The sequence below is a fragment of the Coffea arabica genome, chromosome 7c (assembly GCF_036785885.1).
Source record: "Coffea arabica cultivar ET-39 chromosome 7c, Coffea Arabica ET-39 HiFi, whole genome shotgun sequence".
NCBI classification, from domain to species: Eukaryota; Viridiplantae; Streptophyta; class Magnoliopsida; order Gentianales; family Rubiaceae; genus Coffea; species Coffea arabica.
Genome location: NC_092322.1, coordinates 24550702 through 24622790, shown reverse-complemented (window position 1 = coordinate 24622790; position 72089 = coordinate 24550702). Strand labels below are relative to the sequence as shown.

Below are 72089 nucleotides of genomic sequence, written 5' to 3'. Positions count from 1 at the left end.
ATGGTCAACTAGCTCAATTTGGCAGCCATTTGTCAAATTCAGACCAAAAGGGGTTATTTTCCTGTAAGGAAAACAAAAGGAGCAGAAAGGGGTGAGCTTGCGCTCAATGAGGTACCAAACAGATAGCATTAAAATCATGGCATTTCACATTTAACAAATAAGATACACATGTCAGATGTAAAGCAAAGGAACCAATGATTCAAATCAAAAGGATACGGGTGGCTCTCAGGAGCCAAATTTCCAGCGCAGTACTTGATCCAAACCGGTTGACTCTCCGTCAACGTATATACAACCAACGCGTCCGTAGACCCCTCTTTACACCGAACTCCGTCCACCAAACACCCCTTTACCGGGCCCGCTCACCGTAACCGAACAGAAATGGTAATACTCGAGTATACCCGGAATCAAGGGTCTCAATACCCAAAATCCCCGAACAGACTACCGTGGTTCGTTATCTAATCGTCCAGGCCCTTGCCGGCCCGACTCGAATAACTTAGCCACAGGATTGAGCTCATAGGTCATAGAAATCCGAACAGATGCAGACACAGATAACAGATTCAGATACAGATACAGAATAGCAGATTCAGATAGCAGATTCAGATAGGCACTCAAAATTGGCATATGGACAGACAAGAGAACGAGTGTGATAAAGTACACCCTCGTCTCCAACAATTAAACAGATTGCAGAGCAAAAATCAAGTTAAACAGCAATGGAGGGGAGTGGTACACTCACCGGCTCAACTTCAAAAGTTTTCACTTCAGATTGGCCTTAATCGCCAAGAAACCCTAAAATAATCAAAATAAACCAATTGAAGGTTTTACTTCCAGAATCGAGTAAACAGAATGCACATGTGAGGCTCGACTACTAGTCGTATGCCTCGCCAAATAATTACTAATGCAAGGGTGCAAAACATGATTTTCTTGGAAACGAAAAGGTAGCATGAAGACCTAGGCGCAAACAACCCAAAAGCCTTTCATTCTACCAAAAGGCAAACCCAACTTAAAGGAACCAAACGGCCTAGAAAATCGGGCAGCACTTCCCCTAAATTTCTTACTTTTCCAGCCATTAAGGCTTCATTCTATCCTCAAATCAGTCCCAACATCTCACACAAAATTCATCTCATTTCCCAAAAGCCGTTCACTAGGCTCAAAGTGGTACAAGTACAAAAGTTAACTAGGAAACAACCGAAATGAAAGCAAGCCCTAAAAGAGACTCGATAACGAGTCATAAACCAATGCCAACCACAACCCCAATAAGGTTTTATAAACATATACAAGCATGATAGCAAACCAGAAATTAAGAAAGGGCTTTAACTTAAGCCTTGATAAGAAAACCGGTTTTGACGTCATAATGCGGTAATGGCACAACTCTCACTACAATTATCGGTTGGGGGTGTAAGACCCACCGTTTCGAAGCTATGGAACAGGGATACAATAATGTAGAAGACCACTCAATCCAGTTCCTGACACAACTAGGTCAAATATACGAAATACTATACCAGAATTCCCAAAACAGGTTTGCAAAACGCAGAAAACTGTAATCGGTATATCTCAGTCCATACAAGTCCAAATGCCGAAATTCCAAAGGCATAAGTTAGCTAAGTCATCCAGATAAATTTCATCAGAAGACACCAACTCCAAAATCCAAACCAAAACCAGTCAAAATGGCCAAATACAAACTCAGTTTTCGCATTCTGATCAAAGCAGAACAGCTACAGTAATTTCGTCATAACTCACTCTACACTAATCCAAATGCCCTAAAATTTTACAGGCACCTTATACACATCAATACCTAAAACTTTCATGTTTTGAGCAAAGTGCAATTCGGCCTCTAACCCAGTGATCTAAAACCGGACAGAATTGGGGTTCAAGAACCCTAACTTTTCAAATTTCACACCAAATCCAAAATTGATTGCATTTAACCACAATTCACACTCACTAGAGTCATTTCCAACCATTACAATTCATCATACAAGCCCCCAACATCAAGATCATATTAAACCAGAAAAAATCCCAATAAAATAAAAACTTCACCAAAACTCTTCAAATCAAGAAATAAATCACATTTTCACACACTCATGCCACTTCTAAGCATCATATAACCATCATTAAAGGTAGTAGGGTGTTTCAAGCTTCACTTACCAAGAAACAAGAGAGAGGAAGATGTGGAGCACCTTAGTCCTTCAAACAAAGTTCACCAAACAACTTGCTAGCACTAGAAGGAAAGTTTTTATGGAGTGAAATCTTGTTTATGGCCTTGATTGAGATGATTTGCTAGTAGAAACTTGAAGATTGGAGAAGTTTTCCTTCTTGCAAGAGTGAGAGAGAGAGCCGGCCAAACAAGAGAGAAAAATGGTGATTTTTTGGTGAATTTTGGATATTTAATCCCTTGGTCAAATAAGTCAAAACAATGAATAGTAATTCTTAAAAGTTCAACCAATAAGAAAATGACACGTGGCACCTTATTAAATGCATTCCTATCCTTCTTTTCTCTCTCACATCAATCACTTCACACACTCTACTTATCCCTTAACACCCGATAAATTTTAAACAGTATCCGAAACTTAACCTTATTGGCCGAATTTATCCGAACTTTTCGCACTAGTGAGTCCCACGTCCACTATTTACTCTTAATTTTCTAAAAATTCTCCAATGCTAGAAAAATCATCTTAAAACTATAATTGCTTATAAAATTCACTAAGAAAATATTTCTAAGTCAGAAAATGCAGAAAACATGCAATTAAGGGGAAATAAACCCTAGGAAAATAATTAGGGTTTTACGGGTTCTCATAGTAACAAGAAAATATTATATTTTGATAGGTTATACGGGTATAAAACTTGTAAATTGATGCATTTTCTAAATGAAGTTTTGTAACCTCAATTTCTTCATTTAATTTGGCTTTATATTGATAGTCTTTATGTGAGAACCCGTAAAAAAAAAAAAAAAAACCCTAATCATTTTCCCTAGGGTTTTAGTTCCCTTAATTGCATGTTTTCTGCATTTTCTGATTTAGAAATATTTTCTTGGTGAATTTTATGAGAAATTATAGTTTTTAGATGATTTTTCTAGTATTGGTGAGTTTTTGAAAAATTAAGGATAAATAACGGACGTGGGACCCACTAGTGCGAAAAGTTCGGAAAAATTCGGTCAATAAGGTTAAGTTTCGGATACTGTGTAAAATTTATCGGGTGTTAAAAGATAAGTAGAGAGTGAGATTTGATTGATGTGAGAGGGAAAAGAAAGATAAGATTGCATTTAATGAGGTGACACTTGTCACCATTAGAGTGGACATGACTTAAGAAACACTATTCCAATTTTTGACTTTTTTGACCAAAGGATTAAATATCTCAAAAATCATTCAAAAATCACCATTTCTTCTCCTCCTTATGGCCGGCCCTCTCTAGCAAGAAGAAAGAAGAAACTCTTCAAGTTCTAGCTACTACTTGGTGCAAATCACCCAAAAACATTTGCTTACATCCATTTCTACTCCATAAAATCTTTCCTTTTAGTGATAGTGAAGTTGTTTTGAAGAGCTAAGGTGTCCACAATCCCTATCTCTCTTGTTACTTGGTAAGTGATGCTAGAACACCCTACTGCACCTAATGATGTTTATGTTATGCTTAGAAGTGGCTTGAGTGATGGAATATGTGATTTATTTCTTGATTTGAAGTGATTTGGTGAAGTTTTCCATTTTATGATGAATTTTCTGATTTAATATGAATGGGATGTTGTGGCCTTGTATGATGAATGGTAATGGTTTAAAATGACTCTAGTAGGTGTGAATTGTTGATAAATGCAATCAATTTTGGATTTGGATGGAAAATGGAAAGTTAGGGTTTCAAAACCCCTAATTCTGTCCGGTTTTGGATCATAGGGTTAGAGGCCGAATTGGACTTTCCTCAAAACATGAAAGTTGTAGGTATTGATGATTTTGAAGTGCCTGCAAAATTTCAGGTTATTTGGATTAGTGTAGAGTGAGATATGTCGATTTTACTGTTGCTGTTCTGGGTTGATCAGAATGCGAAAACTGCACTTGTAATTGGCCATTTTGACTGGAATTGCTTTGGATTTAGGTGTTTGTGTCTTCTGATGAAATGTATCTGGATGTCTTAGCTACCATATGCCTTTGGAATTTCGGCATTTGGACCTGTATAGACTGAGTTATAGTAATTACAGCATTATGTGATTTGTAAACCTGTTTTTGGTGGTTTCGGTTGAGTATTTGGCACATTTGACCTAGTTGTGCTAGGATTTGGACTGAGTGGCCTTCTACATTGTTGTATCCCTGTTTCATAGTTTCGAAACGGTGGGTCTTACACCCCCATCCGATAACCGTAGTGAATTTGACGCCATTACCGCATAATAAGGGCAAAACAGTTTTTCTATTCGGGGCTAAGACTAAAGCTATCTCTAATTTCTGGTTTGCTATCATGCTTATTTATGCATATGAAACCCTATTGGGGTTGTGTTCAGCATTGCTATATGACTCGTTATCGAGTCTCATTGCATTTGTTGCGTGATTCTAGGGCGTGACGGTAGTTCACGGCGGATTGGTGACCACGGTGTATGAAACACCACTTTCTTGCTTGGTGAGTATACTACTCATTTAAATGTTACAATGTGGCTTTGTTATATGTGAAATTGATGCCTTGACGGCTAATATGGCTATTGAAAATGATTGAGGTGAGGGTGTACTTGACCGCCCTCACCCCCTTGTGATTTCATTCATGACTGCTTACTGTTTTACTGAAATACTGCACTTGTTATATGAGATACTGAATTCCATTCATGGAAAACTGATTTGGTGTCGTTTGGACGAATGTCCAACGGCTTTACTGTATCACTGAGCTCAACCCCGTTTGGTAGTCAATTGGATCGAGCCGGTGAGGGCTTGGTCGTGAAAATTGTCATGCCACGGGGACTGTACTGGGGAATCTTGTAGTAATGAGACTCTTGATTCCGGTATACTCGAGTATTACCAAAAGCTACTGAATTGGAGTGCGGGCCCGGTTGGGGTATGTTGGGTGGAAGGAATGGAGTGAAGTGAGGTCTACGGTCGGGTATTATTAAACATTGACGGAGGGTCAATGAGATTGGATCAAGAATGTAAGCGTGGAAATGGGCTCTTGAGAGCCATCCGTATCCTTTTACCGACTTGTTTTAATTCTTAATTGTGTACTCAAAATGAAAGATTATGCTTATATGATCCTTGTTGCTTATGTGGTAGTAACTCACTGGGCTTAAGCTCATTCCGTTCCATTTGTTTTCCTTACAGGAAAATGATCACTTTTGGAAAGGTTGTACTAGCAAGTTGAGCTCATATAAATGTATATTTTGAATAGCTCCTTGAGGGTGAAAACCCTAAGTGTTTGGTTTCAACCAATGGTTGGCTTGTAAGTGGCTAGTTGTACATGTATGAACTTTTGGATATTTTGGTATGCCGTTTTGGCTTGTAAATGTTGAATTTTAATGTTTATATATGTTTGGTTGGATTTCGGAGCGATACGCATTTCAAACGGAGAAGGAAAAATTTTGGCTACTCTCGGCCTAGTATCTGGATTCTGACGTGGCCGGTACTGTTCATCATCGGCTTCGATTTTTATTTTTTATTTGTTTTTATTTGTGATTTTGACTTGTTTACACGCGTGGGTATGTTCCGGAACGTAGTAGATCGACGTGAACTGATCCGTAGTCCTGGCGAGAGCTGGGCAGACAGTCCGCTAGCCCCTTTGGTTCACCTTAGGGGAAAGTGGGGCTGTTACACTTTAAATATAGTATATGACCACAGGACTCCAGAGAGTTCAAGAGGACGAACCAGGGTTAAAGTGAAGGGTTACAATTGATTAGTGAGTGTTCCAACTGCATGTTCCATGTTCATTGTTGCTAGAAATTTGCTAGACACTTGATTTGACATTTCATAAGCGAGTGTGTACTTTATCGTACTTGACCTAACTTGACTAAACATTTGATATCTCATTCATGCATGTGCAAGTAACTTGATTTGCATGTGACCTGTATATTGATTTGAAATACTTGAAATGCTTGAAAATGTGACTTGCTGGGCATTACTTGTGACTTGATCATAGCTAAGCGAGTATATCCTTATTCACACTCGACCTCCATGAAATTGAAATAATTGATCATGCATACGGATTTGCATGTTTATGTGCATGATTGTAGACCGGTTGCATTCCTCTTGTAGCAGTTGAACTGTAGAGCAGCTGTATTCCTCTTGCAACAGTTGAATTGTAGACTAGCTGCATTTCTCTTGTAGTGGTTGAACTAGGCCTTGAACCCTTATGAAAGACGTTGGGTAAGTGGAAACTAGGGTTACTCATGCGTAAGCGTGAATGTCGGCCAGTAACGGCAGAACTGAGCCCTCACTGGATCTTTTGCTTTAGACCAACCTCAGAGCGGTCGGGTAAATTGGGCAACCTTGGGTAAAGGACAAGTTCCTAACCTGTTTATTCTAGATTGGAATTCATGACTTTAACACTAATATTTCTGAATACGGAGCGTTAAGTGACAACTAACGTCTCCAATTATTAACTGCTTGAGCGTTGGATAACAGCCAACGACTCCATTCTTGAATACCTGAATACTGGGTCTATAAGCCAAGTCTGGAATACCTGAATATCTGGGGCTATAAACCCAACTCAGGGCTAGTTGGTCTAATCGAGCCAGCAAGGGATTGGTCGAGGAGATCGACGAACCTTGGGTGCTTCTTTGACGTTCAGGCCCGGTAAGGGAATGATCGGATATTGACGTTTAGTGGTGATCTACGGACATTATAATTTCTCAGTTGACAGAGAGTCAACAGACCTTGAACAAGCTGCGATGGAACCTACTCCTGAGAGCAGCCTATATCCTTTGCTATGAACGTGTTCTTTACCGTACACTATTGTATGATCTACCTGGCTACTTGCTTAACTATACACTACGTCATGATCTATTTGAATTTGACTTGTTTCTTGACATTCGGTGTATGGTATTTTGCCTGCTATTTTACCTGTCTAGTTACTTGGAACCTCACTGGGCTTTTAGCTCATTTTATGAATTTGTTTTCCTTACAGGGATGAGAACATAAGAGATTGAATTGGAGAAGGCCTAGATTTCATCTAAGTTTGTTAGTTGCTCACGCGAGCACTTCATAGATGTCTAGTAGGCTTGCTTGGTTTGATATTTTTTTTTTGCAAGTTTGACTCCATGGCTGTATTTATAAATTGTGTGGGCATTAAAGGTCCATGAGTGTATACACTGAAGGTTGTAATTGATATCGCTTTTATTATTGAGATTATTATTTGTAAAGTTCATGATGTGTGACTGAATCCTGGCGAGAGTTGGGCAGGCAGTCTGCCAAACCCTTGGGTATGCCCTAGAAGAATGTGGGACTGCCACAGGTTGTGAGGACTTGCAAATTCCGTATATTTTTCTTAAAAATGCCCTTTTATTTGGAAATTATTCATTTATTATGGCCCTACTACCCAATCACCCCACAATAAGTGTAAATGAATATAGAAGTAAGGGTTTTCGTTGTCCGTTTTCAAGTTAGAGCGAATTAGGGTTTTCATGTTTTTCTGTAGTGTGACTATTCGGTACAGAGTGAGGGTCAAATTTGGTAGGTAAGAGTGACTTTTGGATGAGGAAATATTATATGATTAGAAATAATAATAATAAATTAGTGATTAGAAGGTAAAAACCCTAGTATACGCGATTTAAGAAAAATCAGCTCAAACCGACGGGTATCGATCACTACCGATTGAACACACCACTTGACCACCACTTTCCTACCACCACATACCCTTGATATTTGTGCAAAATATCTCCCTCATCCTCAGCCATATAGCCAAAATATGTGGCCCAAAATGCAAGGAAAAGAAAGCAATTTTGGATGGTTTTGGTGGTGACAAGTGTTGGTTATCTATGGTTCCTTGACCAACTCTTTTGTCTTGCCTTCTTATCTCTCATTTCAGCTCATTCTTCCTCATTTTTTTTCCGTTTTGACCGAGAGCAAGGGGAGGCAAAGGAGTGAGGAGAGTTTTCAATCTTCTACCTTGAATCCAACCTTCTGAGTGCAACCAAGAAAAACTAAACCGATTAATCACTAGTTTGGAAGCTTGGAGAGCTTAAGGAATAAAAAATTTCAAGGAGAGGTGGAGAATCATTCTTGCAAGCTTTTGTCTTGAGGTATAATGGCTGATCAACCTTTCTTTCTCCATTAATCATGATTAAGTTGGGTATTAATGTTAGAATGGTGCTTGTGATGCTTGTTTCAAATGGTTTTGATGGTTATATGGATGACTTTTGAGTTAGGGTTTCTTGTGGGTTAGGTGTCATATGATGTATATATGTGGTATATAATCTTTTAAAGGAGAAAGTAGTGGTAGTTTCAAGATAAAAATGTGAATTATAGCTTGAATATAGCAAAATTCCAGATTTTTGGAAATTGTAGCTTCAGTTTTGCCCGATTCCATTTCATCATGTTAGAGGCCGAATTAGGCTTATCACAAAACATGAAAGTTGTAGAGAATAACATTTTATGGTTTCCTACAAAATTTCAGCTTAATTGGAGCAATGTAGCCTATGAAAAGATGAAAATACCCTGATTGCCATAGGAGTAAAGCCAGTGGATAGTTTTGACAGTACACTAAGTTGGTTGCGTTTGTTCACCTTGATACGTACTGAACTAACTTTGAGTCAAAACATGAAAGTTTTAGAACTTTGTCTTAAATTTTCAACGCCTCTAAGAACGTCTTAAAGGGACTTTGGTAGCTTGAGATATGGCCATTTGAAGGTAGTGCGGTTAACTGGTCTATTAGTTGGAATTTGGTTATGTGAATTGGGAATTTGACTGGGTCACACTAGAATTTGGGCTAAGTGATCTGCATCAAAATTGTAGCCCTTTGTCTTAGCTTCGGAACGGTATAAATTGCACCCCAATCCAATAAGCGTAGCTTTGGTGGTGTCCGTTACGCAAAATCACGTCAAATCTGTCTTTTGCTAAACTTCATTTCCGCACATGTCGTTAGAGCTTGATTTTGTACTTGTATGACCTTGAACCTATTGAATGGCTACTGAAATGAGATTATTTTGTGTGTAACTTTGGGTTTCATTGAGGAAAAGAATGAAGCCATAAATGGCTGGAAATAGGAAAATACAAAGGGCGTGCTGCCCAAATTTACGCTCAAAGGCTAGGTAGACATACTTGCAACTTGAGTAAGGGTTAAGAGTGATTACTACTTGAGCCATCTAGGATATTTACGTCTTCTTTTACCGATGTATATAAGTAAGGACTTGACCGAACTTGTACTCTTAAGAAATAAAATAATGACTGCTCGAAGCATGTTTTCCTTGTACTTTCGACTCAAATGGCATTTCCAAGTATATATGTTACAAAGTTTTATAGTTTAAAAAGTGAGAAAGTGTTTCACGACTACTCTCCAAGTGAATTTCAATTTCTTGATTCTTGTTGAACGAAACGTCTAAGTTTCGAACCTTAGTCGATTTTCAAAGTTCTTAAGCCAAGTTTTATCGCAGATTTGGACTCCAAACCCGGAGTACAACCTAGACGCGAACACTAGAGGCACTACTTTTGGTGAGTGCTTCCAAATATTTGATTGAACTTGATATTTGTGATTTATCTTTGACCAATGTGATTACATGATATATAAGTGATTTGACAGGGCAAAGGTGTACTTTATCGCACTTGCCCTAATGAGATTTGTTCTTGTTCATCGATTTCAATTGACTTGCTCTACATGCATATGAATTATATCTTGTCTGAAATTCCAGAAACCCTGTGGCTAGTTAATTGAGTCGAGCCGGCAAGGGCCGGGTCGATTAGATAACGAACCCCGGGTAATTAGTGATGTCGAGTGGAGTGTTATCTCCTCGGCTAATTGGTGTACTCGAGTATTACCACCAGTGTTTCGTGTGGCGTGCGGGCCCGGTAAGGGGGTTGATCGGTGGATGGTGACTGGCGTGAAGTGGGGTTTTTCTGGACTAGTTCATTACGTGAAAGTTGATGGAGTGTCAACTACCAATCGATGAAGCTGTGATGGAGCCAAGATGTGAGCCACTGTATCCTTACATGTGAATGTGAACCAGATATTTCTTGACTATCCGAAGTGTTATTTCTCTGATTTGACTTGTTTGCTCGCTATTTCACTATCACGCTATTATTACTTTATTTGCTTGCCAATTTGATATTTGGAACTTCATTAAGTTTTGGCTCACTCCGTTAGTTTTGTTTTCCTTACAGGGGCACGAGCGAGGCGTGAGATATGTGAAGACTAGCGTAACCTAGTTGTTTTTGACTTTTGACTTGTACTCGCGCTATCTGTGATGGCCCCACCTCCCCCTAAGGCGAACCAAAGGGTTCGGCGGACCGCCAGCCCAGCTCTCGCCGGGACTCAGTCGTTCACTTCAGTTCTCAATTAAAATCGAAATAAATCCCAAGAATAAATATAACGACAATCCATAACCTAACGCAAAACTTATGTACATTACTATCTCAAAAGGGAGTACAAACATCGAATATACAAAGGTTCTCAGTTCAGCACACATCCAGCCCGTGCCAAGCACTAGGGCGAGAACCATTACAAATCAGAAACTAGTCTAGGCTAGTCTAAACCAAACTCTCGTCCTTGCTCGCCTTCCCCTGTTAAGGAAAACAAACTAAAGAGGTGAGCTAAAAGCTCAGTGAGGTTCCAAACACATAATCAAACAATAAATCTCATATATTAACCATAAATGACAAGTAATGCAAGAAACATGACAATATAAAGCAATAATAACATTCATTAAAAGGATACGAGCTCACAGGGAGCCATTTATTCGTTCGTTCGTTCTCCTGTCGTTCCTCTTATTCCTCCAATCATTTGAAAATGCATTTTTGTACGTAAAATCCCTCGTTTGTTCTTTCGTTCGTTCATTCACCCCCTTCCCGGTCGTTGGCCAGGCTCCACCCATCCGGACGTTGTCCGGACTACAAGGTAATACTCGAGTATACCGACGTTCACACCCAGGGTCACCATATCGCCCGACCGAGTCCGCTTCTGGCTCGAGTCGATCGGTAACGAAGGGCAGGGCCCAGTTCAGCCAGAAGGCTTGCATTCATGCACAACTAATTGTTCGTTCAATCATTAAATCATTGAAAAGTTCATACGTATTTAGGTCGAGTGCGATGAAGTACACACTCGCCCAGAAAACTTGTTTTGAAAATCATTGAAAGTACTTAACACGTTATCAAACAATAACACAAGTCATGGAGTCAAGAATAATATAGCAAACAAGGAACACTCACCTATGTACGCAAAGCAACTTGCAAAATCCTTCCGGATATTATCCTTAGTCACCGAGAAAACCTAAAGTTAACGAAATAGAATATTACAGCTCATCTAGCATAAACAATTAGGTATTTAAAGTGAAATGAGGACATTTAGACCCGTAGACAAAATAATTAGGGGTTCATAGACCAAATGTAAAACCAAACTCAAAAGGATTATAAAATTTTCCAATGAAAACACTTGAACCAAAGACAAGTCGGAATCCAACTAGATAGGCTAAGAAATATTGTTTTTGGAATCGTTTATATGGTTCAAAATCATCTCATATTCAAGTAGATTTTGCAAACTAAAGGTCTTAATGAAATTCATGTAAAAAGGAGAACAAAGTACCCAAAAAAACCCTAAACCACTTCTCTTTATTTGGTAAGAGTAAGCAAACATTTGGAGTTTCCAATTGAAGAAGGACTGTGTTTTAATATGGAAAAACGGTCATAGTATTTGCCAAACGAAAATATACAAGTTCAAATAGAAAATTAGTTCTTGAGCGAAAATTTGGGCAGTACGCCCTTTGTATTTACCTATTTTCCAGCCATTTATGGCTTCATTATTTTTCTTATTCAAGCCCAAGTTTATACACAACACAAATGCATTTTAGTAGCCGTTCCATAGGCTCAAGACAATACAAGGACATAAATCAACTAATAACAAATGCGGAAATGAAGTTAACAAGAGACAGAATTGATGGGTTTTTGTGGAAAGAACACATCTGAGGCTATGCTTATCGGATTGGTGTGAAACTTATACCATTTTGAAGCTAAGACGAAGTCCTACAACTTCCATGAAGGTCACTTAGTCAAATTTCCAGTGTAACCTGATCAAATTCCCAATTTACAGAGCCAACTTCCAACTATACAGCTATTTAACCGCACTGCACTAGAATGGTCATATCTCAGGCTACCAAGGTCCGTTTAAGGTGTTCTTGTAGGTGTTGAAAAGCTAAGACAGAGTACTAAAACTTTCATGTTTTATACCAAGCCTAATTCAGCCTCTAAAATGGTGCAATAAAACCGGACAGAATAGAGCTGAAATTTTCCAGAAACCTGAAATTTTGGGATTCAATGTAACCTTTCTTGATTTCTTGCTCCAATCATCACCACAACCACTTATATAAGCTTAAATACAACATACATCATCCATATAGCAAGGATAGGCAGCAAATACCTTAAACCCTAACTCACATAAATCACCTTTAAATCATCATAACAACTTGTATCACCACTAATCCAACCAAAACAAGTATTATATAACAACTTAAACCCAAAATAAAAGAACCAAAGCCATGGTTTAGCCTTGTACCTCAAGAAATGAAGCTTGTAAGAGTGATACTTCACCTCCTCTTGGAATTCTTGGTTCCCCTAGTTTCTCAAGCTGACAACTCACTCTTTAATCGGTTTAGAATTTTAGTTGCTCACTTAACACTCACAACCTCAAGATAAAAATGGCAGCTCTCACTTGGGTTTTTCTCTCCCTCTCTCTCGGCCACACAGCAGAAAAAATGAAGAAGAAGTGCAGCTCCAAGGTGATAAGAAGATTGGACAATTGGTCTTGGTCAAGACCCTTAATGGTGTGACACTTGTCACCACCAATTACCAAGCAAAATTTCTTTTTCTTTCTTGCAATTTCAGCCCCAAAATTTCGGTCAAAGCTAGCTGGAAATAAGGAGATATTTTGCTCAAGTATTAATGAACTCATGTGGTAAGAAAGTGGTGGTCAAGTGGTGCGTTCAATCGGTAGTGCGCGGTACCCGTCGGTTTGACGCGATTTCTCTTAAATCGCGTATACTAGGGTTTTTAGCTTATAATCACTAACTTATTATTATCACTTCTAGTCATATAGTATTTCCTCATCCAAAAGTCACTTTTACCTATCAAATTTAATCCTCACTCCGTACCGAATAATCATACTACGGAAAAACGTGAAACCCTAATTCGCTCTTAACTAGGAAACGAAAAGTGAAACCCTACTTCCTAGGTTCATTTGCACCTATTGAGGAATGATTGGGTAGTAGGGCCATAGTAAATGAATAATTTCCAAATAAAAGGCATTTTAAAGAAAAAACGTGAGGAAATTTACAATTCCAGTGATTAAAATTAGGGTTTCAATTAAAATATGATGGATTTAAGAAAACCGGTTGGTCACAAGTAAATTAGGGTTTTTGATTAAAATTTTAGGGTTTCTAATCTTTTAAAAAAAGAATAAGGTTTTAAATCAAACCCAAAGAAATACACTTTAGTATTTTCTTTACAAACAAACTCCTAAATGTCGGGTTCTCACTGTTTTCCTTAGCTCGCACGTACTAGGGTTTTTCACTTATAATTCACTAACTTATTTTTATTACTTCTAATCACATACTTTTTCTTATCTAAAACTCACTCTTAACCACCAAATTTAGTACACACTCCATGCCGAATAATCACACTACCAAAAGATGTAAAAAAAACCCTAGTTTACCCTAACAATGAAAGTAAAGGGAAAACCATTGGTTCTATGATTACTTGTAACTATTGGGGAAGTGAATGAGTAGTAAAGTTATTGTACAGTAATAAATTTCAAATTAAAGGGAATTTTAATTTATATATATATATATATATAAGGGATTTTACAAGTCCTCACACTTTCTCCCCCTTACGAAAATTTTGTGCTCGAAATTTTTACCTTCCATCGCCTCAGATGACTCCAAAATTTGTTGCTTATCTAAGGCATATACCTGTGCTGGTATTTTGGATTGGTTCCTTCTTTCATTAGCTTGTTTTGGTTTGGTTCCATTCACTTGTTGTGCACTATTCTCTCGTGCCTATTTTTTGGGCAATTGCTAATTTGATGACTGCTACTCCCACAAATCAAACACTTTCGCTCTTTTCTCCAACAATCATTTTCAATGTGATTTGCCTTCCCGCAATACCCATAAGCCAAGCGAGAAGACACTTTTTGGCCTTCTCGAAAAATTTCCTCTTGTCCTATTTGACTTCCTTTTGTAAACCCTATTTCTAGTGCTCCTAAGGTCTATGGTGGGTGAGGTAAATGGTTCACCTTTTGCACTTTGGAAGGCATTATCTTTTCTCTAGATTCTTCATGTATACTACTAGATGTACCTCTTTTTCGTGTTTGGAAAGTTTTTACCTATGCCTTTGTATCCTCAATTCTTTGAGCTTTCTCAATAGCTTTTGTAAAAGTATTGACTTGAACCGCCGCTAAAGCTTCCTGGATTTCCAAATTTATTCCTTGTATAAATCGTTTCACTCTTCTCCGCTCTGTAACCACCAATTCTGAAGCAAACTTAGACAGTTTAGTGAACTGCGTCTCATATTTGGCTACACTCTGGGTAGGGCTGTGCATCGAAATCGAATTCGGTAAATCGGAAGTTTGAAATCGGAATTTTTCAAAATTTTGACATAAATTTTCCCGACCGAATTCGATTTCGAAATGGGGAATTCCGATTTCGAATTCGATGCCGAATTGAATTCGGAATTCGGTGAATTCCGAATTCACCGAATTCAAACCTGCTCCTTTTTTTTTCCTTGTTCAAAAATGGAAGAAACCTGTTCCAATTTAATGACTTCCCCAGGTGCAGTCCCCTTGGATTCCACAAGTCGGCTGTTTCTCTTATTCAAATTCAAGAGGAAAGGATAAAGGATGAAGCTGATAACATAACAATTATAGCCTATACAAACATCCTAGCAGAGTTTGAAATGCAGAAAGGAGGTGGAGGGCTTGGAGGAAGAGGAGGAGTAGACGGATTTAAGGGCGGCGGCAGCGGAGAAGGCGGAGGGGCGGCGAGAAGAGGAGGAAGGATTGGTCGAGAGTGGTGAGGCGCTCGCAAAGGCAGGAGGGGCAGAAACCAGTAAATTGTTCCTGAAGGTGGCGGTCACAGCTGAAGGAGGAACGCGGAGGCTGCGGCGGAGGAGGAGACGGAGATGCTGGGTCAGCAGCAGTGGGATTCATAACCGGTGGTGGTAGTGCGAAATGCCCCCCAGTCCAGTGCTGCTCACACTACTATTTGTCACTGCTTACATTCACATAAATTCGCTAGATCTAACTCTGGAATTTAAGAGAATGTTTTTGGTTAGGATTCCTGGGTCTCTGCGTGTATTTGTGCGTGTGAATGTGAATGTGGTGTTTCCCTTCTTTCTTTTCTTTTTTTTTCTTTTGTACGTTTGTTTTTGTTAATTGTTGTTATATAATATATATTATTTATGTATTGTTAAAAAATATTATATTATATTATATATAACTATTATTATTCGAAATCGAAATCATAGTTCCGATTTCGAATTCCGATTCGAATTCCCCAATTCGAATTCGGTAATTCCGATTTCAAAAATTATATTTTCAAATTCGACCCGATTTCGACCAATTCGAAATCGGAATTACCAAATTTCATTTCGAATTACCGAAATTCCGAATTCGAAATTCCGAATTCAATTCGAAATCGGTCGGTAAATCGGAATTTTTCGACTTTGCACACCCCTAACTCTGGGTTTCCTGACGCAACCTAATAAACTTATCCTCTCCCTTTTCTTGCACTAAAGGTGGGAGATATTTCTCATTAAACTCCCTTATAAAGTTCACCCACGTCCATGCAATATGTTCTCTCTCCCACTTTGCCCTAATAACATTCCACCATGCTCGGGCCGGTCCTTCAAATTGAAATACATCAAAGTTCACATGTCTTTGCTCCGTATAGTTCAAAGCTGCGAAGATGTTAATAATTGCCTCTAACCATTGCTCAGCTATCTCCGGATCAGGCCCTCCAAGGAATTTCGAAGGGACAAACTTTTGAAACCGCTCCAGGACCCTATCCTCTCCTATCTCGGGGTTCCAGGGTTGATTCACTGGCGTTTGGCCTCGTTGGTCTACCAATCGCGCTAAGATATTAGTCATCTGTTGTATTGCAGTCACCACTTGATCCCCTGTTTCAACCCTCGGTTCACGATCTTGCTCAGCGGCAGTTTCTCTTTCTTCTCTAGGTTCTTGAGCTTGCCTAGCCCCACAGCCACGACTAGCTCCACGTCAGCGACTACGTATCCCCTTCATACCCTTTTCTCTCTTTGTTTTTTTATTTCAAAAGGTAATATAGTACGTAAACAAAATAAATTGACTAAAACGGCAAGATAAAGACAATTTTTAAACCATAAAATCAAGAGTAAGGAAACATGCTTAGCACATCTATAACACATCAAGTTCACAAAGATACACATCAAGTTGAATAAAATCAAGTGCAACAAGTACTATGCATGTAAGCATCGGCATGTCACAAGCAAAATACATACAGTGGCAACACAGGGGCAAAACAAAAAGAAAACACAACATGCCATCCCATACTCGGTTAAAATATTCTTCATCCGATCTCTCACTTTTCTTATTACCCAAACTAGCCATCCTTAACCTTTTGCACTTGCTCTCACAAAACATTAGCCCGTTCTTATTCTCCGCAATGGAGATCTCAAGTCCTTAACGTTGGCCTTAACTCTTGAGCATTCGGGTACAAGAATCCAAAATAACATAATTCACAACTCGAACCGGCCGGTCCCAAGAGTAAATCACCACATTTGAGATTCCTACCCAACATACCTATCTAATTTCCCCAAGTATCAAGATAAAGAACTAATACCTATAAATTCATGATTCACAATTTACACTCAAGAAGAGTACCTAATCATTTACACTTTTCACGTAATCGGGACCATAATACCACTTGGCCCAAGTTCATCCCGCGCAGAGACCACGTAAAGTGGCTCTGATACCACATATGACAGCCCCAACTCCCTCTAAAGCGTACCCCAGGGGTTAGCAGACCGCCTGCTCAGCTCTCGCCAGGACTCGAGAAACAAAATATGGTATAATCTCGATAATAAGGGAAATAACAGTTCCCAAACTTGGAACGTATACATATATACATTTCTATCTCAAACAGTAATACAATCCCAAACAGAACAAAAGTTTTAAGTTATTAATACATTCAACCCTAACCAAGCACTAGCACGAGTACAATCGTAAAATTCAAAAGAACTAGACAAGGCTAGTCTATACCAGTCTCACACCCTCGCTCGCATCCCCTGTAAGGAAAACAAAAGTAACGGTATGAGCAAAAAGCCCAGTGAGGTTCCCATACACATAATCAAGTAGTTCAAACAAGGACATTAATCATTGAATAACATATAATCTAGAAAACATTTACAATATAAAAGCAATGGTAACATACTCATAAAAGGATACATGCTCACGTGGAGCCATTCGTTCATTCATTTGCCAACCATTTTCCTTATTCCTCCAACATTCAAAAAAACATTTGCAAGTGAAAACCCCTCCATTGTTCTTGCTATTCGTTCATTCATTTCATTTCCCCCGCTAGCCAATTCTCTGGCCAGTCTCTACCAATTTTCGTGGTCATACTCGAGTATATCAAACATTATCCCAGGGTCACCAATCGCTCGACCGAGTCCGCTTCTGGCTCAAGTCATTTGGCAATGAAGGGCAAGGACCCAATTCAACCAAAAGGCTTACATTCATGCACAAGTAGTATTTAATCATTTAATCATTAAAAATTTCACATTCATTTAGATCAAATGCGATAAAGTACACGCTCGCCTAGCAAAATTCATTTTTAACAATCACTAAAAACATTTAACATATAATCAAACATTCACAACAATCCACAATGTCATTGGAAACATAACGTACAAAGAACACTTACCCGTTTAAGTAAAGTAACGTCAAATTTCCTTCTGGATAATATTCTCAATTACCGACAAACCCTAAGAATAACCAAGAGAAAATATTACGGTTCAACTATCTAAAGTTTAGATGAATCAAAGAAAATCTGAATAACTACTAGTACAATGTATAAAGATTATTTTTGGAGTGATAAAAGTATATTTCGATCAAAGGACATGAGTCAAATATTTGTAAAACTCATACTTACTCTTAAAACTTTGAAATCTCCATCTGAGTCAAAGTAACGAAGAAAACGTATTTCTATTAGTCGTTATTTTCATTTTTCCAAGAGTATAAGTTTTGGCCGAACTCTTGCTTACATACCTCTACAAAAGAGGACTCGAATAACCTAGAAAATTCGAGTTAGATTCATCCTCAAATCCTTACTCAAGTCGCGAGTATATTTACCTAGCCCTCGAGTGTAAATTTGGGTAGCACGCCCATTGTGTTTACCTATTTTCCAGTCATTTGTGGCTTCATCATTTTTCTCAATTCAACCCCAAAATCTCACACAAATAATCTTACCACAATAGCCTTTCAGTAGGCTCAATGTCCTTCAATTACAAAACAATGCTAACAAATTGATCGGAACTAATGTTTAAGACAAATAACAAAATAACAGGTTTGACGTCTCTTAGTATTTCGGTCACAACTAAAGTTACACTTTTAGGATTGGAGTGCACTTTATACCGTTTCGAAGTTAAGTCAAAGGGTTACAACTTTAATGAAGACAATTCAACCCAGTTCACAATTGATCTAGGTCGAATTTGCAGATTACAGAATCAGAATTTCATTGTCTGTCTGGTTGTCAGCACTGAATTCAAATAGCAATAACTCAAGCTACAAATGTCCGATTGAGACGTTTTTAGATGCGTTGGAAAGCTGAAACTAGGCTAAAATTTTTATGCTTTGGCCAATGGCTGGTTTGATATGGATCATAGTGAAAATGAAGCCAAAAATGTGAAATCTCAAAACTGTCCGCGGAAAAGAACATTTGGCAGTCATGGGTATTTTAGTCATATAACATGCTACAGTGCTCGGATTGAGCTGAAATTTTACAGGCAGCTTCCTAACTGCATTCCCTACATCTTTCATGTTTTGACCTAGGTTTTATTCGGCATCTAACATGGACGAATTACACAGGTCAGAAACAGGACAGCTTGCTCTCTAAAGCTGGAAATCAATCACACAAGCTGGAATTTTTTGTAAGCAACCAAAACCAACATATAAAAGCTTCAATTTTACACCTAACAAGGCTATCATTCCATGGCCATCACTAATCATCACATGAGGGCAGAAAAATCAACAATAAATCTGAAATTTACCATAACTCTACCTCAAATCATGAAATTTCTCACAAAACTACCTATTTAACAACTATAATCAACTAATTTGCAATCATTAAGAGCAAAAAGGGATTTCTAGGCAAGATACCTTGTAACTTCAAGAAAGATGGTAGCTTAAGGTTTCTCCTTCCAAAGTCACTCCACCAAAGTCTCCAAACCCTCTTAGTAAACAACTTTTACGGAGAAATTTGTAAACTTATTGGTTGGAACTCAAGATTGTGCAAGAAAATTGATTGGTGAAGATTAAGTTTCTTTTTTCTTTCTTTCCTCTACGGTTTGGCTAGCCTTGATGAAGAATGAAGATGATTCTAGTCAAAATTGGATATTCAGCAAAGGTGAGAAATTGGTCAAAGTCCATCTTCGACTAGTTTCGCGACACTTGGTGCTTTTAATATTTATTCTCATCCTCTAGTCTTCCAATGGTTAATCTATCTAACTAACCTCTAATTGTCTCCTAGCACCTTGAAAAATTGTTGCGACCCCACTTCCCCCTAAGGCGAACCAGAGGGTTGGCGAGTCGTCTGCCCAGCTCTCGCCAAGACTCACGCAAGCACACTAACCTAGATCCTTTAGAAGAATGACCTCATCCATTCCATAACGATTCTCCCGAAATAGACAGTTACTAAATCCACATTTACTTCAGAGATAACAGTAATTTAAAATAGCCAATCGACGGCTCTTAAACGTCCCACGTGCTACCTACCAAGGTATAAAGTTGTACAACTCCGGATAGATAATTACATACATCACTAATACAAACTTACAAGCCAAACGCTCGAATTAGGGTTTACACATTTTCCAGCTTCAAGTGACAATTCCAAAATAAAAGGTACATCATTCAAGTCTGGAACATAATACAACCCACAAAAGAAGTCATAGTATTCACTTATGTCCAAAAATAAACACGGACACGTTCTAAGGCTTTCAATTGCCAGAACCTGTCAAGGAAAACAAATAAACGTGGGGTGAGCTAAAGCTCAGTGGTGCCCCAAAACATGCAATTAAATAAAACAACTAACACGTATTGATTTCAACTGAAGTAAACAACTAGGAAAGCGTATAACAGCACAAGGTAGGATACAGGGGCTCTCAGGAGCCATTTGCCTCGCTTGATCAAAAGTTATCGTAGTTGACCCTCCGTCAACTCTCACTACTTACGGTCCATGTAGATTCTCTTATTTTTCTTACTCTGGCCACCAGACATACCCTAGCTCCGGGCCCGCACGACAAGATAAAGGAAGCAGTATACTCGAGATATACCCTTAGAAAATTGGGAGCAGTATACTTGAGTATACCCTCAGGAAATTAGTCGAGGGATTCACCCAACGACGTTACTGCAGTTGGATTCACGAGCCGAGGGATTCACCCAACGACGTTACTGCAGTTGGATTCACGAGTCGAGGGATTCACCCAACGATGCAACTACATTTAGATTCACGAAAAAAAATATTTCACGCAAGTCACCACTCGAAAGGCTAGTGCGATAAAGTACACACTGCTCACTTCGATGGATGAAAAACCATTTTTCCTATTATCACATATCAAGTCAAGAAAGCACTTAAATCAGGTAGGAATAGAACAGGCAGGGACACTCACCAAGAGTGAAGTTACTGATCAAGCTGGGAATCAAAATCTGCGTCTCGCTAAACCCTAAAATACCAAATTTTAACTATAAGTGGGCTAAACTAGTTCTAGGATTACGTAGGAAAAATTATTCTTCGTATAGCTAGTTTATTTTCTTGGAATAATTCAACAAATTATGTAGTATTAAAACTAGTAAAATACTTTGTAAAGTTTCTTTAATATTACTTTTCTTGTAAAAGTGTTACTAAAATAAATTTTACGTGAAATAATGTTTCTTGCCGAACAAGTTTTCTGCACGTTTAGTTAAAATCGTTAAAATCTCGTATTTTGGAAATTTCCTCTAGAAAACTAGCAAGGGACAGGTCTTAAAGAAAGGAAAGGAAATGAAACAAGACTTAGGGTTTTAAAAGCTAGAAAAATTATTTTCTATAACTATCAAGGATAGTTTAAGCTAAAGGAAAATTGTCGGTTGGCAAGATTTAGGGCAAAATACTAATTACTGAATTTTATCGTTTAATACTAGCGAAAAAATATTTTTGATTAGCTTGATCAAAATTGCTCGAGTTCACAGGGTCGAAACGACTTTCACAATGTCGATCCCATTTCGAAATCACATTATCGTTCAAATTTGCCAGCAAATCAAAATCACATTTTAATAGAAAATCCCTAGGGTTTCGTCAATCATTAGCCCTGGGTTTTCAATAGATTCACTTCTGATTGAAATGGAATAAATGACCAAGGCTTCGTCAATCATTAGCTCTTGGTTTTGGCAAGTTCATATCACATCACAGTTGAAGCAAAATAAATATAAAGCCTCCAAGCAATTCTAGCAGTTAATTTCATCACATTTTAACACTTGTATAAAATCATTCAAATGGCCAAGGGCTTCATCAATCATTAGCCCTTAGCATCCAACAATTATTTCTTATAACAATATAGCCAACATTTCAACCAAACTTTTATTGTTCAGAACCAAGGATAACTTAAACATTTTCCAGCAATTGTTATTCCAAACTATCAAGAATTCCATCACAACATTTTAACCATGGTATAATCAAATTGTTATCCCAAGGTGTACATGCATAACCCTTTTAATATTTCTTAAAGTGAAATCAATGGGCATAAAATATTTTACAGCTTGAAACAGCAGTTTTGGAACTGAAATTCGCCAAAAGAAATCTGGAAAATTCCTTTACTATCTCTATCAACACGCTTGAAAATTTCCCAGATCTACACTTCAACCTTTTTGATTAAAACCTCCAAAATATCAAATGTTTCATAGCTAAACAACTTACACAGCTTAAAATATACATTTTTCATGCATTTCAAAGCCATTATATACCAAAGAAAAATTCCAGAAACCAATTGAAGAATTTCTGCTCAACCTCTCGGTCATTAAAAATTCCAGCACTTCAGTGTTCATAAATCCAACATTTCCTCGGCTAAAAATGCTATTAAACTCTCAAGTTCAGCATGCAATTACTTGGCTAGACAGTTAACATTTCCAGCTCAAAATCAGATTTAGTTACCAACTGCAAACATCACTAAAATCCAGAAATTATATCCACTAGTCTCGGATGATCATGCATGAAACAATTTTCTGTTTTCATTTTATTTTCTTGGTTAGCCGAACTACATAGCCTCATGCAAGCCTCAAACATCATGTTGTTAGCTAGATAAACATAGGTATCAACTCAGATCATCACAATGTAGAAGATTAGGAACTACATTTCCAATTTAAGCTCACGGTAGTTCCATTTCATCAAAACAGAATTTTCCCAAGTTCCTAATTCCATCGTCCAATCGCATAACTCAACATGCATGTCCTTAAACATTTTATCTTCACTTGGATAATTAGGATTATAACCTCAGATTGTCGAAATTAAACAAATTAAGCATAGCATTTCTTAATCAGTCTCGGCAGTCCAAATGTGCGCACATCAGAAATTTTTTTCTTCTTCCCTAAATTCATCATCCGATGGTCTAAGGTCAACATGCAAAGCTTTAAACAAATTAATTAGTTAGTGATTAGTTACTTAATCAACAATGCAAACTCAGATTATCCAGAGTTACACAGATTAGCTCGGCATTAATCCAAAACAGTCTCGGCAAACCCACATTCAGCGCACATCAGGTTTCTTTTCTTTTCTAGATCATCATCCAACACATAAATTCAACATGCATGCTCCTAATCAGCTCAATCAACCTCTAATCAGGTGTTCTAGATCCGAAATTTACCTCAACAGCAGACTTAGCTTACGCACAAGGGAACTGAAATTATTTTTCTATCCTTCCTCTCGGCTTCACGCACAGGTTTGGTTCGTGGGTTGGTAGCTGTGAAGTTGCGGCTGGAACTGATGAAATGCAGCTTGGTTGAAATGGAAGTGCAGAATGGGTGGGACTTACGCACATCTTTTCCTTTCTTTCCTCAGACTTACGGACAGCAGCAGAGTCGCTGCAGCTCACGGATTGCAGCTCTCGGATGAAGCTGCTGCTCACTCTCCCGCTCACTCTCTCTCTCTCTCTCTCTATCGATACTCACGGGTGAAGGTGGAGTGCGGTAGTGGTTTGTGATACAGAAATGAAGAGGAAGAAGGATGGATGCCGCGGTTTTGAGAGAGAGGTTGAGTGTTTGTGAGGATTGAGTGTTGAGATAGTGAAGTTGTGCATTGGCCGAAAGAGTGGTGAGGAATGATGTTGTCCGGAAATTGGTTCTTGTGTTGCATGGTAATTTGGAATATAGTGAGGGGTAATTTAGACTTTTCACTTTTCCTTTTAATGATCACTTAAAACCTTAATTCTAACTTAATTCCAAAAATTATCCCCAAGAGTGATTTAAACGCTTGATTATCTACCAATCTTGCAGGACTTCAATTTATCGTAATGGAAACTAAAAACTTTAACATTTTATGCTAAGGCGATAAATTATTCTAACTCCAGATGTATTACTTTAGTCAAGCAAAACCAAGAAATTTCATAACTTAGAAAAATTATATTATTTTTCACATAAAATTGTTTTTACGTACTTATCTGCAAACAAGAGAAAGTAATGCTAAAATTTATTAAAGAATTAAAAGAAATGCAAATGAAATATGCACTAGGGCTTGTATAAATTTTCGGGGTTCTCACAAAAATAATATCTCTTAACACAAAACTCCAACTAGTTGTCAAAAATTATCGCACTTACCGCACTAGTGGGTCCCACGTCTAATATACTCTACTCATGTCACATGACTAACTTATATCGGAAAATTGTCTTGAAAACTTAATTTCCTTATAAAAATAACTATAAAATTAATTGAATAAAGGAAAGTATAGAAAATGTATGCATGGAATTAAAATAAGGGCTAGAAAATAAGAAAAATGTCGGGTTCTCACCTTTTTCCTTAACTCGCACGTACTAGGGTTTTTCACTTATAATTCACTTACTTATTTTTATTACTTCTAATCACACACTTTTTCTTATCTAAAACTCACTTTTAACCACCAAATTTAGTACACACTCCATACCGAATAATCATAGTACCGAAAGACATAAAAAACCCCAGTTTACCCTAATGATGAAAATAAAGGGGAAACCCTTGGTTCTATGATTATTTGTAACTATTGAGGAAGTGAATGAGTAGTAAAGTTATTGTATAGTAATAAATTTCAAATTAAAGAGAATTTTAAAAAATATATATAAGGGATTATACAAGTCCTCACACAAAGAGTTAAAGGAGTTGGCAAAAATGATTTCTAAAGGAATTAGTCAAGGGGGTTTTGTGACGCCCCGAAAAAAAAAAGAGTTTGAGAACCCGGAAATTTTCTAATTTTCTAGGGTTTATTTTTTTAATCGCCCGCCTTTTCTACATTTTCTTGATTAGAAAAATTCCCCAGATAAAGTTTATGAGCAAAGATAGTTTTAAAATGATTTTTCTAGTATCGGTTAGTTTTTGAGAAATTAAGAGCGTATTTTGAACGTGGGACCCGCAAGTGCGGTAAATGCATTATATTTTTGACAACTTGTTGGAATTTTGTATTAAGTGATATTATTTTACAAAGTGTTAAGATATTTGTATTGGAGAGACAAAAGGATAGAGTTGCATTAAAAAGGGTGACAAGTGTCACCTTCCTATTCAACCTTGACTTTGACCATTATTTCTTACCTTTACTAATACTCAATTTTGACCCAAAAAGCACCTAAATTTCTGCAAGCTTGGCCGAACCTCTTGGAGCAAAAATACAAGAAGAAAGCCTTCAACTCCAACTCCATTTCTTGCTCAATCTTGTGAATCAACCGTTAAACTTTCAAATTCCTCCACAAAAGTCACTTGTTTAGGAAGATTGAAGGTAGTGGTGGAGTGATTAGAGAAGGCAAATGACTAAGCCATCAACTTTCTTGATATTTCAAGGTTCATGTCTAGCAATCCTTTCTTTGTTCTTGATTATGCTAAATTAGTAACTTGTGATGGCTAAAGAGATGGTTTGATGGATTATATCTTGAGTTGTGGTTGACTTGATGAAGTTTTATAATTTTTGGGGATTTTTCTGTTTTAATATGAACATAGTTGTGTGGTTATATATGATGATGGGAAATGATGTTTAAGGACTCTATGAGGTGGAAAAAGTGGTCAATTGCAATCAATTTCTGTTTTGGAAGAAATTTCAGAAAATTAGGTTTTGTGAAGGAACATTCTACCCGAATTTTTAGCTCCTAGTTAGAGGTCGAATTGGCCTTAGTTTAAAACATGAAAGTTGTAGGCAATGACATTTTAGAGGTGCCTACAAAATTTCAGGTCAATCGGAGTAGTGTAGAATGAGAAAAGTTGAAATTACTATTGCTGTTCTGGTTTTACCCGAATGTAAGGATTGCGCCTGTAATTGGTTGTTTTGGCTGGAATTGCTTCCGAATTGGTTGTTGAGGCCTTCTGATGAAATTTATCCCTGTTTCTTAGCTTTCAGTTGGTTTTGGAATTTCTGGATTTGGACTTGTAGAGCCTGAGTTATGATGTTTCCGCTAGAATGCATTTTGGTGAATATGTTTTACGTTTTTGATGTGGTATCTTGCATTTTTGACCTGTTTGCACTCAAAACTGGGTTGAGTGACCTTCTGTGATATTGTAGCCCTATCTCTTAGTTTCAAAACGGTGTATCTTGCACCTTCATCTGACAATCGTAGTGCCTTTGGTGCCATTACCGTAAAAGGATGTCAAAAGCTATTTTTCTGGTTTTGAGCTTAACCTTCATTTCCAAACTTTTCCCTAGCTTGACTTGTACTAGTACTACTTGGAGCTTGCTGAATGACTATTGAATGAACTTGTTATTGTGTGTGTACCTTTGGGACTGGCTGAGGAAATAATGAAGCCATGATGGCTGGAAAATTTAGCAAATTCAGGGGAAGTGCTGTCCGAACTTTGAAGGGACTTGTTTGCATTGAGTTTGTGATCTAAGACTTGGATTTGAGCAAGGCAATGTTATATGATGGATGATTTATGAGCCATGGAGGTGAGTGACCCCAAACTATTGTTAAAGCTTCTTATGAAATATTTCTTGCATTATTTACTCGACTGCATCTCATGCGTGCTTGCATGTGAATTCATGATAAGATTTTGGCTTCAATGAGTTCTTGGGGAGTCTTGTGCGTCCCAACGTCTCCACCTCTGTTTACTTGGAGCAAATGGCTCCGGAGCTCAAAAAGGGGCTCCCTCTTAATGTTAATGTTAATGTTAAATCATCTATTTGAGCGTTGGGTGTTCAAGTACTATGATTTCACTGGCTAACGAGAGCAATAAACGGACATTTGTTCTTTGAATCATGACATCATCGAAAGGATCGAAATGCAATATTGTGAAATATATTTGATTACTGATTTTTCTGGTTACTCGCTGAGCTTTTAGCTCACCCCAAAACTATTTTATTCCCCTCCACAGGGCTCGTGGCGAAGGAAGGCTTGTTGTGATTTTATTGTTGTGGAATTCCTCTTGTATAAGAATTGGGATCATGGATCAGAGTGGCGCAGTGGAAGCGTGGACGCTTCACTTTTGATATGTAAATGTTGGAACATTTGATGTATATATGAGATTTATATTGTAATCTGTTTGAGGGATGTAGTGAACGACTGAGTCCCGGCGAGAGTTGGGCAGGCGGCCCGCCGAACCCTTTGGTACGCCCTAGGGGGAAGTGGGGCCGTCACAGGTTTCTCTTAAATATCCATTGGCAAAAGCAAGTACATACATTTGGAAGTTATTCATTGACAAGTCATGGAAGCATAAGCTTAATCATCTTAACTAATTTCTAATCTTGAAATAACAAGGGATTCTAATCCCTAGGATCTTCTCACTTAATCTTCACGCAATTCTAATCTAACTTGTCTTTACTTTTATTTACTTTCTTGCAACTTACCCGCCTGCATGGTTGGTTTACCACCTAATGGCCAATTTTACATTATTTATTACTAACTCTTATGGTCAGTTGTGCCGCTTGAACTAATTTCTAACTTGTGCCACCTAAAATAGGATGATTTTACTGCCTAGTTAACTTTATTTGCTTTTTACTTTCTTAAACTTTGATTGTCTATATAACAAAACAAGTGATTAAATTCAAATGATTGTCAAACTCTAAATTCCTATGTGATCGACACCTATTATCCCTATACTCAATAAACAAACCGTGCACTTGCGGAAATAGCGTAATAAGGTTTTAAAATTTGTAGTGTAGTAAAATACTCTATCAATTTCATTTCTTGTGAACCCCATTAAGAACAACACATTTTCATGCACTAACACTTCCTGAGTTCCCTCCCAATTAATCGATCAGCTTCCGCAATTTTTTACTCTCGAGACAACCTAACAAAAGAGAAGCTTTATTCTAAACCATATAACCCTGCAAAATTCTTGAGAATTTTTTTTTCCAATGAAAAATTCAAAACTAAGCTTGACCCATGTTAGCTTTTATGCAAGAACTGGCATTAAACACTAGTATCAATTCCAACTTGTCTTTTTTGAACTCCCTTATTCTTGACAATACATATTTCTTATGCATAATATTCTATGCAATTGATTTAGAATGAAGGACAAAACTTAAGTTTATAATTTGTTCAAAAAGAACTGGCAAAAACCAACATGCAGAGAAGAAAGCCAAAAAAAGGCAAATCCTTCACCAATTAGCGCTTGATAGTCTAAGTAGGTCTCTTTTTCCACATATTTATCCTCTACTTTTGAAGCAAATTTCATAAAATAAAACAAAAAAAAAAAGAAACATCAGCAACAAGTATATTCTGGCAACGAATAAAGGTGATACCAATTGCAACCAATATGATAAAGTCCCTTCCAGAATTGTTTGGCAAATCATAGTGTTAAGAGGATATAACAAGCTGAAAATAAACTGAAAAATAGAAATTTACCTAGAACCTCTTCTGGACCGCATCATATGGATAACAAAGAGCTTTAGCACACGTACCAGTAGCTAGCCCATAAAGGAAAAGCTAGAAGTTTGAAAGGGATAGGTCTAATTCATTTGGATGAGAAGATCTGTATCTGTTCCAAGCCTAAAAAAATTGGAATAGATAAAATTAAAGTGCAGAACCATAAAGTTCCCCTCCTGATTCAAGATAAGTATGAAATCATCAAGTCAAGAATCTAATAGAACACAAAATTTTACAGCATTACCTAGATCCCATGATTGGAGATGGAAGGGGAGGGAGGAAGTCACAAACAAATATATTATTTCCACTCAAATCTATGCAATGTATCCCAAGATTTAAGAGCAGCATGAGATTTTTCAGCAACTTCTTGCTAAGAAGAAGAAGCTTATTAAGAAATAGAAGCTAACCATCATCTAGCGCTTGAACGTATCACACATACGAAACTGAAGGCTTGCATAAGGAACAATTTCAATAAGCATAACTATCAATCTAGCATAGAGCCCTTGGATACCACGATGTTGGAGTATACCAACAAAAGTAGTCCTCATGTTTGGATACACCTGTATAGAAGTTAAGTGCACAGGAGAATGTAAGCTACAATTTAATTTTTAATAATGACTAATAACAAACTTAAACTATGCATGAAAGTCATCTTTAAAAAAAATTTATAAGCAACAGAAATTGGAAGATTCCAATATATAGATATTGCACAAAATAGAAATTTCTATTCCATCATTGGCTTCACATCATAGTAATGATTTAGTGACAAATGTCAAAAGCAATTCAGTTAAAAATACTAAATTTGTGTTCTATGCTCCAGTACAACAGTTTTGGTTCTCCTTGTGAAGCTAAAATAGTCCTCAAAAGACAAATGGATATTATCCAATAGTAGCTACACAGCCTACTAATGATCCACTAACATATGAGAGATAAGGACTTAAATGAATATGATCCTCTGCATTGACAAAAAAGAATAAGGCCATTGCATTAGACCAAAAGGCACAAGGTAAGTCACATAGCATTTGTTAGAGGCACTCAAAATTATTCTCTAGAATTAAGGCTCTAATCATGGCCCTTGAGTAGACAGTTTATATAGGAAGAACTAGATCTCAGATTTGTCACAAACCAAAACTGTATCTAAGATAAAATTAAGATTGACCTTCGAAACCATCAGAAATGTAGACATGCAAGTAGAATAACAAAACCACAAGATCACAACCCTTAGATGATCAAACATGCATCCACTTCATATCCACATGAATATGATAGAATTATGGATATGCTTACTAGCAGAATAAAATGGACAAAAGGTAAAAGTAACTATATCGGAGATTAAATTGATATAAATCGGTTACAAGAATTTTTTTTTGCGAAGGAAACCGAGAGTTTAAACAACATGACTTTGAAGAACTAGATGCCAAGGTCTTCAATTTGTGTAACACTATAAATTGTATTGCTGTATAAGGCATAACCATAAGTAATGTTGGGACATTTCCATGCCAAAACTGCTAGGACATTTCTAATGAGTTTTGAATAACAATAAAATTCAAAGAAATTGCAAAGTAATCAATAAAAGAAAAATATGAACTGCAAGGCCAAGATTTTTTATATGTGCATTTTTTATAATAAGAAACTACATGAATATGGATATGAAAATTAGCAGCCTATTAATTTTAAATCCTGCGACAACATGAAACTAGTTACACTTACAATCAATAAAGATACATACAGATATATACACATGCGCACGTGCATGCACATACACACAAAAATAGTTGCTTCTCTCAGTATACCAACTATGTAACATATAAGACTATATGTATGCTCCTTGAGTGTGTTGCCTAAAAAATTATGAAATTCAAATAAGAATTGGCATCTTTATAACAAAACCCAAAAAGAAAAACTAACAAAGACTTCATTCATGAAGCATCATAAGATCGTTACAACAAAATTCTCTTCACTTAGACATTTCCACAAACAGTTAGGGTGCAAGTTATCTTCCAACCATTTCTGCACCCAAAAAAATCAATATCACAAGACCCATTTTTCCAATACTGGCTATGAGCATAATATAATCTAAATCAAGCAAAAATTTTAGTCCTTCCAGTGAAGTTAAAGAAACTACAACATAAAAATTATCTAAAATCCAAAAACAAAGTGTCAACATTTTACTCTTTTTATTTGTCTACTATTCTTATGTAAAAAAATTAATCAAAAGAGAGGAAGCATGACTCTTACTAGAGAACACTGTGCAGAAGAAGCCATCAATAGTGAGATGGCTTTTTGGTTGCTGGTTTTTGCTTCCAATGACAAAACTCAGATATGGCAAGTAAAAAATCAAGAACTTTATGAAGTAAAAAAGTTCTATGTTCCCCTTTTGCTTTCCTATTCCTCCTGGGAAATAAAATTCTAAGTAACTAAGAACCTTATCTTTTTTTTTTATCATGACTATTGCAAGGTTGAAACAAAAAAAAATCTGGAAATGTATTTTTTGTGCAACAATCTCACGGTTGGGAGATTGGGTGAAGTATGAATAAATTGAATCCAAGGGCCAAGCATAATTTGGGGAAAAAATTATTGATTTTTCAGCCAATTAGTACAACCTAATCTATTTAGAAGTTTGCCAAATCAAATGAAGGACGCTCAAGAGAGAGGAAGACCCATCTGACTATTTTGCACAGTAGTTGAGCTGCCACTATTCTTTGCCTGAGAGGAAAAGAAAGGGATGGGATGGAAAGATGAAGTAAGGAAAAGAATGATGTGTGAAAGGTAAAAAATGGCCCTCAACATTTTGCTACTGGTTGGAGGTACTATTGTTTCTTGCGGGGCAAAATAGTCATTAAAATCATAAAGACGTGAATGCCCTCAATAGTGATGCATTGTTCTAGTCAAAAGTGAAAAAATAGAGGATGCTAGTGGGAGAAAACTTTTTGCACAATTCCTTCTAGCCCCAAATGCCACCACATGGCCAATTGTGGGAGTAAAAGCCTTGTGTTTATATATATATATATATATATATAGGCTATCTGTGGGATTTGACTTACATGCTTCAAGCATGTTAAATACTTCAGAGACTTTCATAAAAATATCATTACTAAGATTTCCATATAAATAAGTAGTGACTGCATACATTAGACACATCTAGTTGTTCATGCATTGCTAAACTCACAAAATATTTGAATGTGATCACATTCACTACAGGTGAATACATCTCATCATAATCAAACCCAGGTCTGTGTGAAAATCCTTGGGCTATGAACCTTGCTTTGTATGTCACAATTTCATTTTCTCATTTCGTTTCCTTACAAATACCCATTTATATCCCACTAGTTTTACAACTTTAGGTGTTTGAACTACACATCCAAAAACTTTCCTTTTGGTCAATGAATCCAATTTGGATTAGCTAGCATCTTTCCACTTTGGCAAATTATTTTTTTGCCAATATTTATCAACCGATCTAGGTTCATGATCCTTATTAATTTCAGTTAAATCAAATGCTACAATATTTAAAAATATTTATTTGTTTAGGGTTCAATTTTAAATTTTCTACGATTTTATTCTCCTCAAGAGTTGGCTCTTCACGAGTGACTTCTTCAAGAGGTTGAATTTTGTCATAACATTTATCTAATAATCGAAAATATTTGAAATCAAGATGTCTATTTGGGTGAGCCAGCATTTAATTCATTTATAGCATTTGTACATATCCTTCAGGGATATCAACTTTAACTAGAGTATTTCTTGCAAGAATTATTTGATTTAACAACTCATCTAGAGTCTATAAATATATCTAACAATTGATTTGCAATTTTTTCTACAAATGAATAACTTTTGAACTTCTAGTTCATAATATTTTGTATGAGGATCAAGAAAATTCAATGAAACTTTTCAAGTGAGTCCCTTTTCATTGATCTTTTCCTCCCCTTAATGCTAGGAATCATAAATTGTGAGGACCCGTAATTTTCTTACTTTCTAGGTTTTAATTTCTTTTAATTACACGTTTTTCCACCTTTTCTTTATTCAAAAAAATTGTGCAAATAAATTTTATGAGTAAATATAGTTTTTTAAATGATTTTTCTAGTATCGGTTAGTTTTTGAGAAAATTATGAGCGTATATCGGATGTGGGACCCGCTAGTGCGGAAAATTCGAAAAATTTCGGCCAACTAGGTTAAGTTATGTATATTGGGTTTAATTTATCAGGTGTTAAGAGATAATTAGAGGATACCTAGATGGACTATCATTGGAGAGACAAAAGGATAGAGTTGCATTAAAAAGGGTCACCTTCCTATTCATCCTTGACTTTGACAATTATTTCTTACCTTTACTAATACTCAATTTTGACCCAAAAAGCCCCTAAATTTCTGCAAGCTTGGCCGACCCTCTCTCTCTCAAGAAAGAAAGAAAACTCTTCAAGTTTTAGCTCCAATCTTGCTCAAGTTGAACCATCCAACCATTTGATCTTGCAATTACTCCATAAAACCTCTTCACTTAGTGTTTGTGAGTTGTTTGGGAAGCTAAGGTGACAAGTTGCTCTCTCTCTTGTTTCTAAGGTGAGTTGTGAAGAACCACCCTCCTCCCTTAATTGATGCTTAAATCATGATTAGTGGTGGTATGAGATGCAATATTATGGATTATTTCTTGATTTGTGGTTGAAGTGATGAAGTTTTTTTTTTATTTTTGGGGATTTTTCTGTTTTAATATAAGCATGATTGTGTGGCTATCTATGATGATTGGAAATGGTATATAATGACTCTAGGAGGTGGAAAAAGTGATTAATTGCAACCAATTTCTGGTTTGGAAGAAATTTCAGAAAATTAGGGTTCTTGAGGGAGCATTCTGTCCGAATTTTTAGCTCCTAGTTAGAGGCCGAATTGGCCTTAGCTTAAAACATGAAAGTTGTAGGGAATGACATTTTAGAGGTGTCTACAAAAGTTTAGGTCCATCGGAGTAGTGTAGAATGAGAAAAGTCGAAATTACTATTGCTGTTCTGGTTTTACCCGAATGTAAAGAATTGCGCCTGTAATTGGTTGTTTTGGCTGGAATTGCTTCTGAATTGGTTGTTGAGGCCTTCTGATGAAATTTATCCCTGTTTCTTAGCTTTCAGCTGGTTTTGGAATTTCTGGATTTGGACTTGGAGAGCCTGAGTTATGATGTTTTCCGCTGGAATGCGTTTTGGTGAATCTGTTTTACGTTTTTTATGTAGTATCTTGCATTTTTGACCTGTTTGCACTCAAAACTGGGTTGAGTGACCTTCTGTGATGTTGTAGCCCTGTCTTTTAGTTTCGAAATGGTGGGTCTTGTACCCTCATCCAATAATCGTAGTGAAATTGGTGCCATTACCGTGAAATGAGGTCAAAAACTATTTTTTCAGGGCTAAAGCTAATTCCATTTCCGGATTTTTCTGGTTTCCTCTAATGCTTATATATGCTTATGGAACCCTATTGTAATCGTGTTGGCATTGGTTTATGACTTGTAATCGAGTCTTCTTGTGCTTATTGTAATATTCTAGGGCTTGACTTTTATTTCCGGTCATTTTCCTAGCTAACTTTTATACTTGGATAACCTTGAGCCTATTGAACGGCTGTGGTGATGAATGTATATTGAGTATGACTTTGGGAGTTGATTGAGGAAAATAATGAAGCTGTGATGGCTGGAAAAGTAAGAAATTTAGGGGAAGTGCTGTCCAATTTTCTAAGCCGATTGGTTCCTTTAAGTTTGAATTGGCTTGTGATAGAAATGAAGGGCTTTTGGGTTGTTGAACCTAGGTCTTCATGTTACCTTTTTGTTCCAAAAAATCATGTTTTGTACCCTTGCATTAGTAATTATTTGGCGAGGCATACGACTAGTAGTCGAGCCTCACATGTGCATTTTGTTTACTCGATTTTGGATGTGAAACCTTCAATTGGTTTACTTTGATGATTTTAGGATTTCTGGCGATTAAAGTCAATCTGAAGTGAAAACTTTTGAAGTGTCTATATTTGAACCGGTGAGTGTACCACTCCCCTCCATTGCTGTTTAACTCGATTTCTGCTCTGCAATCTGTTTAATTTGTTTGAGACGAGGGTGTACTTTATCACACTCGTTCTCTTGTCTGTTCATATGCCAATTTTGGTGTCAATCTGAATCTGTATCTGTATCTGATATCTGTATCTATATCTGTATCTGTATCTGTTCGGACGTCGTTTGGAAACTTGTAACCAACGACCTTTCTGTGACCTATGAGCTCAAATCCTGTGGCTAAGTTATTCGAGTCGGGCCGGCAAGGGCTTGGACGATTAGATAACGAACCACGGTAGTCTGTTTTGGGATCTTTGGGTATTGAGACCCTTGATTCCGGTATACTCGAGTATTACCATTTCTGTTTCTGTTGAGGTGAACGGGCTCGGTAAAGGGGTGTTTGGTGGACGGAATTTGGTGTAAAGTGGGGTCTACGGACGCATTAGTTCTTTATACGTTGACGGAGAGTCAACGGGTTCGGATCAAGTATTGCAATTGGAAAGCTGGCCCCTGAGAGCCATCTGTATCCTTTAAAGTGTGATGTTCGTTCATTTCGTTTACTTGATGTGGATATGTGACCTATAAATGTTTTATCATGATTTCTACTGTTCATAGTTTTGGTACCTCATTGAGTTTCTAGCTCACCCCGTTCCGTTATCCTTGTTTTCCTTACAGGAAATCGTCTTTTGGACCAATGATCATTTTGAAGAATGAATTGAACTTGTATAACTACTAGTTTGCATAGCTCCTTGAAAGTTGGAAACCTTAAATGTATTTGAATACAATGGTTCCTTTTGGTTTGTAAACTCATTACTATGTATATATTAAAGTGTTTCCTCATGTTGATGTGAAATTTGTATTTGGGAATGTACATTCTGTCATGTCACATAATGATTGCTTGTACCTGGATGGATGATGACGTGGTAGCGGCCCATCCAATTTGATTTGATTCGTGAAGTTTTCTTCCGGTTTTGATGAAGTTACGAATGAGTCCCGGCGAGAGCTGGGCAGGCGGTCCGCCGAACCCTTTGGTTCGCCTTAGGGTGAGGTGGGGCTGTCACAGGTGGTATCAGAGCCACTTCGCGTGGTCTCTGGGTGGAGAGAGTTTGGGCCAAGTGGTGTTATGGCCCTGCTTTTGTGAATGCGTCAAAGCGTCAAAAGGTATAAGTGCTCGTTTGAGCGTAAGCTATGAACTATGCATGTTATAAGTGTAAAGATCTTTATCATGGGACTTGAGGAAGTTAGGTATGTATGTCGGGTAGGAATCTTTAATATGGATGATTTACGCTTGGGACCGGCCGGCTCGAGTTGTGAATTATCTTAGATGGGATTCTTGCGCCCGGATACGAAAAAGAGGAAAGCCTAGGTTAGAAAGGACTTGGGAAAACTAGAAATGTGATACGATAGAACTTCGTGTGGTCTGTTCGGGTGTGGTTAAGCGTGATCGACCTTGATATGGAATTGTTATCATAGATTATGGACGGAGTCCTAGAGGGGAAAAGTTTTTCGTTAGTTATTCTTGTACTTGTGACCTAGTGTGTCTATAGTACTTTTGGATAACCCCGCTACTTTCATGGATTTGTATTTAATTGATTGCTACTATGTGGCTTGTTTGATACAGTTATGTTATATATGGATACTTTTGATCTGTGCGTACCTTTTGCTACTTGCTTTTGCCTACCTATGTTTAATATTATATTCCCGTTTCGACCCTAGATTTATTAGACCAATGGAAGGCACTCGTAGTGGACGGGGCCGCGGGCGTGGAATTAGGCAACCTAAATCTGAGAGGCGCACTGGAGAAACCTCATATGAACCAAACTCTGAACCTAGGGTTGACCCCAACGTCCAAATAGCCGCTGCTATGCAGCAAATGACTGATTTGCTAGCCCAAGTGGTGCACCAACAGGGTCAAAACCCTAACCCCAACCCTGGGAACCCTGGTAATCACATAGAGGGCGAGGATAGAGCCCTTGAGAGATTTCAGAAGTTCTCCCCATCCAAATTTCTTGGAGGCCCTGATCCTGACGTAGCTAAGAAGTGGCTGGAGAAGATGATCGATATTTTCGCTGCCTTACACTATACCGAGGAGAGACAGGTAACATTTGCTGTCTTTCAACTAGAGGGAGCCGCCCGTTCCTGGTGGAATGTCATTCGAATGAAATGGGAAAGAGAACAAACCTCGAAGACGTGGGCGAACTTTATGAGAAAATTTAACGCCAAGTTTTTCCCTCCTCTCATCCAAGAAAAGAAGGAAGATGAATTCATTCGGCTTCGCCAGGGAACTCAAACTGTAGCCGAGTATGAGAGTCAATTCACTCAGTTGTCTAAGTTTGCGCCTGAACTGATCGTCACCGAACAAAGACGAATAAGGCGTTTTATTCGGGGACTAAATGTTGAGATTCAAAAGGATTTGGCGGTAGCTCAACTTAGTACCTTTAGTGATGCTGTGGAGAAAGCTCAACGGATTGAAGATGCGAGGCTACAAGTGAGAAACTTCCAAACCAAGAAAAGGGGCTTTCCAGGGAGCAGCTCAGAACAAGCGGATAATAGTACAACCCCTAAAGTTGGAAAGGGAAATGGGGGAGTACGGCTACCGGGGGTGACAGGTGGTGTTCCACAGGGGGGATCAGTCTCTGCTACTCGTGGTTCCTGTGGATATTGTGGAGGGCCAAATCATACTGAAACCAATTGCTGGAAGAAAGAAGGAAAATGCTTGCGCTGTGGAAGCGCTGAACATCGGATTGCTAACTGTCCAGCTCGCCTGCGCGAGCGGAGAGGGACTCCGCCACCAACCAAGACTAACTCTCAGCAACCAGCCAAGACCAACCCTGGACAGTCGAAAGGAAAAGGGACTGGAGCGAAAGTACCGGCTCGAGTATATTCCCTGGAGCATCATCAGGTTCCTGATTTGTCTGAGGACGTAGAAGGTACGATCCGTTAGGTACCTTAGATTTGATGGATTCCGCTGATAAAAAAATTTCGAGGACGAAATTTCTTTAAGGGGGAGAGAGTGTGAGGACCCGTAATTTTCTTACTTTCTAGGTTTTAATTTATTTTAATTACACGTTTTTCCACCTTTTCTTTATTCAAAAAAATTGTGCAAAAAAATTTTATGAGTAAATATAGTTTTTTAAATGATTTTTCTAGTATCGGTTAGTTTTTGAGAAATTATGAGCGTATATCGGATGTGGGACCTGCTAGTGCGGAAAATTCGGAATATTTTGGCCAACTAGGTTAAGTTTTGTATATTGGGTTTAATTTATCAGGTGTTAAGAGATAATTAGAGGATACCTAGATGGACTATCATTGGAGAGACAAAAGGATAGAGTTGCATTAAAAAGGGTCACCTTCCTATTCATCCTTGACTTTGACCATTATTTCTTACCTTTACTAATACTCAATTTTGACCCAAAAAGCCCCTAAATTTCTGTAAGCTTGGCCGACCCTCTCTCTCTCAAGAAAGAAAGAAAACTCTTCAAGTTTTAGCTCCAATCTTGCTCAAGTTGAACCATCCAACCATTTGATCTTGCAATTACTCCATAAAACCTCTTCACTTAGTGTTTGTGAGTTGTTTGGTGGAGTTGTTTGGGAAGCTAAGGTGACAAGTTGCTCTCTCTCTTGTTTCTAAGGTGAATTGTGAAGAACCACCCTCCTCCCTTAATTGATGCTTAAATCATGATTAGTGGTGGTATGGGATGCAATATTATGGATTATTTTTTGATTTGTGGTTGAAGTGATGAAGTTTTTTTTTATTTTTGGGGATTTTTCTGTTTTAATATAAGCATGATTGTGTGGCTATCTATGATGATTGGAAATGGTATATAATGACTCTAGGAGGTGGAAAAAGTGATTAATTGCAACCAATTTCTGGTTTGGAAGAAATTTCAGAAAATTAGGGTTCTTGAGGGAGCATTCTGTCCGAATTTTTAGCTCCTAGTTAGAGGCCGAATTGGCCTTGGCTTAAAACATGAAAGTTGTAGGGAATGACATTATAGAGGTGTATACAAAATTTCAGGTCAATCGGAGTAGTGTAGAATGATAAAAGTCGAAATTACTATTGCTGTTCTGGTTTTATCCGAATGTAAGAATTGCGCCTGTAATTGGTTGTTTTGGTCAGGATTGCTTCCGAATTAGTTGTTGAGGCCTTCTGATGAAATTTATCCCTATTTCTTAGCTATCAGTTGGTTTTGGAATTTCTAGATTTGAACTTGGAGAGCCTGAGTTATGATGTTTCCGCTAGAATGCGTTCTGTGAAGCTGTTTTTGTGATTCTGGTGTAGTTGCTTGCATTTTTGACCTGGTTACACTCGAAATTGGGTTGAGTGACCTTCTGTAATATTCAAGCCCTATCTCTTAGCTTCGAAACGGTGTATCTTGTACCTTCATCCGACAATCGTAGTGCCTTTGGTGCCATTACCGTAAAAGGATGTCAAAAGCTATTTTTCTGGTTTTGAGCTTAACCTTCATTTCCGAACTTTTCCTTAGCTTGACTTGTAGTAGTACTACTTGGAGCTTGCTGAATGACTATTGGATGAACTTGTTGTTGGGTGTGTACCTTTGGGACTGGCTGAGGAAATAATGAAGCCATGATGGCTGGAAAAGTAAGCAAATTCAGGGGAAGTGCTGTCTGAACTTTTAAAGGATTTGTTTGCATTGAGTTTGTGATCTAAGACTTGGGTTTGAGCAAGGCAATGATACATGATGGATGATTTCTGAGCCATTGAGGTGAGTGACCTCAAACTATTTCTAAAGTTATTTATGAACCGTTTTTTGCATTATTTACCTTTAAACTGTTTCCAATGTTACTTTTGAACTGTTTTCTTGCATATCATGCGTGCTTGCATATAAGTGTTCCTTGTTTGCTATATCACTTGATTTATTGGCTTGTTATTATTGATTGATAATATGTTAAGTGCATTCAATGATTGTTAAAACGAGTTTTCTAGGCGAGTGTGTACTTTATCGCACTCGACCTAAATAAATATGAAATTTTCAATGATTAATGATTAAATGCTAGTTGCGCATGAATGTAAGCCGTTTGGCTGAATTGGGCCCTGCCCTTCGTTACCGATCGACTCGAGCCAGAAGCGGACTCGGTCGGGCGATATGGTGACCTTGGGTGAATTTGGTATACTCGAGTATTACCTTGTAGTCCGGCTACGTCCGGATGGGTGGAGTCCGGCTACATCCGGATGGGTGGAGTCCGGCTACGTCCGGATGGGTGGAGACCGGCCAACATCGGGAAAAAAAAAAGATGAACGAGGGATTATTTATAAAAAAATGAACGTATCCTTTTCATGAATGTTACTATCGCTTTCCATTGTACATGTTTCTTGAATTATTGATACTCCATATTTAATGTTTTGTAAATGCTGTAATCGTTTCTGGACTTATCATTTGATTTATGACATCATTGATTTATGACATCATTGAAAAGAAATATTGTTAAACCGATTTGATTACTGATTTTCTGGTTACTCGCTGAGTTTCTAGCTCACCCCAAAAATATTTTATTCCCCTCCACAGGGCTCAAGGCGAAGGCAGGACTTGTTGTGCTTATTCACGTGAATGGATGGCCTATATCTTGTACAGTTTTGGATTTGGAATCATTTGATGTATAGTTGGGAATTAGTTTCCGCTGCATTTGTGACATGTAATTATTGGAGACTTGGATGTATATTTGTGGACCATGTGATATATATTTGAGGTTTATTCTTGTAATTCATTTGAGGACTTTAGTGAACGACTGAGTCCCGGCGAGAGCCGGGCAGGCGGCCCGCCGAACCCTCTGGTTCGCCTTAGGGGGAGGTGGGGTCGTCACAATGTATATTGAGTATGACTTTGGGAGTTGATTGAGGAAAATAATGAAGCCGTGATGGCTGGAAAAGTAAGAAATTTAGGGGAAGTGCTGTCCAATTTTCTAGGCCGATTGGTTCCTTTAAGTTTGAATTGGCTTGTGATAGAAATGAAGGGCTTTTGGGTTGTTGAACCTAGGTCTTCATGTTACCTTTTTGTTCCCAAAAATCATGTTTTGTACCCTTGCATTAGTAATTATTTGGCGAGGCATACGACTAGTAGTCGAGCCTCACATGTGCATTTTGTTTACTCGATTTTGGATGTGAAACCTTCAATTGGTTTACTTTGATGATTTTAGGGTTTCTTGGTGATTAAAGCCAATCTGAAGTGAAAACTTTTGAAGTGTCTATATTTGAACCGGTGAGTGTACCACTCCCCTCCATTGCTGTTTAACTCGATTTCTGCTCTGCAATCTGTTTAATTTGTTTGAAACGAGGGTGTACTTTATCACACTCGTTCTCTTGTCTGTTCATATGCCAATTTTGGTGTCAATCTGAATTTGTATCTGTATCTGATATCTGTATCTGTACCTGTATCTGTATCTGTTCGGACGTCGTTTGGAAACTTGTAACCAACGACCTTTCTGTGACCTATGAGCTCAAATCCTGTGGCTAAGTTATTCGAGTCGGGCCGGCAAGGGCCTGAACGATTAGATAACGAACCACGGTAGTCTGTTTTGGGATCTTTGGGTACTGAGACCCTTGATTTCGGTATACTCGAGTATTACCATTTCTGTTTCTGTTGAGGTGAGCGGGCCCGGTAAATGGGTGTTTGGTGGACGGAATTTGGTGTAAAGTGGGGTCTACGGACGCATTGGTTCTTTATACGTTGACGGAGAGTCAACGGGTTTGGATCAAGTATTGCAATTGGAAATCTGGCTCCTGAGAGCCATCTGTATCCTTTAAAGTGTGATGTTCGTTCATTTCGTTTACTTGATGTGGATATGTGACATATAAATGTTTTCTCATGATTTCTACTGTTTATAGTTTTGGTACCTCATTGAGCTTCTAGCTCACCCCGTTCCGTTATCCTTGTTTTCCTTATAGGAAATCGTCTTTTGGACCAATGATCATTTTGAAGAACGAATTGAACTTGTATAACTACTAGTTTGCATAGCTCCTTGAAAGTTGGAAACCTTAAATGTATTTGAATACAATGGTTCCTTTTGGTTTGTAAACTCATTACTATGTATATATTAAAGTGTTTCCTCATGTTGATGTGAAATTTGTATTTGGGAATGTACATTCTCTCATGTCACATAATGATTGCTTGTACCTGGTTGGATGATGACGTGGTAGCGGCCCGTCCAATTCGATTTGATTCGTGAAGTTTTCTTCCAGTTTTGATGAAGTTACGAATGAGTCCCGACGAGAGTTGGGCAGGCGGTCCGCCGAACCCTTTGGTTCGCCTTAGGGTGAGGTGGGGCTGTCAGATAAATCGATCACCCATCAATATTTTACGATGTTTTATTGTAAAGGGTGATTCATATCCGACATAAATTTTTAAATTTTTGTTGGAACCATATATAATATAAAGGGGAATGTACGAGTACTTGTCAGCTTTAAAAATCATGTAAATTCTCACTTTTTGTCAAATCATAAATTTTTGGGAACAGTAAACTTCTAGTTTACTGTAAGTGATGATTTTGAATTAATTATAAACCAAATGAGAATGAAAATAGCTATTTCAATAACCATTTCTCTATTAAATGATTATTGTGATATAATCAACCTTTATCTCACTTGATTTCAACACATGATATTTGTTATTGTCTCATTTAGTGCCTTGAATTGATATCCATTTCGGCAAATATGATACAACCTATGCCCTATTCCAGATGCAACTCGCACACGACAAGCCACATAACTAGAATTAGTGTATTAAGATTTGAGTAGCAAAAACTCAATTCGTACTAGGACAACTTAGTATGAATTGAATTGGTAGAATGACGCCACAATCTAATGCGTTTCTAGATCGATAATCCAATTGAACACTTACGACCTCTCTAAGATGTTCAAGAAGAGCTCGTGAGGAAGCTAAGAGACAACTCTCAAGAGTTATTTGCTGGAAAAAATTCCGAACCCTTTATTCCAAGAAAGAACAACTATTTATAGCCATGGTTACAACCAATAAACGAATCCAATTGGGACTAGGATTACACCACTTATCCTAACCATTGGACTGGACCTAACTAGATTCAAAATACCTAGCTAATTTTCGGCCCTAACATAATCCAAAACTGACCAAATTTATTCCAAACAAAATGACTAAACAACTTAAAGAAATGACTCATAAAAAACCCTAACTAACCAAGCAGATCAAACATCCTTAATTCGACGGCTTTATTTTAACTACTAAAAACTCAAAAGAACTCAACTACAAATGACCTAATCACGACTAGAAGACTCGCACTGAGTTAGACGTGGACACGCCTATCATGAGTGAAGACTTGTACTGATCAGCTCTTGGACAGCTTTCATGCTCATATCATTTCCCTCCTCTTGAGAATGATTTGCCCTTAAATCTTCATGGAAAATGGTTAAGGATAGAAAGAACACTAGACATCTTCCACCTAGATCAAAACCCATAGTGATCAAACAAGTGATAGCCACGGTACCAATATCGAGATCTCCCTCATCAGTTCACTTAGATTGGATCACGCATGGATATATCACAACACAAACTAAGCATTTCATGTGGCGATTACATAGTTTGAACTCCATGCACGAAGGTTGAGGTGAATGGTGATCAATGTCGCTCACGAACTCTCTTTGGAAGTACATAGTGTTGAAGCAGCTAAAGAATGGATGTATGCACATTCATAGCAGCGAACAAAAGTGAATTTTGCAACTTCTCAATGCTTGTAATTGCATGTCCATGACGAATAGCAACTGGAACTTTGACTCCCATATCTTCCGTCTGGGATAAGGTTGTAGAATGGAAGTTCTTCAAGGTTTCCAGTTCAAGTGAATTAGAAGCAACAAATCCTACAAAACACATAACAACCAATGAGCTACCAAATTTGCAGAAAAATAATAATGACGTTCTAATGAATATTGCTGTATCAAAATTTAATTGAAACAAATTGAGTGCAGCATTAAAATTTAGCAAAATATAACATCCCTTTATCCTTGGAATTCGGACATTTGATAGCATGCATTGCTCTATAAATCAACAGTAGCAACATGTAATTCCATGACAGCACTGCAAATCTTCAAGATGCCTGGGAATAGTACATAACACAACCAACGCTATTTTGTTTTGTTGTACCTACAAAAGGGACAAAACACTAGAAAACAAAGCGTTATCCAATTCATTAGTGGCAATCAATGCCTCTTTGCACAAGAGTACAATATAAGAGTTGTTGTGAAAACATTGCTCTCTTAACCTCTTTGGCTTTTACGATCATGTTTTGTTTTCTCTCTTTTCTCACCTCAATGGCCAACTCACATATTGCCTTTTTCTCCTCATTTTTCTCACCCAATCTCCCTTATTTTTTCCTCTCAACCTTTTCTTTGTTTTTCCTCTCATTTTCTATCTCACTCTCTCTTTGAAGTTTCACTTGATCCTCATAAACCTGTCTAGGAGTCAAGGGTACAAATACAATTTTCTTATTACAATGCATGAAAGAGTATTTGTTAGAATTCCATCATAAATGACATGCTTATCAAATTGCCAAGGACGTCCTAACAAGATATGACTCGTTTGCCTAGGAACAACATTACATAAAACCTCATCTTCATACTTTCCAATTCTAAATGGAACGTGTACCCGCTTATATACATGTACATCACCACCTTCATTCAACCATTGAAGATGATAGGGTCTTGGATGTCTAGTAGTTGGTAATGCCTATTTCTTCACCATCAACAACCTAGCAATGTTGGCACAACTTCCACTATCAATGATCAAGCTGCAAGTTTTGTTTTTTATGTGACACCTCGTGTAGAAGATATTTTCCCATTGAGTTTCATCATCTTCCTTAACTCGAGTAGTAAATGCTTTGTGAGCAACTAAGCATCCAATCTCTTCATTAGTTGGTAATTGCTCATCCTCCTCAACCGATGGTGGCATACCCTCATATTCATCCTTATCATCGTTCACCACTTCGCCATTGGACATCATGATCATGACTTGTTGATTAGGACACTGAGATGTGACATGTCCAAACCCTTGGCACTCGAAATACTTAGTATCGCGATTGCGAGACTTAGGTGCTTCTTGTGCAACTTTGTTAGGTGGTTTGGTTGCATCATTTCATGGCTTAGATCGAGAAGTGGAAGCCAAGGGTTTGTCCTGTCTCTCAAGCTAGGAATTCCTCCTAGTCGTAGGCTGGAAATTTGAAATTGGTTGTGTACTACCCCTCCTCTTGATGCGTCTTTCCATCTTGACAGTTTTATTCAACATATCTCGTTCATCTCCATGTAATGCTGAAATTCGATAGCCTTTGCAATTTTTGGTCTCAATCCATTCAAAATTTGTGACATAGTACCCTCTAAGTCCTCATGAACATCTGTGGGCATCATTGCCATCTCTATCTCCTTGTAATAATCCTCAACACTCTTGTTTCCTTGAATGAGAGTTTGCAATTTATGGTGCAAATCTCGATGGTAGTAGTTAGGAATGAAATGCCTCCTCATGATTCCTTTTAGCTTATCCTATGTTTCAATTGGACGTTCACGGTTTCTCCTTCGACTTGTACGTATTTGGTCCCACCAAACCATAGCATAATTCATGAATTCTTGATGGCTGCCAATTCACCTTTTGCTCCTCGATATAACTATTGCATTAAAAAAATCTTCTCAATCTTGCGCTCCTATTCCATGTATGCTTTCGGATCCAATTTGCCTCGAAAAGTAGGAATTTTCAATTTAATTCCCTTAATTGTCAAGAACACGGCCCTTTTGTTCTTGCCTAGGTTTCCTCACATACTCCTCTTTGCTATTGGAACTTTCGGACTCTCCAAGTGAAACTTTGCTTCGGCTACCTTTAGATAGAGTTTGTGTAAGTTCCATCATATCCATTCGCTCATGAAACATGTCAATGTTGTTGTTCATTTACCTAGCGAAATCTCCAAACAAGGCCTCCATTTTAAGTGTCAGGTCAACTTTTGGTTCACTTTCATCTATGCTTAGATAAACCTGCAACAAAAGTTAGTGCAATAAAGAAAATTTATCTCGCTTCACTCCCTCACGCGTTTACACTCAATCACTTGTGTTTATCACACAACACTCTATTAATCTCACTAAATATTTGCTCAAGGCCCTTGGTCACTTTCCTTGAAGAAATTAGAGTTTTCTCAAGGTGATCATCCAAGCTTACCAATTGAACAACTAGAATGTGACAAACTTGATTTTTGAGATAACTCAAGGGACGGTTAATAAGCTAAAATTTTGGCAAAGAGATTTGACTTTTGGGATAGAAAAGCTACTAGTAAACTGCTGGAAATCCACTAAAATTAATGACTCAAGGAGTTAAAAGGGAAGTATGCATCGTAAAGAAAGAAAGGAAGGTAACCGATGAGCTAGGACATGGACAAGATTAAAAACGTGTGTCACAGACTGACCTAGACTTCAAAGGAGTCAAAGGACTCAATTTAGACTTGGAACTACTGGAAATGTAGACACCAAATTTTTAAATAATTTGTATGCTTTTTATTTTGTTTGAGTGATAATTTTTATCTATTGTTATTTGTTAATTTCATGATTTTTGTTTTAGACTGTTTGCATTTGTATAGCATTTTATATCATTATTATCTATTATTTTATTTTAGTTTTTATTTTGTATTCATTTTTGCCATTTTAGCTGTTTATTTTTATTATAAGACTTTTAGCACAAAATTTGTCAAAAGAGAAAATTATGCATGGAAAATACGTTTTATTTCTTTTTATTGTTTATTAATTGAAAAAAGAAGAAAAAGAGGAAAAACATTAATCAAACATAGGAAAAGTCTTAGCCTTTTGTTTTATCATTTGTTACTAGTTTTTGTTTATTTTATTCAAGTTTTGTTTAAATTGTTATTTTTGTGTTATTGTTGATTAATTAAGTGATTCAAAAAAAATGAAAAAAGAGAGCTTCTGCGGTTTCTTGCATTGTCTATTAAAAGCCATGATCAATGGCTAGGAGGGAGGCTAGGGGGCATTGGAATCATTTGGAGCCATCAAGATGAACTTTGAGGGTTTTTAGGAATCTTGGGTTCCCATATAAAAAGGAAAGAAAACAGCGGCAGCCAGAGAAAGGGGTTTTTGGGGGAACAACTGATGAAAGAAAGGTGACGGCTGAAAGGGCTGAGTGTGAGAGTAGAGAGAGAACAGCGGCGGAGGAAACTAAGAAAACTAGAGAGAGCTGAGAGGTTGAGAAAGGGAGAAAACTGTCGGGGAAAGAAAAGAAACAAAGAAAAACCGAGAGGTTTTTGACGGCAAAAGCAAGAAACGAAGAGAGGACTGGAGTGACTGCTAGGGTTGGGAAGAAAGAGAGAGGTGACGGCAGGAAAAATTTGGGAAGAGAGAGACAGGAGGAAGAAACCGAAGGGAAACAAAGAAAGGGGAGGAGAACAACGGCAGCTAGGGTTTGGAGAGAGCATCTAGTGATGGCTGCAAATCTGAAGAAAGGAAAGAAACCAGCAACTCAACAAGTAGGGAGATGATAGAGAATCTGGAGGGCAATCGCAGCAGAAAGGTGAAACTTTTCCCAGCTTCGCTTGGCCTGCGTCAAGGATTCATTGCTCCTCCATCCAGGTGCTGTTTTTACAATTCAAGGGAGCGAAGGTAACCTTTCATTCTCTTTTCTTTCCGTCACGCATCATCAGGCCTTCATCTGGATGTTAAATAGCTGTTGCCTTTCGCTGTTATTTTTTGTATCATGGGCTTCTTGCTTACTTAAATGTTGTGGAATCTGGTTTAGCAGGCTGCATGTTCTTGGTTGTTGTCGAATGATTATGCTTATGTTTCAATCTGGAAATGCACAGTCCGAAGTTTTTCTGCAGAAAAATGAAATCTTGCTTAGATCGATTCGTTAAATCTGTGGGTGTTGTTTTCTCTAGTCTAGTTTTGTTGTTTATAATTACCGTGTGCATGATACTCTTCCTTTTCTACGTTGATCTGGCTGCCAATGTTTGGTTTGGGGTTGAAAATTTGGAGCCCATTTGAGCCTTGTAAACTCAAAGTCGCTAAACCCATATGATTACCAGTAGGGAGTGAATTCTGTATTTGGTGTTCTTTTTTTTTTTGTTCGCTTTATGGTTTGGGTCTGATGTCTTGAATAGCTGGACTTTGAGGTTTCAGCAGGTATTCATGGCTGTTTTCTTGCCTATGCTGAAGCCGAAGACAAAGTGCTGCAGGAAGAAAAAATTTCCAGCTTTGCATGCGTTCTTTTCTTTCTCTTGTGTGTTTAAATCCTTGGGTTGTGGGTTTTTTTTCTAGCATCTTGTTTGTCTCCATTGGTTTGAGTTTTAGGATGTTTCTTGAATGTTTTAGTTGGCCGTTGCAAGTAGATAATGGAGATTCCTTGCTGCATTTTTTTTTCTTTCTGTTTTTCTTCGTTTTCTTGGGCCGGGTTCTTCCTGTGGGAATCAATAAAGCTAAAGCTGATCAACCATGTTTGGGTCAGGGATTTGTGGATTTATATGATGTTTGATTGATAAACAATGAGTGTTTAGCAATGGTTTTAGTTGGATTTGGTTCAAGGTGTTGTATGAAACCTGTGTTTGAAAACATATCGATTCCAGAAAGCTTCATCAGTTGGTTGCCAAAGGTTTTGTTGTTGCAGAAGTTCATTTTGTAGCATTCGTATGCATGCATGAAAAACCAAAGAAAAATTTTGCAATTCCAACCCCTTGCCTCTTGTCTAATTATACCATGGCCCAAGCAAATTGAAAAATTAATCAAATTGATCTCTTAAATATTTTTTTTCCTTTCAATTGGATCCTAATTTTGTGAATATGGACTGTTTAGGTATTTAAATGTTTTCAATGGTTCAACTTCATGTTTATCTGGTTATTTAAGGTGCCTTGACCCTTTCTTTGTTTTTTGGAGGGTTTTGAAGCTAATATTTCCTTCATTTCATTACCATTGCAAGGGAGGTAATCTCTATCTCCTTGATTTATTTCTCCTACGTGCTCCTATGTGTTTTACGTGAATATGCATGCTTTAACTCGCTTTTCATTTTATGTTCAATTGCCTGTTTCGCTTTCTTTTTATTTCACCTTTTTAATTGGCAAGTCATTTTGAGGGCATTTGAACCCCAATTTGTAATAGCTAGGTCTTGGCGCCTCTCTTGAAGACATGTTTTAACTAGCCAATGTAATAGTTAGGATTTACTTTTTCTAAGTCTGCCCCTCTTTAGATTGTAGTAGGCATCCCCCCTTTGTAATAGATAGGGCTTATGTGCTATGTGCTTGTGTGTGCCTATGTGTTTATCGTTTTCCTAGGCCTTTGCATCTAAATATGCATGCTTATGTGTTATGTGAATTACGTGCTCACATGCTTACTTGCTTTAACTATGCCTACTTACTTGTATATATGGTGAATGCAAATGCACGTTGCCGTGGCTAGTCCAATGCTATTCATGGTCTTCCCCTCGAACCCCCACAAGTCCAATGCTTGTGAGAGAGCATTAGATATGGGTTAATCCAATACTAGACCCTTAGGGACCTCCGACGCTAGATCATGTTTGCATGACTACATTACATTCTCATGCATATTTTTTCACTTTTAGGGTCTTTTATCATTTTTGCATGACATCCCTCCTTATACGTATATCCCGTTCCCCGTATTTTCCCTTATATGTATATTACTTACCCCTTTGTATGAAACATGACATTAGACTTGCACTTCATCTAAGCATTAGACCTAGGTTAGTATATTTGCTTAATTAGACTAGGAAAAACCCCTTGGATATGGGATATGGACGAGTTTGGCTTTTTCTAGCTTTAGCACGCTCGTATTGTGACGCCCTGAAAACTAGGAGTATGAGAAACCGAAAATTTTTATATATTTTCTCGACATTATTTTGCTTTCTTGTCTCTAAGTTTGTTTTCTTCAATATATTAATTTTTTATACATTTCTATAAGGAAATATAGTTTCCAAATCATTTTCTTGATCCAAGTTAGTCCACGTTAATTTTGAAGTGCGTTTTGAACGTGGGACCCTCAAGTGCGGTAAATGCATTATATTTTTGACAACTTGTTAGAATTTTGTATTGAGTGATATTATTTTACAAGGTGTTAAGATATTTGTCTTGGAGAGACAAGAAGATAATCTCAAGCTTAAAGGGTGACAAGTGTCACCTTGTTATTGAAGGTTGGACTTTGACATTTGACCATCTTACTACCTTTACCAAATAAGTACCAAATTGATCCAAAATTACCTTCATTCTTCATCATCTTGGCTGAGCTTCACAAGGAGAAAAGAAAGGAAAGCTTTCATCTTACTTCTTCATTTCTTGCTCCAATCAAACAATTTAACCGATTAAACTTGGATTTGCTCCATAAAAACCTTTCTCTTGGTAGTATTAAGGTGTCTAGTGAAGTGGTTTGAGAAGCAAAGGTGCTAAGTTGGGTCTTTTCTTGGGTTTGTAAGGTAAGTGACTAAGGAAACTTTCCCTTGATCTTGATAATGTTCAATTAGTGATTGGTGGTGGTTGAATAAGTGATTTTATGATTGATTTCCTGATTTTGGTTGAAAATGATGAAGTTTTATTATTTTTGGGGATTTTTCTGTTTTCATATGGATATGATTATGGGGTAATGTATGATGATTGGAAATGATGTTTAATGACTCTAGGAGGTGGAAAAATTGATTAATTGCAATCAATTTCTGTTTTGGAAGGAAAAGTGGAAAACTAGGTTTCAATGTTCTTCATTCTGTCCGAATTTATAGCTCATAGATAGAGGCCGAATTGGCCTTGGCTTAAAACATGAAAGTTGTAGGGAATGACATTTTAAAGGTGCCTACAAAATTTCAGGTCAATCAGAGTAGTGTGGACTGAGAAAAGTCAAAATTACTATTGCTGTTCTGGTTTTACCCGAAATTGAGAAGTGCGCCTGTAATTGGTTGTTTTGGCTGGAATTGCTTCCGAATTGGTTGTTGAGGCCTTCTGATGAAATTTAGCCCTGTTTCTTAGCTTTCAGCTAGTTTTGGAATTTCTGGATTTGGACTTGGATAGCCTGATTTATGATGTTTCCGCTGGAATGCGTTCTGTGAATCTGTTTTTCCGGTTCTGGTGTAGTTTCTTCCATTTTTGACCTTGTTACACTCGAATTGGGTTGAGTGACCTTCTGAAATATTGTAGCCCTGTCTCTTATCTTCGAAACGATGGGTCTTGCACCTTCATCCGACAATCGTAGTGCCTTTGGTACCATTACCGCAAAATGACGTCAAAACCTGTTTTTCTGGTTTTGAGCTTAACTTTCATTTCCAGACTTTTTCCTAGCTTGACTTGTACTAGTACTACTTGTGTGACGCCCCGAAAAAAAAAAAGAGTTTGAGAACCCGGAAATTTTCTGAATTTCTAGGGTTTATTTTATTTCATCGCCCGCCTTTTCTACATTTTCTTTATTAGAAAAATTCCCCACATAAAGTTTATGAGCAAAGACAGTTTTAAAATGATTTTTCTAGTATCGGTTAGTTTTTGACAAATTAAGAGCGTATTTTGGACGTGGGACCCGCTAGTGCGGTAAATGCATTATATTTTTGACAACTTGTTGGAATTTTGTATTAAGTGATATTATTTTACAAAGTGTTAAGATATTTGTATTGGAGAGACAAAAAGATAAATTTTAAACCTAAAGGTGACAAGTGTCACCATAAGATTAATTCTTGGACTTTGACTACACTATTCACTACTTTACCAAATAAATCAAAAAATTGCCAAAAATCATCCTTATTTCTAAAGTTTCATAGCCAGCTCTCTCTCAAAGGAAAAGAAAGAAAAGCTCTCAATTTCTTCCTTCTATTTCTTGCTCAATCTTCAAATCCAACCAATAAAACTCCAAAACATTCCATAAAATCTCTTTGCTAAGTGGTCTTGAGGTGTTTTGTGAAGTTGTTTGGAAAGCTAAGGTGACTAGTTGCTCTATCTCTTGTATTGCTAAGGTGAGTTGTGAAGGACCCCTCTCCTTCCTCTAATGATGTTCAATTCATGATTGGTGGTGGTATGAGATGCAATATTATGGATTATTTCTTGATTTGTGGTTGAAGTGATGAAGTTTTATTATTTTTGGGGATTTTTCTGTTTTAATATAAGCATGGTTGTGTGGTGATATATGATGATTGGAAATGATGTTTAAGGACTCTATGAGGTGGAAAAAGTGGTCAATTGCAATCAATTTCTGTTTTGGAAGAAATTTCAGAAAATTAGGGTTCTTGAGGGAGCATTCTGTCCGAATTTTTAGCTCCTAGTTAGAGGCCGAATTGGCCTTGGCTTAAAACATGAAAGTTGTAGGGAATGACATTATAGAGGTGTATACAAAATTTCAGGTCAATCGGAGTAGTGTAGAATGATAAAAGTCGAAATTACTATTGCTGTTCTGGTTTTATCCGAATGTAAGAATTGCGCCTGTAATTGGTTGTTTTGGTCAGGATTGCTTCCGAATTAGTTGTTGAGGCCTTCTGATGAAATTTATCCCTATTTCTTAGCTATCAGTTGGTTTTGGAATTTCTAGATTTGAACTTGGAGAGCCTGAGTTATGATGTTTCCGCTAGAATGCGTTCTGTGAAGCTGTTTTTGTGATTCTGGTGTAGTTGCTTGCATTTTTGACCTGGTTACACTCGAAACTGGGTTGAGTGACCTTCTGTAATATTGTAGCCCTGTCTCTTAGCTTCGAAACGGTGGGTCTTGTACCTTCATCCGATAATTGTAGTGCCTTTGGTACCATTACCGTAAAATGACGTCAAAACCTGTTTTTCTGGTTTTGAGCTTAACTTTCATTTCCAGACTTTTTCCTAGCTTGACTTGTCTTTGTACTACTTGGAGCTTGCTAATGACTATTGGATGAACTTGTTGTTGTGTGTGTACCTTTGGGACTGGCTGAGGAAATAATGAAGCCCTGATGGCTGGAAAAATAAGCAAATTTAGGGGAAGTGCTGTCCGAACTTTTAAAGGACTTGTTTGCATTGAGTTTGTGATCTAAGACTTGGATTTGAGCAAGGCAATGTTATATGCTGGATGATTCTGAGCCATGGAGGTGAGTGACCTCAAACTATTTCTGAAGTTATTTATGAATCGTTTCCTGCATTATTTACTTTTGAGCTGTTTCCAAAGTTACTTTTGTACCGTTTTCTTGCATTGTTTACTTTTAAACTGTTTCCAAAGTTACTTTTGAACTGTTTTCTTGCATATCATGCGTGCTTGCATATGAGTGTTCCTTGTTTGCTGTAATTCTTGACTTATTGGCTTGTTATTATTGATTAATAATGGGTTAAGTGCTTTGAATGATTTCCAAAACGAGCTTTCTAGGCGAGTGTGTACTTTATCGCACTCGACCTGAATAACTGTGCAATTTTCAAGGATTTAATTATTGAAATGCTAGTTGCGCATAAATGTAAGCCGTTTGGCTAAATTGGCCACTGCCCTTTGTTACCGATCGACTCGAGCCAGAAGCGGACTCGGTCGCGCGATATGGTGACCCTGGGTGAATTTGGTATACTCGAGTATTACCTTGTAGTCCGGCTACGTCCGGATGGATGGAGTCCGGCCAATGGTCGGATGGGTGGAGTCCGGTCAACGCCCGGAAAAGGGGATGAACGAACAAAAGGATGAACGAGGGATTCTACTTACAAAAAAATGTATTTTCAAACGATTGGAAGAATAAGGGGAAATGTCAGGGGAACGAACGAACAAACGAATAGCTCCATGTGAGCCCGTATCCTTTTAATGAATGTTACTATCGCTTTCCATTGTAAATGTTCCTTGAATTATTGATACTCCATTTTAATGTATTGTAAATGTTCATTTGATTTATGACATCATTGAAATGAACTATTGTGAAACCGATTTAATTACTGATTTTAATGGTTACTCGCTGAGCTTCTAGCTCACCCCAAAAATATTTTATTCCCCTCCACAGGGCTCGTGGGGAAGGAAGGACTTGTAGTACTTGTTCACGTGACTGGATGGCATATATCTTGTATAATTTGGATTTGGAATCATTTTATGTATAGTTGAGAATCGTTTCCGCTTCGCTTATGACATGTAATTATTGGAGACTTGGATGTATGTTTGTGGACCATGTGATGTATATTTGAGATTTATATTGTAATTCATTTAAGAATTGTAGTGAACGACTGAGTCCCGGCGAGAGTTGGGCAGGCGACCCGCCGAACCCTGGGGTACGCCCTAGGGAGAGGTGGGGCCGTCACAACTTGGAGCTTGCTGAATGGCTATTGGATGAACTTGTTGTTGTGTGTGTACCTTTGGGACTGGCTGAAGAAATAATGAAGCCATGATGGCTGGGAAAGTAAGCAAATTTAGGGGAAGTGCTATCCGAAGTTTTAAAGGGACTTGTTTGCATTGAGTTTGTGATCTAAGACTTGGATTTGAGCAAGGCAATGTTATATGATGGATGATTCTGAGCCATGGAGGTGAGTGACCTCAAACTATTTCTAAAGTTATTTATGAATTGTTTCCTGCATTATTTACCTTTAAACTGTTTCCAAAGTTACTTTTGAACTGTTTTCTTGCATATCATGCGTGCTTGCATGTGAGTGTTCCTTATTTGCTATATTTTCTTGACTAATGACTTGTATTATTGATTGATAACGGGTTAAGAGCTTTGAATGATTTCCAAAACGAGCTTTCTAGGTGAGTGTGAAATTTATCGCACTCGACCTAAATAACTGTGCAATTTTCAAGGATTTAATTATTGAAATGCTAGTTGCACATGATGTAAGCCTTTTGGGCTGAACTGGCCATTGCCCCTTGTTACCGATTGTCTCGAGCCAGAAACGGTCTCGGTCGGGCGATTAGGGACTTGGGTGAACGTTTGGTATACTCGAGTATTACCTTTGTAGATTGGTGGAGGTTGGTAGAATCTGGTGAATGAAATGAATGACCAAATGAGCGAGGGGTTTATTTATAAAAGAAAAGAAAATGCATTTTTCAAAAGATTGAAGGAAGGAGGAAATGTCAGGAGAACGAACGTATCTTTTTCATGAAGGTTACTATCGCTTTCCATTGTAAATGTTTCTTGAATTATTGATACTCCATATTTACTGTTTTGCAAATGTTGTAGTTGTTTCTGGACTTATCATTTGATTTATGACATCATTGATATATGACATCATTGAAATGAACTATTGTGAAACCGATTTGATTACTGATTTTTCGGGTTACTCGCTGAGCTTTTAGCTCACCCCAAAAAAATATTTTATTCCCCTCCACAGGGTTCAAGGCGAAGGAAGGGCTTGTTGTGCTGATTCACGTGACTGGATGGCCTATATTTTGTACAATTTGGATTTGGAATCATTTTATGTATAGTTAAGAATTGTGTTCGCTTCGCTTATGACATGTAATTATTGGAGACTTGGATGTATAATTGTGGGAACATTTGATGTAATATTTGAGATTTATATTGTAATATATTTGAGGATTGTAGTGATCGACTGAGTCCCGGCGAGAGTTGGGCAGGCGACCCGCCGAACCCTCTGGTTCGCCTTAGGGAGAGGTGGGGCCGTCACACGTATTCCCTCTATTAAAGGGAACATTGAAAATCACAAGTGTAAATCCCCCGCACCCATTATGATGCATTCCTTTAGGTCATACACATTTATATATTATTATTTTCTTTACTTTTTCTTTCTTTCGAGTCTCATGACTTGCATTAATCGTGACTTCTTCGAAGAGTTTTTATTGGGCGTCACAATTAATGTGATTGGTACCAAGTAAGCTTTGAAGATACATTTCAACCCCCGGATACCCTCTTAGGTCTAGGGTTGGCATTCATATAGTACATCCAAATGTGATAAATTTTTAGGTTAAAATAAGAAAATCTTTGACTAAATCGCGCAATTAGCCTTGGCTAGGTTGAGAGGGTGCCTTAGATTCTTATCCTTGCCTTCCCTTTCTTCAAATGTGACTCCCGAATCTTTTTCTCAGATTTTCAGAGATTTGGAGTCGTTTAAAAAGGGTTTTCTACTTTTTCTTTAAAAATTCACTTTTAGGTAACTTGGTACACCTTAACTCTATACCGAGTGGCGACTCCATTTTTCATTCAAAAACCCTTTTTAAACTATATTTTGGGTCAAATCGTCGCATTTTCAAAGTCCCATTTAGACCCATGTTTTTCATTTTTCTTTTTAAATCAAAAATTCACTTTCCTAAACCAACTTAATTTTTTATTTTTAAAAAATGGGGCGCGACAGGAAATATTCTGGAAATTTACTGGTAATAATGATTTAAAGATAGCTAAAGTAACGATAACACAAAGAAAAAGAATAGAAAACTACTCGACTCTAACACCTCTGACCAATATTGTCCCATAGTTAGCCACCCAGAAAGTCGTGGGTTTTGTTCCTGGAGATGGGGTTATAGCCCACAACAAGTGAAGTGCCCAAACCCGCAGGTCAAGAAGCCCAGCATCCCTCCAAAAGGCCTCGGTCAGGTGGGGGGACACCCACAACAGGTTATAAAGCAGCCAGGACTCTCCTCCCTAACCGATGTGGGATCATTACAATCCACCCCCCTTAGGGGACCCAGCATCCTCGCTGGCACACCAGGGTCGGTGATGTGAAATGTACACTGACACGATTTAGACAACTACACCAACGGTTGGTAGCGGAGAAACTTGACCCAATTTAATCCTGGGAGTCACGAACAATGTTGATACTATCTCAACCTGCAACTACTCGAATTAACAAACCAAATTTGTAGGTAGAAGAATGCCACAATCAAGGAGGTACTTGATTGATAAGTTTGGGATGAATAACTTAAGAAAGATTCTCAAGTATTCAAAGGAGCTTTCTTGTAAAAAGAGAAAGTGAAACTCACAAATTTTATTGAATCAAAATTTGATGAACTAAAAATATTGGAGAAGACTAGGCTATATATAGCCTTACATAGACTCAAAACCTAATGTACTTTGAAATTGTCTAGAAATCCTAATGTGATTTGGAATCACTTATTTTCCTAAAATTAATAACAAGAAGTTGGCCCATCTTGAGACACAATCTGGCCGAATTAACTAAAGCAAATAGACAACTAAATTAGCAAGGTAATTAACATTAAAACCCTTGCTTAACAACACCAAACAAACAACACAACTGAAAACATAAATAACTTGAGCAAGTGAAATCTTCATGGACTAGAGTGGGGGATCCGGATCATATCATTCCCCTCCTCTTGAAAGCAATTTGTCCACAAATCGACGGTGCGCTTAGAGGTCAACCACATTGGAAGTAAATGAAAAGTCATGAGCCAAGTTAAATACCGTTTGGTCAGTTTCATGAGAGTCTCAAACAAGGACATGTGCCAAGGTAGGAAAAAGTTTTTTTAAGTGTGAGAACCCGTAATTTTTCCTAATTTCTAGGTTTTATTTTCTTTGAATTGTACGTTTTTCCACATTTTCTTTATTCGGAAATTTTAAAACATAATTTTTATTAGTAAATATAGTTTTTAAATGATTTTTCTAGTATCGGTTAGTTTTTGAGAAATTAAGGGCGTATACCGGATGTAGGACCCGCTAGTGCGGAAAGTTCGGAAAAATTCGGCCAACTAGCTTAAGTTTTGGGTACTGGGGTTAAATTATCGGGTGCTATGAGATAATTAGAGGTTGTTATATGGATTGGTGTGAGAGGGAACAAAAGGATATGTATGCATTAAATAGGGTGACAAGTGTCACCATTTGGTTGGTTGTACTTTATGACCACTATTCATTTTCTTACCAATTGACCAGATAAATCAAAAAAATACCAAAAATTCACCATTTTCTTCCACCTCATAGCCGGCCTCTTCAAGCAACAAAAGAAAGAAAACTCTTCAAGTTTTTGGCTTCAATCTTCCTCAAATCTACCAAATCAACCACTTAAACTTGCTTTTGTTCCATAAAACCTCTTCAATTAGTGTTGGTTAGGTGATTGGTGGAGTTGTTTGGAAAGCTAAGGTGACAAGTTGCTCTCTCTCTTGTTTTACTAAGGTGAGTAGTGAAGGAACCCCTCTCCTCCACCTAATGAAGTTAAATTTGTGACTTGTGGTAGTTGAAGTGATGATTTTTGGTGTTATTTCTTGATTTTGGGTTGAATTGGTGAAGTTTTATAATTATTGATGATTTTTCTATTTTTATATTATTACTACTATGTGGCCATGTATGATGATTGGAAATGATATGGAAAGAAGCTAGAAGGTGGAAAAAGTGGTTAATTGCAGGAAATTTCTGTTTTAGAAGAAAATTGGAAAAGTTAGGGTTTCATTGTCTTACATTCTGACCGGCACAGTACCTCATCGTTAGAGACCGAATTGGCCTTGGGTTAACATGAAATTTGTAGGGAATGATATTTTAGAGATGTCTACAAAATTTCAGGTCAATCGGAGCAACCTAGCTTGGGAAAAGACTGAATTACCCCTGCTGCCCTGTTTCTACCCGAATTTGATAAGTGCGTCTGTGATTGGTTAATTTGAGTGGGAATGCTTCTGATTTGGTTGTTTATGTCTTCTGATGAATTGTATCCTTGTATCTTAGCTTTCGGATGGCTTTGGAATCACCTGATTTGGACTTAGGTAGCCTGACTTATGATGTTTGAACCAGAATGCGGTTTGTGAACCTGTTTTTACGGTTCTGGTCCAGTATCTTGCAATTTTAACCTAGTTGTGCTATGAAATGGACAGAGTGACCTTCTGTAATATTGTAACCCTATATCTTAGCTTCGAAACAGTGTATCTTACACCTCCATCCGATAATCGTAGTGCCAATGGTGTCAAAACCGCAAAACGACGTCAAAACTGTTTTTGGGTTTTAGAGCTTAACTTTCATTTCCGGACTTTTCCCTAGCTTGAATTTGTACTTGTACTACTTGGAGCTTATTGAACGGCTATTGAATGAAATTATTTGGTGTGTGAATTTGGGACTGATTTGAGGAAAATAATGAAGCCATTAATGGCTGGAAAATAGGTAAACACAAGGGATATGCTGCCCGAAATTTTACTTGAAGGCTAGTTGGATTTACTTGTGACTTGAGCGAAGGGTTTTAGGATTATTCATGTCTTTGATACCAACCGCTACCTTTTACTCCAAAATCACATTGTTATTTTTGTGCACTGGATTTTATTCTGTTGGAGACGAGGGTGTACTTTATCACACTCGCTCTCTTGTCTGTCCATCTGCCTATTTACTGTGTATAGTCTGTTGACTGTATCTGAATCTGTTCAGACGTCGTTTGGAGGCTGGTATCCAACGACCTTTCTATGACCTCTGAGCTCAACACCTGTGGCTAGTGACTCAAGTCAGGCCGGCAAGGGCCTGGTCGATTAGATAACGAACCACAGTAGTCTGTTCTGGGAATCTTTGGGTATTGAGACTCTTGATTCCGGTATACTCGAGTATTACCATTTCTGTACTGTATGGAATTCGGGCCCGGTAGGGGTATGTTTGGTGGACGGAAATTAGTGTAAAGTGGGGTCTACGGATATGTTGGTTCTCTTTACGTTGACGGAGAGTCAACGGGTTCGAATCAAGTACTGCAAATGGAAATCTGGCTCCTGAGAGCCACCCGTATCCTTTCCCTTTGAACCACGGTGTTTAAATGCTTTCCTCTATATCTGGTATATGTATTTGATTGATTCAACGTGAAAGGCCATGATTTTACCCCTATATGTTTGGTACCTCATTGAGCGTAAGCTCACCCCTTTCTGTTACCTTTGTTTTCCTTACAGGGAACCACTTTTGGGAACTGTGACTTTGAAGCATGAGTTGAGCTAGTTTAGATTTTGTATAGCTCCTCAATGGTTGGAAACCCTAATTGTACTTGTTCTTTTGAAAACGAGACCCTAATTGTATTTTGTGTAGTATGAATACCTCGGATTGTACTGTATCTGAATTTGTTCAAGACTCCAATGTAAATATTTGTAGTTTCCGCTTGTTCGTTTTCTTTGGATCTTATCGCACGTACTTTGTTGGGTTTGTGTGAATCGACTCCATAGTCCTGGCGAGAGTTGGGCAAGCGGTCCACTAACCCTTTGGTTCGCCTTAGGGGAAGGTGGGGCTGTCACATTAAGGCTTGTGAAAATTCCAGGTTGCAACCCAAAACTCTCTAATTAGCCTTTGGTCATGGATTTTCACATTGGGACCTTGATTGTGCAAAGGTGTAAACTCCAGCACTAGTTGACATTGATTTGGATCATCTTGCATGGCTAAAATAGGAGCAACTTGTTGCATGGATGAGGCACCTAACAACTCGTGGAGGACAGTTTTGGGATCTTGCGTGATACACAATTGCTCATCTTCCAACATATAAGGTAGCAAACAATTGAATTCCCCTTCATGAGGGTTACTCGAACTAGCACAAGTTGAAGTTGACAAATTGAACACTTGGCCACCAGCTTTTGGATGTGTGAATAAGCATGAAAGATCACCACTTTTAGCTGGAAAAAGCATGAAATCAGGTTGTAAGTCCTTAATCAAAAGTGAAAAATTTTAGACAGCTTTGCAGCCTACAAAAACAAAATAACCTTCAACTTAAAACAAATCAGAAATTGGATAAAGAAGCAATGGTACATTAGCAGCTAAATGGTAAGAAAGTATAGAACAAGATTTAAATGCGAAAACTCCCTTTGACACTTCATTATTCCTTCCACCAATTGATTCAACATGAGAAAGCATCGCTGGCCTTTTACACTTTCCTTCAAAATCTGCATAAGAAATACAAGTGTTAGGATGGAAATTATACTCAAAAGAAGGTAAAGATGATGAATGAACCATAGGTAGCAAATGAGAGTCAAAATTTGGAGTTCTCCCTTCATGGTGGGTTTGAATTAATTCCCCTTTGGTATGGATAGATTTGAATTGAAATTGTTCCATGAGGTGATCCCAAATAGATTTAACTCCTAGAAGACAAACTCCATGGAAACTAGTGAATTGTACAAGTGACTTTGGAATGGAGCATGACATGACTAACTTCACTTGACTTTGCTTAATCTACACAAAAAAAGAAACACTAAATAAAGCAAAAGTAAGTTCGTTAGGAAAACAATAAGCTCTCACATTTTTGCTCAAAATCAGCTCACTTTCTCTTTTTTTCTTCCTTTTTATCACTCATCTCATTAGATTTTTCCATCTCTTTTTCGAGCTCAATGCCCTCAATTGTTTCCTCATTATCAACCTCCTCAACAGATGGTCCAATAGGATGAGATACTCCTTTGTTAGGAATAGACTCGGCTACCTCCTTCTTAAAAGACTCACTTTGATGGCATCTATTTGACTCCATTTGTTTTTGGTGTAGAAGACGTTGATATGTCTCCCAAAACGACTCCTCATGAGATGGTTCAATTCTAGGTTTAGGCCTAGAAGACGTTGAATGAACCTTCTTGTCACCTCTTATATAAATCGGCTTTAAAGTGGCAGGTTGCATGGAACCCCTCCTCTTGAGAGATTCGTTCTCGCGCTTAGGTTTATATTTGTGTTTCCTCGACCATTGGTCACAATCGTTAAGGTCGGTGTCCACATTTGAATCACTAGACTCATTCAAAGGTTGTTTCCCTCGAGATTTCTTAGAGGAATTCCTTGAAGTTTCTAGATTATCAATGTATTCATGGATTGTCTCGAACTTAAGATCTAGCTTTCTTGGAAACTCCGCTAACATGGCATCCAATTTAAGAGCAAATTGAGTAATAGTCATTTCATCTCCACTTGCCAAGTTTTTTAAACCTGCAAAACTCAACAAACTTTAGTAGAAAATACCTCACTTACTCCCTTATGTGGTTTCACTCACACTCAAGTGTACGGATCACTCTAATAATCTCACCAATCACTTCTCAAATCACTTGATTGCTTCCTTTGACGAAATCAAAATTTTCTCCAAGAAATTCAACCAAACTTCACTCAATTTTCACCCAAAATGTTGCGTATTAATGGCTGGAATTTGAGGGTTGATTGGACTGTTATAGTGACTCAAAAGACTGACAAAACATGCTGAAAATGACCAGATTTTAGTCCACAAAGGTAGTAGTGTTTGACCTTGACAAGGACTCAATTTGGAAACTAACAACTAATTAAATCCTAGACTGACTTGGGCTCTTTTGGGTACTTCTAAACACGAAAATAACCTAGAAAGAGACTCAAAAACACCAATTTATGAAGCTGGACAGATTACAAATTCCAACTAAACAAGAATCAAAAGTGGCAGAAATTTTGGATCCTAGAGTGACTCTACCCAATTTGCACTTGGTTGGAATTTAGGGGTTCAAACAATGCTTCTTGCATTTGTTTTGGGAGGATAAGGCTGCTAATTCTCAAGCTTTTCACGTGTATGAATAGGTAGCAAAAATCTAAATTTGTAATTGGAGTGTGACTAGGATCCCCAAGTCAACTTGAATTCCGAAGTCAAGTTGCTTCCTTTATTTGATGGATCCGAATCTGGTTTCCTTTTCTCTTCCTTTTTTTAATGCAACCAGATTTGTTTCCTTTTTTTTCTTTAATTTGGATCAAGGCTTAAGAATCAAGAATTCGGTTGAAAGATTGCATAAGAACAGCCGCTATTCAAGAGCAAGAATGAGGGTTTGTTCAAGTTCAAGATATGGTCAATTTGTCTTCAAGAATTTCAAGAACCAACCCAATACTTCAAGATTTCACCCAAGAATTTCTAGAAAATTCAAGATATTATCAAGATTTCCAAGAACAAAGGTAAACAGCCTCATTTTAGTGCAAGACACAAAAATTCCCAACACCCTTTATCAAGAAACCCTAGTGAGCACTTCGGATTTCAAGAACAAAAAAAACGACCAGATTTTTTTTTTATTCTAAACTAACACAAGAATTCAAGAACAATATAACAAGACACCAAAACAAGAAAGAAACACAAGTTATGCAAAACAAATTTTTTTCGGATGAACAATGTCGCTACAGTACTTCGGATGAACAGTAATGACGCGGTGAATAGTGTTGCTACAGTAGCGATGAACAGTATGATGCTACAGTATTTTTTTTGACGTAAGAATCTGATTTGAAAGAGACAAGATTTGATTCAACACAAAAAAAAAGAAGGATATAACCTGGTAGTTGTCGACTAGCTCTGATACCAACTGATGTGATACGTACACTGACACGATCTAAACAACTACACCAATGGTTTGGCAGGGGAGAAACTTGACCCAATTTAATCCTAGGAGTCATGAACAATGTTGATACTATCTCAACCCGCAACTACTCGAATTAACGAACCAAATTGTAGGTAGAAGAACACACAATCAAGGAGCTACTTGATTGATAAGTTCGGGATGAATAACTTAAGAAAGATTCTCAAGTATTCAAAGGAGGTCTCTTGTAAAAAGAGAAAGTGAAACTCACAAATTTTATGGAATTAAAATCTGATTAACTAAAAATATTGGAGAAGACTAGGCTATTTATAGCCTTACATAGACTCAAAATCAGATATGATCCAGATCCCCCACTCTAGTCTATGAAAATTTCACATGCTCAAGTTATTCGTGTTTTAAGTTGTGTCGTTTATTTGGTGTTGTTAAGCAAGGATTTTAATGTTAATTACATTGCTAATTTAGTTGTTTATTTGCTTTAGTTAATTCGGCTAGATTGTGTCTCAAGATGGGCCGATTTCTTGTTATTAATTTTAGGAAAATAAGTGATTCCAAATCACATTAGGATTTCTAGAAAATTTCAAAGTACATTAGGTTTTGAATCTATGTAAGGCTATAAATAGCCTAGTCTTCTCCAATATTTTCAGTTAATCAGATTTTGATTCCATAAAATTTGTGAGTTTCACTTTCTCTTTTTACAAGAGAGCTCCTTTGAATACTTGAGAATCTTTCTAAGTTATTCATGCCGAACTTATCAATCAAGTAGCTCCTTGATTGTGCGTTCTTCTACCTACAATTTGGTTTGTTAATTCGAGTAGTTGCGGGTTGAGATAGTATCAACATTATTCATGACTCCTAGGATTAAATTGGGTCAAGTTTCTCTGCTACCAAACTGTTGGTGTAGTTGTTTAGATCGTATCGGTGTACGTATCACATCAGTCGGGAGTTGGCTCTGATACTAACTCTAACACCCCTGACCAATATCGGCTAGGGAGAAGAATCTTGGCTATTTTGTAATCTATTGTGGGTGTCCCCCCACCTAACCGAGGTCTTTTAGAGGGGTGCTGGGCTTCTTGACCTGCGGGTTTGGGTTCTTCACTTGTTGTGGACCCATAACCCACATGTCCCAAGATCGAAACCTAGCTCTGATACCAACTCCAACACCCTTGACCAATATCGTCCCATAGTTAGCCACCCAGAAAGTCATGGGTTTTGTTCTTGGAGGTGGGATTATAGCCCACAACAAGTGAAGAACCTAAGCCTGCAGGTCCAGAAACCTAGCATCTCTCCAAAAGACCTCGATCAGGTAGGGGGACACCTACAACAGGTTATAAAGTAGTCAGGACTCTCCTCCCTAACCGATGTGGGATCGTTACAATCCATCCCCCTTAGGGGACCCAGCATCCTCGTTGGCACACCAGGGTCGGGAGTCGGCTCTGATACCAACTCTAACATTTCTGATCAATATTGTCCCACAATTAGCCACCCAGAAGGTCATGAGTTTTGTTCCTGGAGATGAGGTTATAGCCCACAACAAGTGAAGAACCAAAGCTCGCAGGTCAAGAAGCCTAGCACTCCTCCAAAAGGCCTCGATAAGGTGGGGGACAACCACAATAGGTTATAAAGCAGCCAGGACTCTCCTCCCTAACCGATATGGGATCATTACATCGACAACTAGTACATAGACTAATGAAATTTGTATGTGTGCACTTAATTCAAACAAGAATTTTGTAATATACCCCTTTTCCTAGTTGTACAAGGATTTAAAACCCCCCAAATGGCTATTTCCAAAAGGTTATAGGCTAACAAGAATCGGATTGGAAAGCTAGAATTGGAATCCGAATGGAACTTGAAAAATTTAAAAGGGCGGCTGTTTTACTCTTTTCTTTCTAGCCTATTTGTTGAGCTTCCAAAGCACAACTAACACTTGTTTTGGAGTGTTTTAAGGATCAAAATTCATGGCTGCTTGCTTCCTTTTCTTTTTTCTTTTTTGCAAGGAACAACTAAGTGTTCAAGTTGGACAGGTAGGGTTTCACAGGAATTGTATTTGGAAACTTGTCTTGTTTTGATGTTCTACCCCAAGAAACCCTAACGACCCTTCAAGTTCTTTCAAGAACTTCAAGAAGCTGATTCAAGATTGCAAGAAACTCAACAAAGTGTTCAAGAATTTCTACAGCAGCCCAAGGGTTCAAGATTCTTCAAGAACTCAATCTAGGGTTTTCAAGAACTTCAAGAATCAACTTGTAGAGTTTCATGAACTTCAAGATTGATATTTTGGCAATCAAGAACTTCAAGAAATCGATGAATTTGACTCAATAACTTCAAGAAAAAGGTTTGAACAACCCACGCACAATGCAAACAACCCAAATCATGAAGAAACCTTAACATTGGAATTGGATTTCTTCACAACTAAAACTGACTAGAAATTTTTTTTTTTATCTTGACTCAATGGAAACTAGGGTTGAAACACGTAAGAAAAACAACAAAATTGACTCAAGAAACACGCAAAAACCAGAAGAAACTAATGACTTAACACACTGATAGATTTGACACAAGATGACACGGAACCCTAATCGCAAGAAAGAAAACCCTAACAAAGGACAACATACACAAGACACAAACAAAGAACAAAAAGGGATATAACTTTGATACCTTTAACAAACTCTAATGCTAGTTGTTATGACCTACGCCCTATTACAGACATAGCCTACACACGTCAAGCCATAGGATCCAGAATTAGTGTATCAAGGTTTGAGCAGCGGAAAATCAAATCGTACAAAAATAGTTAGAATATGAATTGGATTGGTAGAATGACGCTGTAATGACCTTACCTCACCCTAGGGCGCACCCTAGGTTTGAGTAGACCTGTTGACTGTCTTTCGCTAGAACTCATTACAATAAACTTCCAAAATAATATTTACTCTATCAATTCAAGCATGACATTCATAGTTATATACAAACCAATAGGATTAAAGTAAGAATTTATCCAATAATTTTCATAGTACAAGTTTGTCTATAATAAATACAAAATAGAGACTTTAGGTTTTTGAGCTAAACTCAACTTCTTTCATCCTCATATCCTATAAGGAAAACAAATTAAAGGGTTGAGCTTGCGCCTAGTAAGGTTCCAAGCAGGCAATAGCAACTATTTGTCAATCAACATATCAGTCTATAATAGCAAACCAAAATCCACAAGTCTCATTAGCAACTTTGAAATAAAATAGCACAATTCATTAAAAGGATACAAGCTCACTATGGGAGCCAATTCGATATCACTGCGTACTCCGCCAATCGCCCCTTATATCTTCCAAAATAATAGACAATCCCCTTCAATTAGTATTCATTTCGAATAATCACCATGCTACAAGGTAATACTCGTGTATACCATGATTTCACACACCGACAAGCCCATAAATCTGCCATGGTCAACTAGGCTACAGTATCCAAGGCTGCCAACCTACCCAACCAGGCCTATTGTTGGCTCGAATAAGCCATCCAGCGATGGGTTTTAGGGCCCAGTTTGGCCGATATGGTAAAGTATGCATCCAGCCTACAATACATGTGCAAGTAAAATAACTCTTGAAACAATAACTATTCAATTCCATTTGGAACAAGGGCGACAAAGTATACCCCTTCCAGCAGTAATATTCAACTGATTCAAAATAAGTCTCCAAACCATCCATTTTAATTCTAACAATCATAAACCACTCAAGTATGCACTATGTGTCAATCAAAATCATTCAATCACAGATAGAAATAGGAACACTCACCAATTTAGGTTTAATTCACACGTGGTCTTCGGGGGTGGGGTTCCTGATTAAATTCAACTCCTGAAATTCAATATAAGTTGTTATAGTTACCAAATTATCTCAAATTTTTATTTTAATTGTATGTTAATCTAATTAACAAGATTAACTTATCTAAATTTTCAAAAATTATGGTTTTGAATTATACTTTAGTACTTAGTATTCATTAAAATTTATACATATTTATGAGATAACCCCAAATTTTCTTAAAATTTACGTTAGTGTTTATAATTTTTGAATAGCTTAGGCAACTATTTCTAGTTCTGAGTAAGTTTTATACTTAAGCTAAATTTCACCTCAAATCAAATATATTTCAATATGTATCTCAAAATAGAGAAAATAAAATGTATGCACGGAAAAATTCTCATATAAAACCTATCAAAATTGGAAATTTAAATTAAGAAAATCAACTTTATGGTCTTGGTTTAGCCTGCAAATTTTCTAGCAAAGTTTAGCTTTCTTTTCCAACAAAATTCCTCCCCTTAGCTCAAAACTTAACATGCAACTCTATAAACTAATGAAATGACGTCTAATCCTTTATATGCATATCGAATTTCTCCATCAAAAGGTAGCAAAAGATCATGAACATCATCAGCTTCAAGTTCTTCAGCCAATAAAACTTTTTAGCTAAAGTTCTTCCAAAATCTCACAAGTTTCTTTCTTTAATTCAACTATATACTTCATGCATGTCAAGATAAATGAAGTAAATGACATAGGAAGTGAATTCTTAATAAAACTCAAAAAGTTCTAGAACAAAATTGGAAAAAATGGAGCTCAATCTCCACGGTTCAAAGTTTTATTTTTTTTTCTATTATCCCTAATCTAATTTGTCTTTATTTTTATGTATTTTCTTGTAACCTACAGCCTATATGATTAGTTTAACCACCTAATGACTAGTTTTATATTTATTGCTTTTACCATATGGCCGGTAGTACCTCCTAACTAACTTTTAACTTTCCTTACCGATTGTATCGCCTAAACTAACATCTTTCATGGTTGGTTTTACTACCTAATTAACTTTCTTGTTTGTACCACCTTAAACTTTATTGTCTAGATAATAAAGTAAGTGATTAAACTCAAGTGATTGTCAATTTCTAAATCCCTGTGGGATCGATACCTATTATCCCTAACGAGCCATGCACTTGCGAAAATAGGGATAATAGGTATCGATCCCACAGGGATTTAGAAATTGACAATCACTTGAGTTTAATCACTTACTTTATTATCTAGACAATAAAGTTTAAGGTGGTACAAACAAGAAAGTTAATTAGATAGTAAAACCAACCATGAAAGATGTTAGTTTAGGCGATACAATCGGTAAGAAAAGTTAAAAGTTAGTTAGGAGGTACTACCGGCCATATGGTAAAAGCAATAAATATAAATGTTTATCTCAATTCATATCTTTTGATGATTACAAAATAATTGGATGTTTCTAATACTTTTTGTAAAGGTCCTTTTCAGAAATAAACCAAACAGGTATGTGGAGCTAAAGCAGAAAAAGAAGATCAGAAAGGAATGAAGTATGCTGAGGATGATGTCGGACGCACAAAAGGAAAGTATCGGACGTCCGACATTCTTTGAGCTTCTTCGGACGAGTAAAGAACTCAGACTCGGACGTCCGAAGAAGACAAGCCAGGAGTCACTCTATTACTAATTAGGTTCGGACGCTCAACACCTGTGTATCGGACGTCCGACAAACGTTGCTGATCTTCGGACACAAGACTCTGGATGCATCGGCCGTCCGAAGGAATTGCAGAAGAAAGTCCAAGTATTCATCCTACCCTCGGACGCATGATCGGACGTCCCAAGGGACTCGAGAAAACTTCCAGAACTCATTTATATCGTTCGGACGCATGAAAACCAAGCATCGGACATCCGACAGCACCAACGGCTAGTTGACTCTTCAGCTGCCTTCTACCCGTTGATAGCATTAATTGAGAAATTCTCTGGTCTCCTATAAAAGGAACAAAGTCAACCACCTCAAAACAACTTTGTACATCAATCCTACATCAGATTGTGAGTGATTCAAGTGCTAGAATACTCAAAAGAAACATTTGTATTCCTTGAATGTGCAATCATCGTGCAGTTGTTTTTCAAGTGTGACATAGCTTCTTCAATAGTGTAGCACAGTGAGGGTTTGCGAGTATTTGTAAAACTTCCTTGCTTGACCAAGTGTGATTTGGGGCAAGAAGGAAGTGATCCCTTCCGTGTACACATAAGATTGGTTGCAAGTCTATTCAGCTTGAAGTAACTTGGTATATAATAGTGGTGTTCAAACCTCAGTTGTGTTTGAAGCTTGGTTTGGTTCTTTACTCTTATTTACTGCTTTTCTATATAAACTGTTCTTCTCTCCATCTCACCAATACCTGTGCTATTGTATTATCTTATTCATTGGGTGGCATTCAGGAAAAAGAAAGACTGTCTGCTCAAAAAGGTAGAATATTTATTAGCAGGTTTTTGAAAGCCTAATTCACCCCCCCTCTTAGGTTGTCTTCGATCCTTACAATTGGTATCAGAGCTTGGTCTCCTAGAGATTAAGCTCAAGCGGCTTGGAGTAAGATGACAACCAGTCATGCTATGTTTGTTGAGGGGCAATTTGTTACTAGGCCTCCCATGTTTACTGGTTCCAATTATGTTAGCTGGAAAGAAAGAATGATTATCTTCTTGCAATCCATTGATATTGAGCTGTGGTTTATTGTGAATGAAGGACCGCATGATGCTAACTTTCTTGATGCAGAAACAGGTCTGTTGCGGGCAAAAACGAGAGATGAGATGAATGCTCAAGACAGAACCAATCTCACATTGAATGCCAAAGTCATGAATGTTCTTTACAGTGCCTTAGACTCAAATGAGTCAATTAGAGTAAAAGGGTGTAAATCTGCCAAAGAAATGTGGGATAAGCTAAGAGAAATCCATGAGGGCAGTGACAACGTAAGAGAACAGAAAAAATCCATTCTGGTCACCAAGTATGAATCCTTTAAGATGGAGCCTCATGAGAACATCGACAAAATGTATTGTAGATTTAATGATCTGATCAAGGATTTAGAGGTGCTTGAGAAGGAGTACTCTCTAGGTGAAAAGAACAGAAAAATTCTGAATGCTCTATCAAAGGATTGGAAAAGCAAAGTGACTGCCATAGAGGAAGCTAAGGATTTAAATTCCTTATCCATTGAATCTCTGATTAACTCTCTAACCTCTTACGAACTGAAACTTAAATCTAAGTTACAGGAAGAAGAAGACACAAAAGGAAGGAAGAGTATTGCTCTGAAAGCTTCACAAGATGAAGATGAAACAGCCTCACTGGATGATAATGACTTGGAAGGTGATGACAGTGATATTGCACTCATCACAAGAGGCTTCAAAAGATTTCTCAATAAGAGAAGATTCAGGAAAGGCGGATCCAGCAACTCCTTTCAGAATCAGACTAATGACTTCAGGAATAGAGGAAAACTAGAGTTCAACAAGAAGCAGAATGATAAATGTTTTGAATGTGGCCAACCTGGACATTATGCAAATGAGTGTCCAATGAAGAAAAAGAAGGAAAATAAGATTGAACGAAAACCAAAGTTCAACAATTTCCAGATTACCTGGAATGATTGCAACTCAGAAGGCGAAGTTGAAGAAGAAGAGGAATCTGCTCAAGTAGCTTTCATGGCCATTGGAGATGAAGAGGTAACACAATGCAACTCTCAAATTAATAGTGATAGTGAATCTGATGATGATGTCAACTCTTTTCTAGAAAAAATGTATAACAGCTTGAAAGAATCCTATGCTAAAAACAAAGAACTGAAGTAAAAAATCAGCTTTCTAATACAAGACAATGCAAGTCTTTTTCGACAAAACAAATGCCTTAAGCATGAAAATGATAACCTGAAAAGGACTGAAACTGATGTGCTTGCTGAACTTTACAAAAAGAAAAATTACTGTGACTTACTCAAAAGTGAGCAATGCAGCCTGAGAAAAAGGATGGATGATTTATGTAAATTGTTACATCATGTGAAACAGAATCATCTTCAAAAAATTGACACTGTACCTTATGTTAACACTCATCGAATAAGACTGAACCAGAATACAAATGAGTTTGCTATCCACAGAAGAAGGCAAGTCAGATTCATTAAACCTGTTCATTTGATTAATCCTATGTCAATATGCAACTTTTGTTATCAATCTGGTCACATGTACAGCAACTGTCATGTTAAGAAAAACATGAGGAATGGGATGAGATGCATGTGGATAGTCAAACATAAGACTAACTCCCAAGGACACAACATGTAAAGGGTACCAAGTATTATCTTGTGGGTTTGTGTGTAGGTGAACCAGGATTACAGTGCTAAAGAATCAAAATGGTTCATTGATAGTGGATGTTCAAGACATATGACTGGTGATGGATCACAATTTATTAAACTCAAGCAAAAAGCAAGTGGAAAGGTAACATTTGGAGATGATAACAAAGCCAAGACTGTTGGCATTGGCGATGTTGGTAAGAATGATCAAACTTTTATCCACAATGTTCTTCTTGTTGATAATTTGAGCTACAATCTGTTAAGTGTTAGCCAATTGTGTGATAGGAATCTGTTTGTATTGTTCAAAAAGCTTGAATGTCTTATATTTGACTCAAGGTTCAACATTATTTTCAAAGGAAAAAGAGTTAATGATGTCTATGTTGTGTATCTTGAAAATTTGATTCCTCATATCTCAAATGTCTCAAAGTTGCAAATGAGGACCCATGGTTATGGCATAGAAGGTTGTGTCACTTCAATATGGACTTGCTAAAAGAAATTTTTAAAAAGGAACTTGTTAGAGGTCTTCCAAAAATCAGATTTGAAAAAGACAGAATCTGTGATGCATGCCAATTTGGAAAACAAGTCAATTTCTCTTTTAAACCTAAGAAATGTGTTTCCACTTCAAAATCACTTGAACTTCTGCACCTTGATCTGTTTGGTCCCACACAGACTGCAAGCCTTGGTGGTAAGAAATATTGTCTTGTGATTGTTGATGACTACTCTCGATATACTTGGGTAATATTCCTTGCTCATAAAGATGATGCCTTTAAGAATTTTACCTCATTATTTGCTAAAGTACAAAATCTGCTTGGCTTGAAAATTGTTAGAATTAGAAGTGATAATGGGACAGAGTTTAAGTTCTGTGGTTTTTCAGAATTTTGTGATCACAATGGTATTACCCATGAATTTTCTATTGCGAGAGTTCCTCAACAGAATGGAGTTGTAGAAAGAAAAAATAGAACTCTCCAAGAGGCTGCTAGAACCATACTTAGTGAATGCAATTTACCAAAATATTTTTGGGCTGAAGCCATAAACACAGCCTGTTATACCATGAATAGAATTCTTCTAAGACCAATATTGAACAAAACTTCCTATGAGCTCATGTTTGATGAAAAGCCTGTAGTCAGCTACTTCAAAGTATTTGGTTGTAAATGTTTCATTTTGAATATCAAGGAACATCTTGGAAAGTTTGACAAGAAATCTGATGAGGGAATTTTCTTGGGTTATTGTGAAAACAAAAGAGGTTTCAGAGTTTATAATCGTAGAACATTGATTATAGAGGAGGCTATACACGTTACTTTTGATGAATCTAATGGTGACATTTCTATGAGTTGTGGTGAAGATGATGACACAGGTGTTCAAGAAGGACTAAGGAAACTAGCAATCAATGACCATGACTCTGCTTTACCAGAAACTGATTCAAAGGATAATGATGATCAAGTCAGTCCAGCTGAAGAAGAGAATAATAGAGATACCACTACTCCTAATGATCTTCCAAGAGCCTGGAAATTT

General features: G+C 37.5%; 1 pseudogene; it reads right to left on the bottom strand.

Moving 5' to 3' along the window:
- Positions 1-28377: 28377 nt before the first annotated feature.
- LOC140010624 (mitochondrial thiamine diphosphate carrier 2-like) lies at positions 28378-44891 on the bottom strand (annotated as a pseudogene).
- Between the last annotated feature and the right edge of the window lie 27198 nt (positions 44892-72089).